At 40.6% G+C, this 53449-nt stretch overlaps 2 protein-coding genes across 4 annotated transcripts in view; one reads left to right on the top strand and one right to left on the bottom strand.

Moving 5' to 3' along the window:
- Positions 1 to 5830: 5830 nt before the first annotated feature.
- On the top strand, positions 5831 to 39232 carry slc1a2b (solute carrier family 1 member 2b). Of its 3 annotated transcripts, none has more exons than XM_054733215.2 (11): positions 5831 to 6011; positions 23946 to 24085; positions 28211 to 28363; positions 28594 to 28844; positions 30585 to 30732; positions 31256 to 31382; positions 31576 to 31809; positions 31909 to 32103; positions 35532 to 35666; positions 35802 to 36066; positions 38840 to 39232. In XM_054733215.2, exons 2-11 carry the CDS (start codon positions 23956 to 23958, stop codon positions 38909 to 38911), a joined length of 1710 nt encoding a protein of 569 aa, XP_054589190.2. In that variant the 5' UTR covers positions 5831 to 6011; positions 23946 to 23955; the 3' UTR covers positions 38912 to 39232. The 3 variants fall into 3 exon arrangements, with proteins under 3 accessions (XP_054589190.2, XP_015820311.3, XP_054589191.1); XM_015964825.3 differs by lacking the exon at positions 5831 to 6011 and adding an exon at positions 20768 to 20931; XM_054733216.2 differs by lacking the exon at positions 5831 to 6011 and adding an exon at positions 20768 to 20931 and having other exon boundaries at positions 35802 to 35990; positions 38840 to 38977.
- An 11406-nt stretch (positions 39233 to 50638) lies between these two features.
- Positions 50639 to 53449, bottom strand: part of cd44b (CD44 molecule (IN blood group) b) — an 11626-nt gene continuing 8815 nt past the window's right edge. Inside the window, exons 3-8 of the mRNA XM_015964824.3 lie at positions 52932 to 53074; positions 52791 to 52832; positions 51864 to 52181; positions 51165 to 51251; positions 50955 to 51033; positions 50639 to 50884 (exon numbers count right to left, since the gene is read on the bottom strand). Coding sequence (XP_015820310.3) covers positions 50659 to 50884; positions 50955 to 51033; positions 51165 to 51251; positions 51864 to 52181; positions 52791 to 52832; positions 52932 to 53074 — 895 coding nt within the window. The 3' untranslated portion in view covers positions 50639 to 50658. The remainder of the gene's footprint in view (positions 50885 to 50954; positions 51034 to 51164; positions 51252 to 51863; positions 52182 to 52790; positions 52833 to 52931; positions 53075 to 53449) is intronic.

Genomic DNA, 53449 nt, shown 5'->3' with positions numbered 1-53449 from the left:
TCCTACCTCAAGTGGAGGAGTTTAAGTATCTCGGGGTCTTGTTCACGAGTGAGGGTAGAAGGGATCGGGAGATCGACAGGCGGATTGGTTCAGCGTCTACAGTGATGCGGACGTTGAGCCGATCTGTCGTGGTGAAGAGGGAGCTGAGCCAGAAAGCCAGGCTCTCGATTTACCGGTCGATCTACGTCCCAGTCCTCACCTATGGTCATGAGCTTTGGGTAATGACCGAAAGAACGAGATTCAACTAGAGCAGCATAAATTAACAACAGTGAATTAAGGAAATGTAACACAAAGCCAAAAGAACTGAAGGGGTTTAGAACAACAGGTCAATCATCCTTCACATACTGGGTTGTACAATAGATGTTTTCAGGATTTCTTTAAACATTGTCTAGTGTAGACTGAGAAGGTTCTCACATACACTGCATCAAAGACCAACAATCATGGAAAACTGAGAAAAAAAACCTTATTGTATATACATTTTTCAGCTGGCTAAAATCTGGTAGTTGTTGCAGCATTTCAGTTCCATTCACCATTTCAAGCACAATTCTAACAGTTTAGCAGTTTATGTTTTAAAAAAACGGCAACAAAAGTACAAGCAATCTTGCAGTGTTGAGTAAGATTGTACTTTTTTGCTAAATTTGACCCAAACATCTCTATTTTCATCATTTCTCCACACAAAATTTATTGATTTTCAACTCCGGCGTTAAAAGCAGTGTGGTGTGCACATTTATGATGAATTAAAGGCATTTAGTTCATTCACTTTTGTCATGCTAACCTAAATGGAGAGAAAATACCAGAGGTGTGGACTCGAGTCACATGACTTGGACTCGAGTCATTATTTTAATGACTTCGGACTTGACTTGACTTGATCAAATCTATAAAGACTTACTACTTGACTAGGACTTGAACACCAATGACTTACGACTTGAATCGACTTGCATCTGTTGACTTGATGATGACCCTGAGCATATTTGATGTTTTAGCACAAAAATGGCACGACATGGACAAAAATCATAAATTATTCTTCGTTCTGGGTTTGATCTTGTAGGGCTAAATGCAGCAGCACTTTGTTTATAATATATTTCAGTTGCACTTTCTGCTTATTTGAGCAAATAAATTAATATTTTACACTAGCTTAACTGAAGAAATTTATTCTGGTGACTCATTAGCATCTTGGGCCTGTCCACTGTCCCCCTTTCTTTGTTGTGTAAGCACACCAATTAGCGGGCATGCTCTCGCATTTGCAGTTGTTTGCATTTGTTTACGCGAACCATCACCTGTAGCCCAAGTCTCGGTGTCTCTCATGGACTATCTGCAATATAGCAGCAGCCTTCTCTTTCGGCATTGCCTTTTCTAGCATGAATTGGAGTCGGGGTTCCTTGGTAAGACGATGCAGAAAGAATCTTCTGGTTTCTGTGGACACTGTGCATTCCTTGCTGATCACATACGTAGGCATTCACTGCCACCAGTGATGGAGCATGTTATAAAATACTGCTGCTGGCCACCTGCATGTTGCTGCGCGTACTGAGTATGTGCATGCCATATTGTCCAAAACATCAACACCACACTGTAAAAACAAAAACAGAGAGGGAAAGAGACAAGTAAATGGGATTTATTTATACACAAAGCTGTCCAGTACATCAGAAAACACAGTACCACTGCTGTAAAAATATTACATTAACGACACACACACACACACACACACACACACACACACACACACACACACACACACACACACACACACACACACACATATATTCACATATCTTCATAGTTGTAGTCAGTTATTGTGTGTGGTTCTTCCATGATATCTGGTCACCACTTGTTGGTGCATGAAGCTCAGAACACACACTGTTTTCTTTTTTGGGAGCATAGACCATCAACGAGACACTGTCACTTTTGAACACAGATGTGGAAAATTGTTCTCGTGCTGTAATGTCCTTTGCTGGAAGTGGAAGTTCACGTCCAATTTGATTAATTGTACCAAGAAGTGTGGTGTTACGCTGAAGAAGTGTATTCCAGTCAGAGTGAGGTAAAAAAGTTGTATGTTGTGACATTCCTGCTCGCATCAAGAAATGGCTCTATGAGAAGCAGCACAACATTTTCTGACAATCTCTGACCTGTGGGAGAACTGGGATCTTTCCCTAAGTAAGGGAATACATCGCAGACACACTTGGTCTCTAAATCTGTGGCCATCCAGAATTTAATACCACATTTGTCTGGCTTGCTGGCGATGTACTGTGTAAATGGACAACGGACCTTTGTTGGAAAAAGCTGTTTGTTAATTGTAATGTGTTGTCCTCGGCTGAAACTTGCTGCACAGTTTTTAGTGAAGCATGACCAAATGTCTGAGATTGCTGCAAATCTGTTGGTTTGTACACGTTCAGCACGGATGTCCTTGTTGACAAATTGAAGGCTTGCCATAGTTGTAATGAAGCGGTCCCTGGACATTGTTTCCTTAAAGGGGCATTGTTTCCTTAAAAGGGCATTGTTTCCTTAAAGGGGCCCTTAAAGGGGCATTAAAGGGGCCCTTAAATGGGGCATTATGGAAGTTTGACAGCCAAAACGTGTAAAGCCAAAACATGTATAGAAATAATAAATTTCTTCTTAATACATTCTCCTGCAATGCCCTGGTCCTGTAGAATGAGCCCTAGCATTTTTACTGTGATTGCCTGTTTTTCTGTAAAATCGCAGAAAAAGAGAGCTGCTCGGGTCAAACAGGCTGCTTCGTGCGCGTTCACGCTCAGGCATAGCCCTCCGAACCGTTCTTTGAACGTTGTTTCAGCTGTCATCAAGGATGTTAATGTTACAGATACAAAGGACATTACTGGCACTTTAGCTCGCCTAGAAAGACGTCGGACTTCTGTGCAGAAGTCCTGGGTTTGATTCTGGATATGAACTTAGTTAATTTAGAGTTTATTTTTTACATTAATGGTATAATTTTTTCAGGAAGATACCCAAATTTTTATTTGAGACTCGCCGAATGGCATTGAATTCACAGAAAAAAGATGTGGGTTCAACTTTCATTTTGGAACAATTTTTCAAGCAAGGGAAGGGAATGATCTGAGCGCGTAGGAGGACCGACCCATCTTAAACCTTTGTCGGCTGTGCTGAAGAGAAAGGTACAGAACCAAATTATTTAATTAATCAGCTGCGTGTTCTCGTGTCCTCGGTCCTCCGGGCCACACACACACACACACACACACACACACACACACACACACACACACAAACACACACACACACACACAATGTGAGTAGGAGGAGGTTAGGACCCAAGATGCAGAACACGAGATGACACGAGGCAGGAGTGAATGTAAAAAGTAAAACCCTTTATTTAGGATGGTGAACATAACATCAAAAGGGGCAGGAAGCTAAGCCTAGTAACTTAAACACTGAACTACAAAAGCTCACTTTATGAGCAGAGACCCAGAGAGGGGTGTGAGACAATGCTGACACAAACAATGGACCAACAACACGTTGAGACACAGACAGGGTTTTATACACAAGGACAGGATGATGACGAGATGAGCTGCAGGTGTGTGGGGAGAGAGAAACCTGGTGAAATAAATCTACTAATCAGGGAGAGGAAACTAAGCTGAGGAGGGGAAATAAAACATGACTTATGAATAATAACCAAACCTGAAGACTAGAAGAACAAGACAGATAACTAATGATCTAAGGAGGAAAGGAGAACTAATAAACCAGTGGGGAAGGGCCTAGAAGAAAACCAGAACCTAAGAAACTACAGGGAAAAATTAGCTAGATAATATAAATACAAAGAAAACTAAAGAATAAGTGAACCTGGGAAAACCTGGTGGAAGCTGGAGACATAAAAGGGCACTGAAACCTATGGGGAGAACCTGGAGTGGGGCTGGGGAACAAAAGGAGGCACATGAGGAGGGGTGCAGACAAGGAGACACATGAGGAACACAAGGAGGCACATAAGGGAAACCTAGAGAGGGATGGAAAACACAAGGAGACACATGAGGGAGACGCAGGATGCAGACCGTGTCAATTACAATTTCTAATACAAAAACCAAACTTTATATTGAAGTAATTTAACAAAAGAGCGGCTAGATTATCATCACTCTTGAGCAGTCATTTTGACTGCTGCATCTAAAGGTCAATGTATTCACTGTTTAAGTTTAAAATTTAAGAAAATATTTTAATTTAATTATCTTAATAGAGTTTTTTCAATCAAAAATAAGACCCAAATGTTTCAGAATCATCAATGTCTTTCTAACACCATTTCCATGGTTAGATTTCTTTTGCACTTCTGCAGTTTTCTCTCTTCCTTAATATTTTAGTTATAAAAGACAAAAACTTTATAAAGAAAGGCTGATCATATGCTGGAGATGTTTATGTTTATGTATTTAGCAGACACTTTTGTCCAAAGTGACTTACAAGTGATAATCGGCATGTTGCCCTTGAGGCTAACAACAAAATAACAACTTGACATCAATCATGAAGAGGAGTGAACAAGGAGTGGACGGTAGAGAGGGGGATGGGTGCAGGGAGAGTGCTAGTTTAGAAGATGCTCTCTGAAGAGCAGGGTCTTCAGGAGTTTCTTGAAAATTGAAAAGGAAGCCCCTGTTCTGGTAGTGCTTGGAAGGTCATTCCACATTTGTGGAACGATGCATGAGATGCTCTTTGACGATAAAAATTTCCCAGTCTTGACGGTTTATTTTGATCTTGCCCAAGGAAACTAATGAGAAATGGCATTCAAAATGACTGCCTCTGCCTGGAACAGGTTAATTATATTTTATACAGTAAACATGAAATAATTTTTTGAATCAAAATGTACACTGATTTGGGAAAAAGCAATGACTAGCTAGGTTGTATGTTTTTATTTGATGAAGTAATTATTCATGCCTAATCCTAAAACAGTCAGAATGACTGCCATGGCCTTTGTAGTGTTAAGATTTTAGCATTTGTGGCAAATTTACAGATCAAGCTGTTTTGAATGCAAACATGACACAAAACACACACCCCTGAGGCCATCTTCCGTGAGCCTTCCGCCGGAACCGGAAACCCGCATTGAGGAAACGAGAGAGTGCTAAACACCAGACACCCATCAATGTTGTCTAAGTCCAAACTTGTTTTCTTGGCCGTGACTTCAAATAGCGATTTTCTTTTTGAGACTCTGATAGTTTGTCCTAAAGTTGAAGCGGTAGCAGCCGGCTGTTTCTCCTTCTCTGATTAGGCAGAGAACCTCTCACATCAGTGGTGTTCTGTTGCTAAATAGGAGTGGAGGACCCAGGGAAGTACAGAAGCATGGGGGTTTGGCGATACCAACAACTGGGTTTAATGGTTGCTTTCGGTTCAAAAGGTTTTATTAGTGGATGTTTTTAGATAAATGCAGGAGAACCACTTTTATTTTAACTAATTGTAGTCTCTGCAAAATACAGTAAGTTAGAATGTTGTTAAGAGGTGTGAAATTTTTGTTATCCAAATTTGCCATAGCTTTAACCATAGGCATATTCAATATTTTGAGTAACAAAGTGAGACAAGAACTGGAAAACAATACCCACAAATGAATGAATGAATGAATGAAACTGTAAATTAGAATATAAGGTCAGTTTGTCTGCAGCAAGTTGTGGATTTGTTAGTTTTTGGACTGCTGCGTTGCATTAAAGAACATGCTGTACTTGACTAAACTTTGGATTTGTCCGGAGAGGGAAAGAGACAGCTGAGAGCTGCATCTTCAACCAGCTGGGCTTGGCATTCCCATGCAGGAGACAAAGCCCGCGGGAAGAAACGGGAGGAGGTGCGTGAGGGAGTAAAGCGCGAGGAGCGAGGTGAGGCAGAGCTCATTCAGTGAGATCGTTGAGCTGCGGAGCTCCTCGGATTTAACAGACAGAAAAGAACCTCCTCTGTTTGCGGCGAGAAGCGCTCCTGTCCTGGACCGCCGTGCGCTCTGCGGCTCGCTGTGGCTCACCTCATCTGAAGCGGATGCGACAAGAACCCGCACACTAAAACTTTTTACTTCGTGATTTCCAACAAAGGTAAGACGCTCTTTAGCCTTTTATTATTATCGATCATAGCATTATTGGTAACTCATCGTACAAATGATGGTTGCTGGAGATCGCATGTTTGAATTGATATGGCCAAAATGTCCTAATAAAAAAAATAATTACGCAGGCGCACATGGCTGATATCACGTTTCCCCTTATATTATAGTTTTCGCTCTCATTCTGCACATTTTAAGTCATTTTCACACCTGACATATAACCTGCAATAACAGAGGAAACATTTATTCCCTTCAGGCAAACACTAAAGAAAATAATTAATCATGATGTCTTAGATCAAACATAAGCTTCGTAAATTGTGTCTACATGACATTTTCAACAGAAAAGACAGGACACGTGTTTTGCGCAGGCTTGTTGGTTGACAAAGAAGATCAGCACGACTTACATTACTTGATCCTCCACTTATTTGACACACCCTTGCCTTTGGTTAATTTACTGGTTTCCGTTCTATTTTTTTCTCCTTCCATCTTCTTTTCTTCTGTCCAAAACGCTTTTCTCTGATCTAAAGACCAAAGGCTCCGTTTCCATCCAAGAGCTCATCCAACGTTTCTCCTCTCAATTAGAGGGACTGCTGGCTATTTGTCGGCAACTTGTTAATTAAACAGTAATTTCCAGTCATCTTTTGCGGCTGAATTTTAAATATCTTGTAGTTTGAGTGTTCCTAGTAATAAAGTTTAGCCTTTCAGCTTACTTTGAGAAAAAAATCGGTTTTACACAGATTTTATTTTTTATAAGATTTCAGTAACGATTCCTAAAAATGGGTTTAGCATCATGTGCCCGTAAGTGACACTGGAAATCCTCAGAATTTCTTTATTTTGCAGGGGTAAAAAAATCCCAGGGGTCATTTAATTTACACAAAAAATGCTAAAAGAACTGAATGTTTCTTTTTTTCCTTACCTTAGTAACGCCACCCACCCTTTGAGCCAATCGCTGCAGCCCCCTTCTCTCCTTCACATTAAAACGCATGCACGCGCAATAAAACACACTCGCAGAGACACGCAGTTTTTCAACAGCACCATCAATGTCACCATGGAAACCATGTCTCCTAGCATCGTCAGTTGATTGCCTTCTGCATTACCCCTGGCTTGGTGTGGATGCTTCTGTTAACCTGATAAGGAGGATCCCCTCCTCTTTGGATGGATCTCCACTGATAATCCAGATGAAGGGGCTTGCTGCATCTGTGTGTCATCAGTCTCTGAAAGAATCTGCAAAGCAAAATATGCATGCACATAATGCATTTTGCTTCTGCTGCTCTTGTGACATGTGCAACTTACATGAAGGGATGCAACAGACATTTACAGCAGGTTAAGACTTGCTGAAAAGCAGACAGTCATTAGATACAAATGCATGTTATGAGTTTGCAGGGAGATGATTTTTTTTTACAAATATGTACAACTTTTCAAATATTGTATCATCTAATAGACTCATTAGGCACGTTTCCTATTGCTTCTGAGTGTGAGTGCAACCATAACACTATGAATAAACACATGGGTGTCATGCAGAAGAATAACATGCACATACATGCAAAGCCAAGACCAGACCCTGCGGCAGCGCTGACATCACGCTGGTAGGAAAGTCAAAAATCATGTTTTCCTGCAAAGATGTCATTTTAATTAAGTTTGACAAGTTTTGTGGTATTCAGGGGATGTTTACACGAACATAAATGGGGAGGGGAAGTTGTGGAGATACAACTGACAGAAATGTTAATTCCACTTATTGATTTCAGTAATTTTAGGGCTTTTGACTAGTTTTAGAATAAACATGTTAATGAGTGGTTTTAAGAATAGTGCAACGTGCATTTGAGATTTATTGTGCACTGACAGCAAGCAGATATCAACTCATATTTGTTTACATTTTCAGTTTGGTGCATTGTGTTTCTGAGGAGTTTTTTGTTGCCTTAAATGGAATGCACCACAATAATAACCTAAAATAAACCTAACATTTCCTACATAGTTGGTCGATTTTATTTCACCGATTTAAATAATTTGCAAGGATAATATGTGGGAATGAGATAGAAAAAAGAAGAGTTGTGATCAAACATTAGAGGCTGTGAGAGAGGACGTGAGGAGAAACACGTCTTTTTGATCTGGCCATTCACAAGGACCTGAGAAAGCAGCAACCAAATAAGTGTGTGGTACCTCTCTCTCTCTCTCTCCCTCTGCTTCCTGTGCAGGGAAGGAGGAAGGGAGAAAGATGGTGACAGTGAGAATAAAATAAGTTGGGAAAAATGGATGAATGAAACAGTAAGAAAGAGAAAAGAATAGTAGGATTGGAATAAAAAAAGGATGAGAGAACACAGGTGACTCAGACGCCACAGCAGGGGGACGACTACAGAGATGTGTGCTTCCATTCACAGAGCTTCTTTGTGATCTTCCTGGCAGTCTGTGGCATCGAGTGTTTAAGTAATCCTCCTGGGAACACAGAGAGGCTGCCAAAGTACCATCCAGCTCCTCTTTTCTCTCCTCATCACCCTCACGCTTGTCTATGTCAGTCTCTCTCTCTCTCTCTCTTTGCACATTCTCAGCTCTCCTCTTTCCCCTCCTTTCATTGAATTCCATTCTAATTACTTTAATATCTTCCAGTTTCATTTTTGTCTCTGTTCTTGATTTTTCTTCTTCTTGCTAAGGCTTGAATTGGTCATCGTCTCATCCTCGCAGTCTGGTCGTGAGTCATCCCACATGCAGGGAAGGAGGGATTCACACTCTTACAGTACCGCCTATAGAATCAGTGTTTCGTTTCTCAGAGTGATGAACGGAGCGAGCCCATTCCCATGGACTGAGCAAACAAAAGGCCTGGCTGCCTTCAATTCTGTATGACTGCACAGGAACAGAAACATCCAGGCATTCACTGGTGAGACTGCTGCTGGGCAGCTAAACCACAGATCTCTGCTGGCCACGGTCAAAGGTCCGCTGCAGTTTCGTTTAGAGACAACATCATAAACCGCCTTTGAATCTGTTAGCGGACACACAGACATTTCTCTTAATTGTTTCGGTTAATTTTTGTCTAGTATTCATCATAAAGTTTGGACTTGTGTTGTTTATATGCTCACAGAGGCTTTTATTTTAATGTCATTTTTGTCTAGAGGGAAGGACACAGCAGGTCAAGTGTGCATGGATTTATCCAGAACTAAAATGATGGATACATACAAATAATTCTGAAAGTTAGTTTTAAACTCAGTTTGAAACAAATTGACATATTCATAAGTTTTTGCATCAAATTTTATCAAAGCATCACTAAGCACATTGTGTGTGTGCAAAAGACCCTGTTAGACGTTTTTAACGAGCGATTTGTCACACGGGTCAGGTCAAAGTCCCAATGGGAGCAGGCCACACCTGTGTCAGTAGCTCAACCAGCAGTTAATCAAACAAAATTAAAATTCAGGCTAATTTAGGGTGAAACTTTTTTTTTTCGGCATCATTTTTACGGAGACCTTCACCCAGATTTAGCAGATATTCACAACCGGTTTAAACGTTTGCGTGTTATGTAAGGAGACGTGGATAGGGGGCTTGGAGGGGATTGAGTCAGTGTTTACTGGTACATCTCATCCCCCTCCTTTCTCCTCTGTTACTGTCCTCCCCATGAAATCCCCAAACTGCCCACATCCTATTGGCACCTGCTGCATCAGAATTCAGGTCAGCAGGGGGAGTCGCGGAAACGCTCCCAGAGGGATTGGTTAGCGAGGGAGAGGAGAGGGGGTGATGAGGATGATATTTGTTGTTTTCTGTTTTTCTTTCTTCTTTTTTTTTGCCCCTTTGGTACTAGAAACCATGCCATCGTAAGTAATCAGCCTATTGTGCTGCGACAAAGGAACTGTAATTAAAGCACACTAAGAGGTTTGCTTCCAACAAACACACGACTTCATCTGAGCAGTTGTAACAAAATTCAGTCTGACAGATTCTCAGTGATTATCAGACGGCGCTAGCTTTATTTTAGCTCACCCGTCTCTAAGCTTTGCAGCAGTTGTCCATTTGTTTTGGTTTAGGGGAATAAAGCTTGCCCACTTTACAGAGAAAACAGATATTTGAAATAAACTAAAAAGCTGACATGTTTCATAAAAAGCAGATTTAAAAAAATGATGGAAAATAGTTTTTCTCTTGTTGGAAGAATGAGTAAAGTACATAACAGTAACAATAAACGAAGATGAACATGCTAGTAGGAGCTGCCGGGAGCTGGGATTTAGTCAGAGAGATTAAATCAAATTGCTGTCATATAACGGCGATCTTCCCAGCCCAAGTGATCCAAGGCTACTGCAGGGGTGGTTAATCCAGCATGTTTTAGATGTTTCCCAGCTCCAACACACTTGATTCACCTGTGCAGCAGCTCACCAGGCTCTGCAGAAGCCTGCTAACCACCTGCTGATTAAAATCAGGCGAGTTGAAGCAGGGAAACAACTAAAACATGCTGGATACCGGCCCTTGGATAACAGGAAGGAAGTTGACTGCCCCTGACCTATGGTGACAGACCCTTTGCAGCATGAGTGTAACCTTCTTCTTCTTCTTCTTCTTCTTCTTCTTCTTCTTCTTCTTCTTCTTCTTCTTCTCTTCTTCTTCTTCTTCTTCTTCTTCTTCTTCTTCTTCTTCTTCTTCTTCTTCCATGAACACCCCAAGGGTAATTGAAAATTCTAGTAAAAGTGGTTTTGTTGCCCACTTGGCCCTTCTATCTCTTCCCTTTCCCTTTTTTTTAAATGCTCCACAAATCCTCAATTAACCGACCGGCATTAATGTTCTCGTTGGGTATGTAAATAGCCCGAGCTGTGGGAGAGCAAAGCAGAACTGTCAATTGTGTGCCTAATCGTAGAGAGCTCCATCACTCTCAGAATTTTTTAAACTCTAAACTAGGACATGCATGAGAACTTCAGGATCGATGCCCACACTTGGAGGAGTAACTCTCAGCACCCATGTCCACCTCCTATTTCATCCAGCATGACCCCACCTCTATGTCTCTGTCTCTCCCTGATTCTCTCAGGAGGACCCCTCACCCCTTCTATCCTCTAACCGACAGCGGTCCTCACCCCTTTCCACTCACACAGATCCCTGACCAATCCTCCCGTCTCCATGAGTGCTGCTCCCCACGGCTCGCCCTATCCCATCCTGACGAGCTCCGGTTGATGGACCCTGCACTGTAGATTTGTTTACTGCACCCACTTGTCCAGCGGAACACACAACAAACCCGTTCATCGCCCGTTTGTCAGGCCCTCTTTCAGCACAAAAAGAGGAGAAGAGAGGAGAAAAGAGAGGGGGGCTTACAAAAACAAAAAAACAGAGGAAACAATTAAGTGTCCCCTCCTCCCTATGAACCCCATGTTAGCAGTTTCCCAGCTCTAGCTTCTGTGCACTAACTTGGAGGCACTAAAGTGCTCCATTATTCTGGTGGAGCTGGCGTGTTCCAAGAGCAGCTCGCCTCAATGGCTGATGAACACAGAGAGGGGTTTGTTAGGGGCTTTTGGCTCAGCTCATCATGCACTGCTTAATTGGGAACTCCATCCATCTATCTATCTATCTATCTATCTATCTATCTATCTATCTATCTATCTATCTATCTATCTATCTATCTATCTATCTATCTATCTATCTATCTATCTATCTATCTATCTATCTATCTATCTATCTATCTATCTATCTATCTATCTATCTATCTATCTATCTATCTATCTATCTATCTATCTATCTATCTATCTAAGCTCCACTTAAATGCATTCACCCCATCCTGATCAAGCACGTTGCAGCAGTGGGAAGGAATGGCTCTCGAAGGGTTGGGCCAGTCGTAAATAAATTAATGTAAAAAAAAATCAAATAGTTAAAAGTGGGTAAATGTGGTCCGTGTGGGCTCCACCGGTCTAAATCTATTGTAGCACAACTAAAGGGATGATTCAGAACAACTCAAGCTCAATGTAACAAAAACAAAATGATTTCCAGGACAATTTTTTTTAAAAGTACGTGGAAATTAGTTCTTCGAGAAAGTAACAGAGCAGTCTTCTGCTCCTCCGCCCTACTGGCTGAAAGCAGAATTACAGCTGTCATAAAGAAGCTGCAGCCTTCTGTTACTATAGTGCTAACAATGAGCTAACACTAACATGAGCCAACTAATACTAAAATAAACAGCGGAGTAAAAAGATCCACACTGTTGTTACATACAAGTCTAGTAGCAACAAAGCCAGGTCACCATCAGTCCGTGATGCTTTCAGCCTCCTGAAGGTCCCTCAAAGCTGCACAAATTTTCACTCTGGTTTTAGCTCTTTGGTTTGCCTCCAAAGACATTGCTGTCTTACTTTTACTTCCAGGTTCCGCCATGGAAAGGTAAAAAGGATAAAGCCCCATTAGTTGTGTGACATTAGTTCTCCACATTCGATCCATCCCTCGGAGAGCAATGGGCTGCAGACACAGCCACGCTCAGGAACCATTTGGTTGTTTAACCCCCCCAATCCAATCCCTTAAAGCTGAGTGTCAAGCAAGGAGGCATTGGGTCCCATTTTTCAAAGTCTTTGACCTGACTGGGGTTTGAACCCCGGTCTCCCAGTCCCAGGGCAGACACTCTATCACTAGGTCACTGAGCTGGTCAGAAAAAGCAAACGTCTTCTTTTTCTTCTTCTTGTGCCTTTTTTATTGATGATCAGTGAACTTGACATGCTAACTGCTAGCATTACAGCTAATAGCCATAAAGCAGGTAAAAAACTCCCCCTATAGAACACCTACGCACTCCAAAAAACTATCAAGTGCATTTTTTGGTCAGCAGAGGGCTGCAGAGTGGTGTCAAATATGAAACTGGTCACGTTTCTGACTCACCAATCACCGAGATAATTGTTAAAGCTCTAGCTTAAAGTTTCAAAAACTAGCAATTGTTGCTTTAAAACTGAAAGCTCTGCCTCCAGTTCTGCTTCTAGAAACTGTAGGAACCAAACCCAGAGTGTGCTGCTCTACTGGAAATATGTGGAATAGTATCAAAGCATCACAAGATCTTTAATAGAAGCTGGTGCTGGATTTTTAGAGCTCTATAAGTCAGAAGAAGAATTGTAAATTAAATTGTGGATCTAACAGGGAGCAAATGAAATGCCACGAATGGCCATGCACTTTGGGGGAAACCCTTGACTCCCCACAGGAAGTGATGACTATATTAGAGAACAAACCTTCTTCACAGCAACATTTTAGATCAGCTGGAGGACAAACATCCTGATTATTATAATGGTTGAGCCTAGAACCGGTACATGCATGGACAACAGGGATTCTGAAGGTTTTAAAGCAGAAATCTCTGCTGAAAGGGTTTAGCGTCCTCTGAGCAGGATGAAATATTTGCCTTGTTCTGAGGGATTTTCCTCTTACTTGGATCAAACATTAACAATGCTTTTTGCCAAGAGCTTTGATGCTGATTGCGATTGTCATAATTAAGCAGTGGAAAAGCCCTTGCGAGCATGTCCGCTGGCTGCTGCATTCCTGTGCTGCCCGTGACTGAGGAAATATTTACTTAGTCTGACAAAGTGAAATAGTGACGTGGAAAGAAAACAGAGACCAGGGGCAAAACAGCGGTCTCCTATTGGCTGTTTTAATCTGAGTAAAGAAGTTGTAACTGGAAATGTGACTGTTTTGATGTGAGGAGAGAGCGAGGGTACTTTTTAACTTCTAAAATGTCAAATTATAATTTTGTTCCCCTTAATTTTCATTTAGCTTCCTTTTTAAATGACAATCTTAAATCCTAATGTACCCATTTCTAATTTAAATTTAAATAAAATGACAAACTAAAACCCTAAGTCGAACAGAATAATAGCCATTTAGTGTCTTAGACGGTAAAATCAGTTGCACACGGACTCTGAACCAAACGTGTTTTGTTGGTATTTAAAGAATTTATGTGCAGATAAATGCCTAAACATGTCCAGACACCACACCTCATTTATTTAGCGAAAATAAATGGGGAAAAGGCACTGTTGCACAGGGTTTGTTGAGCATGTGTGTGCGGCGAGGTGGAGAAAGAAAAACAGGAACACAAGGAGAAAAAAAGATTAACAACTTGTGAGAGAGTGTAATGAGCTAGGGACGCACATATTGCAGAAGAAAGAGAGTGAAAGTGAGAAACTGATAATTTTGTCACTTTTTCCTTCTTTGCATCCATATTGTGTTCCAGTCATTTTTGATGCCACAATGCCTTTGCTCATATACACGCTCCAAAAATCCAAGACTGAGCACGCAAAAGCATCAGTACAGCCTGTGACTTCAGATCAGACATCCACTTAAATCCAGTTTGAGATCAGTTAGTGATTTTGAACTAAATGCTTTTTCTCTTTTTTGTTGTTGCAAAAATGACAACAAAAAAACTCTACTTTTTCAACAAATCTTCTGATTTTGATCATTTTATTTGCAAAATCATAATTTGTTGAGTAAAAGTGCATTTGTGAATGTTTTTCGTTTCACCTTCTTGGGTGTCCAGGTGATGTGTCATGCTACCATGACAACATCAGCTGGGCACATTTTGGCATGACCTCAAGGTCTCTGCTTTGCTAAAGATTTTTCGGAAAATCGGATGCAATAAAAACCAATGAAGCGCACCAAAGTGTGATTTCAGCGGCCCCTGACAAAGTATCTGTAACTGACGTTTGGAGAGAGAGTAGAGCTGATCCTGACATGGTACAAACAATCTGTATAGAAGTATAAAACAATTTGAAAAACTATTAAAATATGTTCAAAAGGAGAAAAGAACAAACAATTGTAAGGAAAGGGAGACAGAAAATGAATAGGAAAGAGGGAAATCAATGGATCCCGGGAAAGATGGAACAAGAACAGGAAGAATAGGGAGAGGATGATGAAGGTCACACCAAAACCAGCTTGAACAAGTGAGATTTCAGCTGATTTTTAAAGGAGACCACTGAGTCCACTGATCTCAGACTCAGGAGAATAGAGGTCCAGAGTCTGGGGGCCACAGCAGCAAATGATCTGTCACCTTTGGTCTTTAGCCTGGTGCTGCACAAACAGTAGGCTTTGATCACTGGACCTCAGGGACCTGCTGGGGGTGTATAGAGAGGATTTTTGACAAGAATATTGTAAAGTCAGTTTCTAAAATGTATCAAAATATTTTTGAGTGTATTCCCTTGGCTTTATAGGACTCCTGTCTCATCTAAACAGAATTTTGAATATGTTTTAATCATTTGCAAGACATGATCTCTCAAAATAAACATGCACGTATCTGAAGCCCACTTGTATTGTTTTCATAAGCCAGAAAGTGCAAAAATGTAAGAAAACGCCAGTAAAGGTTGGATACTATATTGCAAATAATTACATAGTTAAATGTGCATAAAGTGGGACACATCAGTCTCTCATTTAACCTTATTTAAAACACGTTGTACTCACTAATTCCATAAATCCAACGAAACATTAGCAGATTTTCTGTCAATTTTGTCCCAAAGCCAGCCTGGTGTTTTTCTATTAATAATAAAAAACAAGTCTTATATGTTCGGCGGACTATTCCAATTATTAGCCTTAAATCGGGTTTGTGTGTTAGCTTGTCAGACCTAGTTGGCTGAGGGAACGAGCTGTGTGTGCATGTGTAGGAATGCCTTTGCTGTCAACGCTGCATGCAGGGTGGTGTGATGAGAGCTGGCCATGCCGTTGCTTCTGGCTGCATCGGTCCCTAAAGACTCCAGTGTTTAATTAGTGAGAGAACATACGTCTATCTATCCTTGTATAAGCATCAGTCAGTGAGACTGCACTTTGACGACCATTAGACTGAGATTTGCGATTGTAAATGTGATGTCACGTCTGCATTTGCTTGTGCGCATAAAAATGAGTTAAGGGGAAACGTTACAGGAATGTGTGCAGCGTGTCATCTATGTGTCTTTAAATGTAAGAGTATCAGGTGAGTGTAGTGATGTATGAAACGAGATTTGTGCAGCAATCTCGTTTTAGTGGGCCAGCTGCCTGACCCAGATGTCAACTTTTCATGTACTCACAGGAAACCTGACAACACGCTCATGAAGATGCTCCCTTTGAGCATCTTCATGTTCTTATTACCTCAAAATTCACTTCATGCATCTTCATCCTGATCGTCATGAATTGTTTGTTTTGCCCTTTCTACACACATCAATGTCCATCTTTCTTTATGTTAGACTCCTGCTGCCCCCCTGTTGCTAGGGTAACAGGTATGTTGCCACTGAAGAGGGGCGTGGTGGTCCTGCCTTGCCTCGCTGGCTGATTTAATGAGCTCCTGTGGGAATCGGACTCATCAGAATCTCTGAGGTGCGACATAGCACGTTCTGCTAAACAGATGCACCAATGCTAATAATAGTGCAGTGCCTTGGTTTATATACAGGAAGTGTTAATTTAAGAAGCTAGAAGGAGAACAAAGGCACATGAACGTTTCTGTGATGGGTTTTGTAAGTTTGTATCCAATGGAGAAGGTTTGGGAAGGTGGTGGGGAATTCTCTCCATGATCTACTTTTCTGCACCTACCTTTCATCTTGACAGTCAAGAAGGATTCATTTTGGTCTCGGCTTAGAATTGTCCATTTGTAAAAGATGGTAAGAGGATGTAGGTGTAGAAACAGATTTTTTGTTTTCTGAATCAGAAACCACATAACTGAAGTCAGATTAGTTGCAGTCACCTTAAAAAAGCCGTGGGATACTGGGCTCTTAGTAATTACAGCAGGACCATTCACACCAATAAGACCCATGCAGACCATCACTTCTGCCTTCGGATTCACAGAGATGCTCTCTGACTGCCTCATTATGAACACAAGAGCAGAGCTAAATTTGCATAAAATGCTGATAGATAGGCATAGAAGAAAAGACGCCACTGCTGTTGCATAATGTAGACCATTTAACAAATCAGTGCTCAGCTGTATTTGCAGAATTGCGTTCAACATAAAAACTTTAACTGTTAGCAGCTCAAGGTGTAGCATTGTCAGCTAATCCTTATAGAAGTTGTTAGCATACTGGCAACGGCACTCCTGCCACGATCAGCTGCTGCAGAGCTGAAGGAAGACAACGTTAATTATAATGTCGGTTCAGTCCAACATTTCAGAGCTAAATTATAATGCTAAGATTTCTGCCTTCATGTGTGCTTTGAGGATTTTTCTATAAGGCAGCAGGAGCTCAACAGGTTGAGCGGGTTGTCCAGTAATCGGAAGGTTGCAGGTTCGATCCCGGCTCCGGACAGAGAATTCTGCTGTTGTGTCCTTGGGCAAGACACTTAACCCACCTTGCCTGCTGGTGGTGGTCGGAGGGACCGGTGGCGCCTGTGCTCGGCAGCCTCGCTTCTTTCAGTGCGCCCCAGGGCAGCTGTGGCTACATCGTAGCTCATCACCATCAGTGTATGAATGTGTGTGTGAATGGATGAATGATACACTGTAGTGTAAAGCACTTTGGAGTCTTTACTGTGAGAGGCGCTATACAAGTGCAGGGTCATTTATCATTTATTTATCATAAACAGCAAATGTGCTACATCACTTCTGTCGCGGCACTTCAGAAGTGTGTTGATCACCCATTAATCCAGATCCTCTATGTTGGAGCGGAGAAACACCTAAAACATGCAGGACAGTGTCCCTCCAGGACCAGGATTGGACATGACCGGTCTAAACCGTTTAATTATATTTTCATTAAATCACTAAATTGATATTCTAACAAAGTCATGTATGTACCGGTGGTGTTTTTCATGAGTTGCTTAAGAGTGGAAGTCAGAGTTTAATGGGCCATTCCCTTCTGTACCGAGTCGGCCCGGGCCGGGTAGCCCCAGTCGGCCCCAGCCTGGCCCGGTTGATTCCACACATCCTTGCCTTAAGCCCATGTGGGCTGATTCTACCCACCAATCAGAGGCTTGCTCTAATGGAAGGTGTGAATTTGCTGTCAGCAGTGGGTGTGTTGGCCCTGGTCGGCCTGAAGCAGACCCCCTCGAGAAGAGGGCTGAGAATGAGCCTTGGTTGGCCCGGAAAAATACCAGGCCACCCAGATATGTAAACAACCTACGCTACCCGGCCCGGGCCGACCCGGTACAGACCCATGAGAGTTCTGAGCTGTAAGTGAATGCAGCATTTGGGTTGAGACTCTGTCACTGTCCATGGTGCTTATCTGAGCAGAGTCTTTTAAGCCAGGCTGCCTGGATGTTTGTCATTTCAAAGATGATACTTCAGTGGTAATATTGAGGAATAAAGTGTTGAAAACCACTTTGAAATATAACAGTTGGTTTATCCTGACAATATATTTAACAATTTAGAGCATGTTTTCCGACTTAAGCATGCACTTTTACAATAATCTTTGTTGTTCCCATCTTCCACAATGTCACTTGTGACTCACTAACTGTGAAGATCAAAGAGGACTACATTAGCAGGAGTTTCTTTGGCTCTGAGCCAGGCTTTGATCAAATTTTACTCACAATCTGGCCTCTTGGAAGTCATTCAGTGGAGATCTTAAGTGGACCACTGAGTTTCCTGGTGCTCAAAACAAAGAGAGCATCAGGGAATCTGTACAATGTCTGCAGTCATTTTCTCACCAATGGGTATTTTCTCTTCTCTGAGGACGCTTCTTTGTTCTTGCCGATTAAAGCATTAATCCCAAAAACAATCCAGTGATGGTTAATTAAGTAGCAAAGCTTCTTTTATTCAGATGTTGGAATTTATAACCCCCACTTTCTCAGCACCGCACAAGCTGAGGTGTTGTGAGATTCCTTTTGGGAGGCGGTCTGATGGTGCTTGGCTGGGGGAGTTTAAAGCTTCTGAGCAGCCAGTATGTGTGAGTTCATTTTTTTTATTCCACTGTAAAGCAATAGTCAGTAGGGCCCAGGGGGGGGGGGGGGCAGATCTATCCGGAACCAGGCCCAGATCCAGCTGTCTTTAACTTCACAGTATATTGACGGTGCACCAATCACGAGACTGGGCCCCTCCAGGGACCAGTGAGAAACGTGGGTTATTTACACGTCTGTCTGTGGAATCGCATGGCCTGAACAACCAACTACTGATTCACACTTGTTTATTATGTAAGAGCATGTTGAGAATGGTGGCTTGACATGTACGGCAGTAGATTATTCAACAGGACCACTTAAAATATGTTCCGTCAAACAGTTTGGAATGCTTTAATGTTTTTATTTTGACTTTTACAAGAAAATTCTCTCAGTGAGGTGGAAATGAAGATCTGTCTGTGGTCAGTCTGTCTACACAGCATCTTAAAGTTGGTGTTCGTATTTGTGTGGCTGTGAGCTTCCTCTTGCCCCTTCTTACTAAGCCCCAAAGTGTTGCTACGACAACCCCTTGCGGCCCTTGCTGCATCGCAGCAGCGCTCAATGCCAGCACTCAGGGAACCTCCTCGCACTGGGAAGGCTGCATAAAATTGGGATAATCGCCGTCGATTATGAGGAACAATGGGCTGCCGCTTCTGAAAGATTCATTCATCCTGGAAAAGAGACTGTGGAGGGGTGGAAGAGAAAGGGGCGCCTCGGTCCCTCCGCTGCTCTCCCACGGTGGGCACAGGCATGACATCAGTGGCCTGAAAGAACTGGCATTCTGGACATGTCCATTACCCTCCCTCCTCACTATGTCCTCGCTCCCCCTCCCACCCGAGCCCCCTCCTGTCCTTTCTCGCCGCTGCCAGTTTGGATGCGCCACTTGGCCGGGCGAGTAGGGGGCCACTGCCACTGTTTGCGTGTGAAACAAAGGGCTTCAGAACGGAGAGAGAGAGGAAGCAGAGAGCTTCACATGGTCCCAGCCAAGAGCAGGGATGGCTGCCTCAGCCTTCCCCTCGCAGGCCCCTCTTCTGGCTGAGAGGTGCTGGTGTGACCCCAATACCCCCTTATCCTTTAGTGTCTCTCTTTCTCCCTCCTGTAACCCCTTCTTCTCTCTCCCAGTCCCTTCTGGTCATCTCAGAACTGCATCCCTTTCCCTCCAAGAGCCCTTAGAGTGTGTATGACGTGTGGAGTGATTTAGGATGAGTGATTTCTCATGACAGAGAGCGAGAGGGTGAGGGAGAGGCAGCATTCCTTGGCTTTTGTTGTGCGATTGGCCATTTGTTTGAGGAGGAAGTAGCTTTCCAACACGTTTCCTTAATTAGAATAATGCGATGCTGCTCAATGCCATGTGAAGTCTCATGCTGCGGGGAGACTAAAGGGGAAATCAGCGTGACAACGTCCTCACATGAATCACATAAGAGAGTTTTGCTTTGGACTACAGTGCAGTCCATAGATTGTATCCAAAAGTGGGATTACACACATTTTTGTCTATGTGAGACTTGAATCTACAGCATACTGGTTACACTGTAAATATTCATATATTTAAAATTTGAATCTTAAAGCTTCACAAACAAATGGATATGAAATATTTATCCCCTCTCAGCAACATCCTTACTTATTTAGCTCTATTGTCCACGTTGTCCCATTCGTGCTCGTCTCCATAGCCTGAGATCAGTGCAAGTCTCTGGAAGTGTAATCTCTTGTGGGATTACAGAGTATAGGTTCTCCGAGTGATTTTACCATTTAGCTCGTGTGCTGACCCCTCCCTTTATGTATTTTGGTCATGCATTTACTCCCAAGTTTTGTCAGATGTGTGAGTGTGTGTGTGTGTGTGTATGTGTGTGTGTGTGTGTGTGTGTGTGTGTGTGTTGGTGAAGTCAGAGGGGGTGAGGGTGGTGGGTGGTGGTGGGGGGGGGGTGTCTATGGAGACATCAGGACGGGGCACCTTAGGTTGCTCGTGACTGGTCCTGTCGTCCGGACCGCGTTGACGCGCTCTTCCGTGGATGCCTTTGGAGTTGGCGGACAGCTGAGAGGGGTTTAGCAGGACTCTGGTGTTTCCAGCACCTCGGACCTTTGCTGCTGCCACCTAGCAAGAGTTCTGGATGGAGCTTTTGTGATCCAGCTGACACTTTGTTCTGCGAATTCCCTTTCACTTACCAAAGTCTGGAGGTTTGGTCACCAATCTGATCTCCTCCAGGAATGAAGTAAGTTCTTTTAGTTTCAGAGTTTTCCTCGATGAGCCGTATTTTCCTCACGGTCAGCTGTTTATAACGTAATTCCTCTACTTTATTACGTTAACGGAAGACTAGAACTGAATAGTATAGTTTTGTTTGGTCAGCTGTCATGCTGTTTTTAAATGTGCTTTCAAAATAATCCAAGCAAGCAATACTTTTTAAAAGATTTGTTTGAAATATTATGCAAAGAAAGACGTTTTTTGGGATATTTTGAATGCTATCTCATAATATTTAAAAAAAACATTTAAAAATTGCAATTTCTAAATTTTGTTGCTTGTGTCCAATAAATGCAAACATGCAGCTTCAAAGATTAATGGGTTATGGCATGAAGACTCAGTTTCTAAGCTAATTAAATAAAAAATCAAAGCCAGATATTTTGTATAACATTTCTTTTAACATAAAAGCCCCACACTTTTATCACCCTTTGTTTTAAAGTGATGCTAAATTATGCAGAGTTTGCTAAAATAGTTCTTGTGCTTCTGCTCAGCCATGCTCTAATTTGTCTTGGTCTTGGAGCGAGAGGTGCTAATGAGACCATCTTGACAGAAAATGACTCACTTCCTTTCCCGAAGCTAAAAATAAGGCAAGAGCGAGTTAAAAAAAAGGAACGTTCAACCATCAAACATCAATATTCTTAAATTGAATACTTTGTACACGCTGACGTTTTGTTAAATACAAATTAGCAGATATGCAGTAAAAGGATTTATTTGGTTTTTGCTCATTTTTTCTGCATTTCACACTTTGTTAAATTAATAAGGTGAGATGGAACCAGCCCATCTGTGAGCCTGGAGGGTGGCCAGGTGGTCTTCCTATAGTCTAGCTTTCATCTGTTTTTAGATGCAAAGCTGGTGGAAGAGTGTGTAAGTGTGAGAACCTGTGTGTGATGTGTTCCCAGGAAATTATCAACTTGCATTTTATCGTAAACATGGGTTGGTTAAAGTTTGTCAGCATCTTTTGCTCCAAATCCAAATTTCAAAAACAAAATGCTTTTTTAACAAAGGTATTATAGTTTCAAATCAACAAAACATCTAAATTACTTTATTAATTAAATTAAATAAACACATATGATAGATTAAAAAAGTTCAACGTGTTTGTCATGAAGTGGTGTTGTTTGGATCGGACCCAAACACAGGAGAGCAGGCACAGACAGCAGACTGCCAGGTAAAAGGACTGTTTTCTTAGAAAAATGCCAGGTAGGATGATGACATGGCAGGGAGACAAGATGAGGATCTGACACGGGGAGGAGGGGGGGAGGGGGGAGGGGGGGGGGGGGGGGGGGTTAAATACATACGGGGCAATCAGGGAAACAGGTGGGTAGGTAATGAGGGGCAGGTGAGTCAAATTAGCACTTAACAAGGGGAAACCTGACAGTAACCCCAGCCCCAACCCCAATCCAAGGGTTGCTCCTGAAGCCCAGAGCAGGAAAGAAACAAAAACAATAAAAAAGGCAGGGGCAGGAACTCAAGATGCTGTGGCTCCTCAGAGGGAGGCAGGAACTCTTCAGGCAGCTCAGCTGGGGCCTCTGAAAATGGCTGGGGCTTTTGAAGATATCCGGAGCTTGGCGTAAACCTCTGGGTGCAGTGGCAGAGGTGCAGAGAGGCATGTCTGACCACCCAGGAACACATAGGACGGTCGGAATGCGATCACTGTTTCCTTCGTAGTCAGATCCTTCTGTCATGAAGTGGGAAGTGGGTTTAGACCTAAATGCAAGAGAGCAGGCACAGGAAGCAGATGGGCTGGTAAAAAAGAAAAGAAAAAAAGATTGAATAGAAAAATGGCAGGTGGCATGATGAGAAGACGAGACGAGGATCTGACACAGACACGCACAAACAGAGGGTTTAAATACACAAGGGCAATCTCAGAAACAGGTGGAAAGGGCAGATCAGTCAAATGAATCCAACCAAAGGGAGACGAGACAGAACAATGGGCAGAAGAAGCAGATCTGGACAGGATTGGTAAAGAGCTTTCTGCCAGAACTGTGATACATTAATTTTAATTTTCATTTGTCACCTTCTTTATGATTATATGAGCTAAACATACAGTCATTTCAGAAATTTTATCAAAAAAATTAACTTACTGAAAAATAAGTGAGGTTGTACTTTTAGTGTTTGTGACACAAAAAAAGCTGGATTTGTTTTACTTACATTATAAAAAAAAATATCTTCACTTTCTTAATCCTATCAGCATCCTGGAACTTGGTAAAGCCTCTAGGTGGTGATAAATTTTCACCTTATTTCATACAATAATTTTTTTCTCTTACATTTTGCTGTATTATTTCAAAATGTTGGATTGCATTTTCTGTTTATTATGTAATAAATTCTTATAAATGTAATACTTTCCTGCATACTTTTGTCTCCATCGAATAACTACTCATTTTCTGAGTTGGTGTTCATTTACGGTGTCGCTATCCTAACGTACCTGGCTAGCATCAGTTGGTTTAGCCTTTGATTAAAAGTTTCCTAATATTAATTTATTTCTTTTTAAAACAAGAACACTGTTTGTACAGACGGCTACGACCCTCACCAACGTAAGAGACAATGAACTTTTAATAAACTTGATGAGCCAAATGTGAAATGCATGATGGACAAGAGCAGCAATTTTCCAAATGGCTTCCATCTGTCAAATGCCAAAGTAACCACGAAGAATTTTAGGACTGACAGCTTGGCAGAACTTGAATGATACACATAATTTATTATGTCCTGCTTACTGTTTAATGCAGCAATGCACTCGCATTTCTGTCACTCCTGGTAGAAAAAACAAACAAAAAAAACATATTTCTCACAATGAACATGCTTAAACACACACACACACACACACACACACACACACACACACACACACACACACACACACACACACACACACACACACACACACACACACACACACACACACACACACACACACACACACACACACATGAGAGAGAGAGAGATTTATAATTCTCTTATTAAACGGCTTCCTCTATGTGATCTTTCTGACAGTGCCAACAGCATGCCTAAACAAGTGGAGGTGAGGATGCACGAGAGCCACCTGGAGCCCATCGAAGCCAGGCCCCAGTCAAAATGTGCCAAAATCTGCTCCAAAATGTTCAAGAACCTGTTGCTCACACTCACCGTCCTCGGTAAGTGACCTCTCAGTTACTGTTTGTCTCCTTCAGGGCGCAGTGAAAGGTAGGAGCGTGTTCAGACCTCCGTAACTGTGAGCAGCAGCTTCCTGGTAATTTGTGGATGAGAAAACATCAGTGGTCACTGTACCAGTCAGTAGGAGGACTGGGTATATCGACCTTCCTCTGCACTGTGCCACCTGTTGCTTTCACCCTCAATAAATAAATAAATAAAATAAATAAATAAATAAATAAATAAATAAATAAAAAGCACCTCCAAATCTGAGACCATGGTTCTCGACCGGAAAAGGGTGGCTTGCCACCTCCGGGTCGGGGGAGAGGTCCTACCTCAAGTGGAGGAGTTTAAGTATCTCGGGGTCTTGTTCACGAGTGAGGGTAGGAGGGATCGGGAGATCGACAGGCGGATTGGTTCGGCGTCTGCAGTGATGCGGACGCTGAGCCGATCTGTCGTGGGGAAGAGGGAGCTGAGCCAGAAAGCCAGGCTCTCGATTTACCGGTCGATCTACGTCCCAATCCTCACCTATGGTCATGAGCTTTGGGTAATGACCGAAAGAACGAGATCGCGGATACAAGCGGCCGAAATGAGTTTCCTCCGTAGGGTGGCCGGGCTCAGCTTTAGAGATAGGGTGAGGAGCTCGGACATTCGGGAGGGACTCGGAGTAGAACCGCTGCTCCTCCGGATCGAAAGGAGCCAGTTGAGGTGGTTTGGGCATCTGGTCAGGATGCCTCCTGGACGCCTCCCCGGGGAGGTGTTTCGGGCATGTCCTGCCGGCAGAAGGCCCCCGGGTCGACCCAGGACACGTTGGAGAGGTTACATCTCCAATATGGTCCGGGAACGCCTTGGGGTCCTGCCGGAGGAGCTGGTGGACAAGGCCGGGGAGAGGACGGCCTGGAGCTCCCTAATTGGGATGCTGCCCCCGCGACCCGGACCCGGATAAGCGGAGGAAGACGAAGACGAAGACGAAGACGAATAAAAAGCAGGGAAGAAATATTGATGAAATTAAAAAGATGTGACAATTAAAATGCAGATGTTTAATGGACACTTCATTAGATTGATAAACCAGCTTATGTAGAGTAGTCAGAATTCACGCTTCGGAATTAAATAGCCTGAATACAGACAGGTAGTCAAAACCAAAATAATTATTTACATTAAAATAAAACCTGCCAGAGAAAAGAAAATACAGATGAAAAGATGAGTAAACCAGAAGCTGGTGTGCAGGGAAAGGACAAATCAACAATAAACCAGTTTTTAAAGGTGTGGTTCACTGAAAACCCATTTTAATGATTATTTCTGATTATGAGATCATGCAGGTCGAACATGAAAATCTTCTACACTCATCTCCTGCATTAGCTTCTGATAGAAAATAGACGCTGAAACTCTAGGATTGAAAAAGCCTGACAGATCTACATCACACTGTCCCCGAACGTTCATTGACTCGCAGATCTGGACTGGCAAACGAGAAGGCTGTTTTTCTAGCATCCAGGAGTTCAAGCTAACTGTTAGCATTAGCAAGTTCACCACATGGCAGAAACTCCTACAGGTTAGTGCTATTTGTGGAGATAAAACATCATCGTTTCAAGTCAGTGGTAGAGTCGTGCCTCTGTTATCCAATCTCAGGTGAGATGTCCAGATATCAGCAAAAAAGCCCAGCTGATGTGGGTAACTAGTAGTTCCTGGAATAAACATGCAAACTCATGTGTGCAGGACATCAGTGAATCTAAAAAATCAAAAGATTAGGAACAGAATGAATCAGTGAATCATACAAATATATAAATGATCATTGAGTATGAGTAATCAGATGATAACTGTTAAAATTAATGCAAAAAGCATAGTTAAGCAATGCTGAAAATATGACCGTAGTAAGGAAATTATAAAACATTAAACAATGCAAAACTATGAAAAAGTTCAAAAACGGGTACAAGGTTGCCAGCAACGGAGCCTGATACACACAGGTGTCATCTTTAATTTCTGGCAACAATGAACGTGTTGCAGAACAAAGCTTCCAACATAAGTAAAAACATTTAAAATGTAAATACCTGATTAATGTGTAAAACTCTGTGTTTTGCTGTCCATCAGTCTGCAAAATGTTTTGCTAGAGCAAAAAACCTAATAATAATAAAAAAGAAGAGAAGATGTGATGGTCAGAAAATGTGTCTTAAATCCAAAAGGTACAGCTCAAACTCTAAGAGCTCCACTACTAAATAAGTAAATGAGTTTCAGGTAGTTTGAATGGATTTAAAGGGTCATTCTTCCTGACAGGACCACGGCAGCATGGGAACGTCGCATCAATACAAATCACAAAGGCTTCTTTAAGACTCACATTTCCAAAAGGAAGGTTTGCTGACTCTACAAGCCTAAAACTGTGGTTTTGATACGTGATAGTTTTATTAAATGACTTAATTTACCCGGCACAATGGAACAACTGAATTAAGTCCTCAGCAGACTCAATTTTCTGATTTTTCAGATGCTAAAGCAGGGAATAGGTCATTTTGTCCTTCTCAACTGAAATAAACCTAATCTTAAGCCTGTTTCACACCAACTGCTGAACCGATGCAGTCTGGTTTCCGTACAGCTTCTGCATGGATCAAAAATTCTTGAGTTCAGTCAGAGAATCCCCACTGACTGCAGTGCATTGCAGATCTGGCTGCAGAGTTCCAGAAAATTTCCACATGGAATCTGTTTTTTCCCGATGCAACATGTGAATTGTTATGAAGTCAAATAAATTGCATGAGCCAGACAGGAAGTGAGACGTGTTTCAGCAAGGTACATCCAGGTTGTTTCAAAATAAAAGCTGTGTTGAAACGAGTGGTTGACTGAAAATCCATTTTTAATGATTAATTCTGATTATAAATGGCCTGTATTTGGATAGCGCCTTCTTAGGGTTTTACAACCCCCCCAAGGCGCTTCACAACAGTCATTCACCCATTCACACACAACATTCACACACTGGTGGTGATGAGCTACGATGTAGCCACAGCTGCTCTGAGGCGCACTGACAGAGGCAAAGCCTGCCAAACACTGGTGCCACCAGTCCCTCCGACCACCACCAGCAGGCAAGGTGGGTTATGTGTCTTGCCCAAGGACACAACGGCAGCATTCTCTGGTCAGAGCTGGGATTTAACCTGCAACCTTCTGATTACTGGACAAGCTGCTCTACCTCCTGAGCTACTGCTGACCCAGTATATATAATTGGTTACTCTAGGTTTTTCATGCAGGTTCAACATGAAAATAGTCTCCTACACCAATCTCCTGTATTAGCTTCTGATAGAAAATAGATGGTGAAATGCTGGGATTTGAAAATCCTCACATATCGATGTCATAATGTGAACTTACATTCACGGCCTTGCCCATCTTGACTCGCGCCTGCCCACAGGCATTTTATTTTAGTTTTTTCAGCAAGGAGAGAGAGTGAGGAATGTTGTGGTTATAGTGACTTTGCAAAATGACTGAAAGCGTTCTGTTAGCCAATCAGAAGCAAAATATGTGCATATCATTAATATTAATGAGCAATCCTGCTGTTTTCAGCCCACCTCTGCACCAGCAAATGTCTGCCTCTCAGAACAGGAGCATCATAGCTTTTTTTTTTTCATTTTTTACATTTTTGACTTACACTAGAGAACACTGAAAATGTATCAAATAAATGAGTAAACCACACCTTTGAATCGTTTTTGCCGACTTTAGTTTTATTATTAATGACCTGGATATTAGATTACAGTGTGTGATAGTTCAGATAATTTTTAAATGCTTTGAGTCAAATTTCTAATCATTTGGTGCTTCTGTGGCAGCAGATTTCAGGAGACATTCAGCCTACAAACCGCAGTCGGTGTAAATATCCGGAAGCCGTTTGTAAACCACCCCGCCTCTGTAGACATTCGGTCATCCTTCATGAGAACTTTGCTCTTTTTGAGGATTATGGTTTTATCTTTAAATCCCACCATCCTCTTTAAAGATGTGACAGATGGTGACGAGTATAACCTCAAACAGACTTTGTTTTAGAGATGGATGTCAGTTATTCTGATATATTTGAACAAAGCACCGAATAATTATTTGCTACTTCATTTAACTCTTCTTTTTACTTTTAAAGTGGAAGATAATTCTGCTTAAAACTTCCCTCTCATCAGGTGTGATCTTGGGAGCTGTGGCAGGGATGTTGCTTCGTGTTGCTTCTCCAATCCATCCAGATATTGTCATGGTGATCGCCTTTCCTGGAGACATCCTGATGAGGATGCTGAAAATGTTGATCCTGCCACTCATCATCTCCAGTTTAATCACAGGTGCAGTGGAACTGGTCACCATCGAATGCATGTACATCCTTTCATGTGTGCAATGGTATTGGATTGCTAGAGCAAATATGTTTACTATGTCCATTTAACATAATTGGGTGCAATTACATAATTCCACTAATGGTTTTCTTATTCAGTACTAATTCCCTCAGAAATGAGTCAACATTTCCATTTGATTAGAAATCACCAGGTAAATATGATTTTGCTTATTTTGGCTGCAGGTCTGGCCGGTCTGGATGCCAAATCTAGCGGTCGCCTGGGAACCAGAGCTATGGTCTACTACATGACAACTACTGTTATTGCTGCTGTTCTGGGAGTCATTCTGGTGTTAGTCATTCACCCGGGCAACCCCAAACTGAAGGAGAATCTGGGCGAAGGCCAGGAAAATGAGGATGTGTCTAGCTTGGATGCCTTCTTCGATCTGATCAGAAATCTGTTCCCAGAAAATCTGGTGCAAGCTTGTTTCCAACAGGTACTCGACACACACCCTCTGCTGTTGGTTATATGTAAGGGTTAGTCGTGGTCGTGAATTCGAGCCATTTCTGTAGACTGGAATTGAAAAGAAGTTGGGATGTGGGCAAAATATTATTTCTAATATTCTCAACTTAATTTTGCTTTAAATTTACTAATTGGAAAATTATTCCGCTTTCACCTAATAGGTGAGCACTGGCAGCCTAGTTTTCCTCTGATGGCAAGCTGGACTTAAGTCAGGATGGAAATTAGATACATAGTTAAAACATAGTTTTATGTTGGTGAATCGTGTTAATGGTGGAAGTTTTTAGACACATGGTAGTTTTATATTGTAACCACAGTCTTGGACCCTGTGCATACATTACCAGGTTCCTAACACAATAAAGATCTTTTTCTATGAATTGACCTGTCATTCACACAAGAGTGAAGATAAATACTTCCCAAAACAACTCTTTCAGCATCTCCGACCAGCGTGGAGATTTGGGAATTCTCCCTTGACAGCATTTGCTTGAGAAAGTAAATAACCAGAGTTTTAGGTTTCACATTAAACACATTCAGACACTGCTTTATGTAGAAGACTAAAATGATTTGGGTAACTACTGATGTATTCAGGCTTGGAATGTCTATGAAAGCACTTGACGTTCTTTTAATGAAAACGAGTGTGTGGACCCAAGTCTTCAATGTATTTCTGCTCCTAGATGGGCAGAGGAGTAGCCTGGCAAGCCAGACTAAATAAATGTATTATTTAAGCAAGAATTTGGTCTAGTTCACTAGGCTAGCAGAGGAGGGTATTAGGTTTAAAAAGAAAAAACCTGGCTAGGTGTGTGCATGGCCTTAGTTCTTGCTTTACTCATCTGGGAGTTTCAAACTGCCTGTGGCAACTAGCTGTGCTACAATGCTAACACTTGTTTGTCAAGAATTAAATATTAGCAGATGTTTGGTTTCTGGTATGTTTGTTTTTTCCTCCACCTTTGACCTTGCTACTTTTAAAAATGTTGCGATTCTCTTTGCGCAATGTGCTTTAAAGCTGTTGTAGCGAATCTGCAAACAAGTTAGCTTTGAACACAAACATAGAACACTCACCCTTCCACTCAGGTTTCACCTGAGATGCTTTTGCAGGAACCAGAAACCAGATTGAAATCGGAGAGTGCTAAACACCAGTTGCCTTTTATTTGATCTAGACGACTTTAATTTTCCATCGCATCAAATTAAGTTTTTGTTTTTGGGACTCCTCTGATGTTATTGAGTCGCGAACTTCTCACACTGTTCTGTTGCTTAATACGCAAGTGCATAATGAGTGGACGACCCAGGGAAGCGCGGGAGTTTGGCAAGCCCGGAAGCAGCAGTCCAATAGTTGCTTTTGGTCTGAATAGTGTTATTAGCGGAAGTTTTTAGACAAATGCAAAAAAAGCACACATTGTTTTAAATCTCCTCAATTTGGGATGCACCAATATGAAAATGTCGGCTGATGTTAATATCACTTTTCACCCAATAACCGATATTTACAGTTAGGAATACCAGTATTGATGTTGATATATCGTGCATCCCTATCTATAATGTATCTGCAGCTGTATGATGTTAGGAGGTTAACAGGCATGAAAAAACAATGTTTTAAGCTAAATAGCTTTCCAAATTTGCTGTTGCAGTTTTAAATTGTAAAAAATGCATCCAAAAATAAAATATGTAGAAATGGGTTAGGTTTCAGATGTTGACTTTAAATGAATAATTCTTTTTTTTATAGATCCAAACAGTCACAAAGAAAGTGGAAGTTGCTGTCCAGGAGGAAATCAATGCCACCAGCGTGGAGGGCCTAGTGGCCAACATGACCAAGGAGCCTCAGATCATTATCAAAAAGTCCCTTCAGTTCAAGAGCGGCATGAATGTTTTGGGTCTGTAACGCCATTAAACTGATAATACTAACATGCACCAAATGCATATTTTTATTTGCTTCATGCATTTTATTTGTGCTCAACTCTTGCTACACTCTAAAAAATGAAATGTTATGTGACCTATTTTTTACTAAACCTCATCAATTATGTTATGAGTAATATACATTGTTATACATGTTGTGGCAAGTGAATATTACTCTTTACATTAAAGCAACTAGGTTTGGTGGAACCAAATTTACTTGCTTGTGTAAATTCAACATCTTATTTCTTAGAGTGTACCTGGCACAAGCAACCATCTACTCAATCGTGGATTTTTTATTTATTTTGCTATTGTGACATTTCAAATCAAACATACCACACCAGGCAATCATAAATATGTTCAATAATTTTCTTAGAAAATTGTTAAGATATACAGGTCATCCTTCAGAATGTTTTTTTTTTCTCCATTATCTTGATGCTAAAGTCAGCTCACCCTTGAACTCTCCTGTTCCCATTCTGACACATGTACAATCTCCTGCCACAGGTCTGATTGGTTTCTTTATTGCATTTGGCATCTGCATGGGAAAGATGGGCGACAAGGCCAGACTCATGATTGATTTCTTCAATATCCTCAATGAGATTGTGATGAAAATTGTCATCATGGTCATGTGGTCAGTATCATTCATGGCTCTACTCAACTCATGTGAAATCCATTTAACCTATTTATCAGAAAAGATGCTTTGCTTCATGTCAAATTGTTTCTCATAGAAAAACATGGATTTAGACCACTTACAAGGTTCTTTCAACCATGCTCTCTGCAGCTTTATGTTGAAGTAATGCAATTTATTTTCTAACCCCGATAAGGTACTCTCCCTTTGGCATTGCCTGTCTGATTTGTGGTAAGATCATCTCCATCCAGGACTTGGAGGTTGTAGCAAGGCAGCTTGGCATGTACATGGTGACTGTGATCATTGGGCTAATCATCCATGGAGCGATCTTCCTGCCCAGCATCTACTTTGCTATCACCAGAAAAAATCCCTTCACTTTCTTTTTGGGCATCTTCCAGGCCTGGATCACTGCTCTGGGAACAGCTTCCAGGTCAGCGTTGGAGTAGAAAAAAAAAAATGCTTATTATTGTTTTTGTGTACATGCAAATGTTAATTATTTTCTGTTTTTTTTTTTTTTTGTTGTTTCCAGTGCTGGTACGCTGCCTGTCACCTTCCGTTGTCTGGAAGAGAATTTGGGAATCGACAAGAGAGTCACTCGTTTTGTGCTCCCTGTCGGCGCCACCATAAACATGGACGGAACTGCTTTATATGAGGCTGTGGCTGCCATTTTTATTGCTCAGATGAACGGCGTCATCCTTGACCCCGGTCAGATTATCACAGTCAGGTCAGAAAAACACTTGGCCTTTGAACTTGGATCATTTTAATTTACTTTTATATTTTAAATTAATTTAATTTATTTATGTATAAAAGACATTACTGCCACCAACTAGGCTGCCCAAGGTGTGGTACAAAATAAAACCATAGACACTACACCATGCTATAAGAAAATGTCATGTGACACATAAAAAGTAATAAAAAAGCAATAATAAACAATGAGACAAAATGTCCCACAACTTATAAAAACAATAAAACATTGCAACAGATACAAACCTGAAAAATGTCAATAAAAAACTAAATATGAAAAGTGAAACAACTGAGAAGTTAAACAGATCTAAAATATTGTGTCAGTGTATCTTCAAACTCTAGACAGTTGATGATTTTCTGATATCTAGCGGTAGTTTGTTCCACAGTCTTGGGTCCAGCACTACAAAGGCTCGTACCGCTCGGGACCTAGGCTCCACCAATAGACCCTTATCAGCAGAGTAGAGGGGTCGGGTAGGGACTTGTCTTATTAAAAGCTCTGCAAGATAAGATGGAGTTGCTCTGGCAAGAACCTGGAAAACATTTCATTGTAATGCTGTGCTCTACAGGCGACCACTGTAAAATATCCAGGACTGAAGATATGTACTCCCCTTTTTTTTTTTACCCAAAAATTTAACCTTGCAGCAGCATTTTGCACCATCTGGAGTCTAGAGATTGTAGACTGAGTGATTCCGGCATATAGGAAATAAATCCAGCTTTGACAGTACAAATGTAGGTGTCACAGTCTCTAAATTCTTTCTTGAACTCATTGACTTGATTCTAGACAGGTGTTGAAGCTGAAAGAAGCGAGATCTGATTACTGTATTCAATTGGGCATCAAATGACAGAGCAGAGACCAGTTTCACACCCAGGTCAGCGATCACAGTTTGTTCAAAGGGGCCCAGTGACATGAGGGTGGCAGTCATTGCGAGTGAAAACTATGGCCTCAGTCCTATTGTCCTTAAAACACAAGAAGTTAGCTGCCATCCAGGAACATATCTCATGTAAACAGTCCGTCAGAGGCTGAATCATGCCCAACAACCCTTGACTTAGTGGCAGGTAAATTTGACAGTCGTCGGCATACAGGTGAAATTTTGCATTGCGCTTCCGAAACAACATTCCTAGGATGAACAGTTAGACGGCAAAGAGCCAAGGGCTTAAGACAGACCCTTAAAGAGCCAGTCACCCAATGCCACATTCTTACTCAACTCCCACTTCCTGTTTGAAAAATGCAACAAATGCTGTTGCCTAGCAGACCGAGAGGGTGGAGCTGCTAACAACTACACACACACACACACACACACACACACACACACACACACACACACACACACACAGGCTCACAACGAGATTGTGACATCATATGGTACCAGCTAACGTTCTAGGGTACTTCTTAGCAATAGCAGTGGCAGATTTAAATTCAAATGCAGTGCAGAGTTTTTACCCGACAAAGGCACAACACTGACAGTTTTAGGCAGAAAATTTAAATTTTAACTAGAATGTACTAAAGTGCAAAACTACTGACTGCACGTGTCTGCAGCATGATTCAACACACATTTACATAGTTTATCAAATAAAATAAGTTGATTTGGGGGTGACTTGCTCTTTAAGACACCCTCCACTTCAGAGCATGAAGTGGATGAACTGAAATGGTCACCATTGAGAATGAATCACGTCGAATGCAGCAGCAAGACGACGTGGGTTCAGAGAAAGGGCTGATTGCACCAAGAGGATCTCACGGATGTTCTTCATTCCAGAAAGAAGGAACTAAACTTTTCACAGTTTTCTACTGAGGCATCCAGAGAGTTATTCACATTAACAAGCTCCAATGCTGAACTCAAGGTTTTAAAGAGACCCCGTTGATTGCCCAAAGCTGAGGAGATTATGCCTGCAATGAAGTTTTTTATTGCACCCTTAATAGCCTTATTGTAACTTTCCAGTTTACTCCTGAGTACGTTACTGGAGACTTGAAGCCTATCTTTTTCCCCCATTTCCTGTCAGCCCTCCTACAGTCACACCTGATGACTCTAATGTCTTCAGAGTGCCACTGCTTTGATCCAGACCCAGATTTTCTAATAGAGTAAGGAGCAATCTCATTGAGGACATAACAAGTAACCTTACTATAAATGTTTCTGGAAATATTAGTGCCATTGTCTAGAAAAAGCTACCACAAATTCAGAAGATTTCTCTGCATTCAGAAATTGAGATAAAGTAGGTGGAGCAGATTTAGACACAGTGTAAGCAGGTACATTACAAACATCAAAGCACAGTGATCAGAGAAAACAGTTTCTTCCACATCAACACTTATAGCTGGAATACCAAAAGAGAGAACTAAGTCCGAGGTGTGTCCGTACTTATGAGTTAAACCTGTATTCCACAGATCAACATTAAAAGAGTCTGTAATTTTAAAAAATCCTTAACATGTGGTTTGTCAGAACAACACACATGAATGTTAAAATCTTCTAGGATGCCAACATGATCATATTTAGGCTAAAGAATAGCCAGAAGGTCAGCAAAGTCGTATAGAAATTTAGTGTTAAACTTTGGAAAATGGTAGATAAGAATTCCTAGGGATCTAGAGGCTGTACCAAAGTCAAATAAGAAAAATTCAAAACTGTCATGAAGTGCCGGAGAACTGAGTTGTCTACAGTTAAGACAACTCCTGACAATACAAAGCAACCCACCACCCTCACCCGAACGCCTTGGAACAATAAAACAATACAATCATCAGGTAATAGTTCAGAAAGCACTCCTGTGTGCCCCAGAGGATTGAGAAAGGAGAACTGATAGCACCTAGGCAGTCCTGTGGGATGGATTGTACTGCATGTTGTAAGTTTGTGACCAGCAGCTCAGCTCAGCTGTAAAGCAGAAATGACTATTTTTGTAGAGGTTTCTTTTGAATTTAAAAGAGTCCATGACCCTTCTGGTGATAAATCAGTAAAGGCAGTAAGCTGAGAAGCACGTGTGGTCCAAGTCGACCAATTGAGAGACAAAATGTTCAGCGGAGGACATAAAACAGCCTGAGGAGGCAGCAACAGTGTCACGCCTCATACTATGCAGGAAGACAAACAGCGACCGCATGCTCTTCGTCATCAAGTCGGAGCCAAATACCCTTCCTCTTAATGGAGTGAGCTGAGATGGATGAATCGTCACACTGACATTTTTATGGCACATAAATCAATGAACTCTCAAATTAAACATCCCATCTCCCACATCTAAGGACCCACTCTGGTGCTGCTCTGGCCCTTACATAATGAAAACAGAAAGTGAATATCAATATCCATATGTAGCTGTGGGATGCATCCATTATATTTGAATGCCTGGTGCATGAAGAGTAGATGTAAATTGGACGTTTGATAGATTTCGGTTGAGGGATGTGATTGAGTGCATCTTCTTCCTGTTGTTTTGCAGCCTGACAGCTACCTTGGCCAGTGTCGGTGCAGCCAGTATTCCCAGCGCCGGGCTGGTGACAATGCTGTTGATTCTGACTGCTGTCGGCCTGCCAACCCAAGATATCAGTCTGCTGGTTGCTGTTGACTGGCTGCTGTGAGTCTAATAAGATCAAAATTCAAATTGTGGTTGCACATTGATTTTCTGTCAAGATTTTCAAGCGTCTGAAAAACAGGTTCTCGTTTATTTCTAGGTCATAAAAAACATAATTTATACTTTCTTTCACCTCAGGGATCGATTCAGGACCTCGGTGAATGTGGTGGGCGACTCCTACGGAGCTGGAATCGTGTACCACCTTTCGAAAGCTGAGCTGGATGAGCTGGACGCGCACATGGCTAAATCTGATGACATTGAAATGATGACAAAGAACCAGTCCTACTACGATGACATGAAGAACCACCATGAAAACAATTCCAACCAGTGCGTTTTAACTGCAGCTGCTTCCACAACTGCTACTGCCACAATTAACAATTCTATCTTAGTAGATGAATGCAAGGTACAATTAATGCTTTTGGACATAGAGACTTCTACGTAACCCTGTTGTTGCATGCTCACCTTGCACCTTTGCTTTGCACTGAAGCGCCATTGCACTGCTTATTTCACGAGTGAACAACCGTTGCATGTGAATGCTCCGTTCACTCTTCTGGAATAGCAGCTAATGTGTTCAAAACATGATCAACAAAAGGACATAAGGTTAAATCTTTTTATAACCTTGATAATAAAAATATTCCAATATTGTTTCTATCAGACGATTTTCTTAATTTGATTGATATCTCAATGTGATTGTCCTCAATCTGACAATCAGCAAGTTTCATTTGCATATAACCTCAAATCTGGCAGATTTCACGAATTTAAGGTATTTTTTTATTCGTTTGCTCTGAGATTAAAAATGCAGACAGAAGTGTTACATCTATTTAACAGTTTTTTTTATCGTAACAAACATCTCTCAAGTGCACTGAATTATTCAGTTTCAGGGTTTCACTTTTTTAATGTAGTTCTACTTATTACAAGAGCTGCAAAGACATATTTGTATCCAAATTATCTCAACTATTTATATTTAACTATTTAAAAATCTTACATGACAGTTTAGCTTATTCCCTGATAAACACACCTGACAAGAGGAGGTCTGACGAAGAGGCCTATCATTTATTAAAGGAGGAAAGTTGTTGCTAGGCATCATAAGTCAGTTTTGAATATATTTTATAGGAAAAGTAGCATCCTCATTTTAAACTCTTCATTTATGGACCATTTGCATTGAATACCAACACAAAAGCTTGCTGTTTCCAGGCTATGTTTCATGTTTTGTCTTTTCTTTTGTTTATGCGACTCACACTTCTAACCTTTTTGCGCTTCACTGTAGAATGCTTGCAAACACCACTAAAACATAACACATTTACTTTGTAGTGCTTCTACCTTGTAACAAGTCTTTTACATATTTTGAGCTAGTCTTCTCTTTACATTTGTGCCTCTTTGTTTTTATTTGACATGTTGTTGTGTTTGGGGTCATCAGAAATGTGTATTTTTTCCCCCAGGTCCGTTACCATAAGCATGAACGTCACTGGAAGTTCCTGTTTCCTTTCATGCTTTTTGCATGTGTAATGGGTATAGAGGTAGCAGAGTCTTCTTTGTGTTCATTTATTTCTTGCTTTCCAGTTTATTCTTCTGTCAACGAGTCCTAGAATCTGGTACCTCGATACCCATTACAGTTCTGGGGGCTTGTCCAGGATAACTGTTACACTCAATGTGAATTTTTAGTTTTCTGTATCTATACCAACGGTCAGCAGAAGAAAATTGCAATATATTAGAAAAGTGTGAAATTAATTTCAAAAGTAAGTTAATTAGTTTGGTTCAGCAATTTTTAGGCCACACAATTAAAAAATGAGGAGGAAGAAGTTTTATTGGATCTCATTTTCAAGATGAAGTCATGAAGCTCCAGGAAGAAAGTTGAAATTTTGAGAAAATGTTGGAATATTTTTTCCAGAATTTTGTGAAAAAAACAAACTAAAGAAAACTGTTACCTTGGGACGAAAATAAGAATTAAGTACAATACAGACCTAGCTCAAAGACCTACAATACCCATAAAGCCATGTGCAAATGAACCAGTGACTTTACACTTCAGGATAGTTTCAGTAAGCTGTGAAGCAATCAGAATTGATGTCTGAATGCTAAAGGCATGCCTTGCAGTTCCATTCTCACATGTGGAGTGTTATAGCTTCTGCTATAACGCCACGCTTGATACCAAAACGTCATTGGAAATATTTTCAGATATGGAGACAGAAGTGTAAGTGAAAGGGGAGAGAGAAGGAAGGGGGAGGGGGGTTCACAAAAATAAACAACAAGAATCTGCTTCTAGACCTGCAGAAAGAGAGATAGAGGGGGAAAAGGGACACAAAAATACAACAAGACCAGTGAAATAGAACATTAGACAATTCTGACAATTATTCTTTATTAGAAAGAATAAACACCTGGGATATGTTAGCATTAGACGTGGATCAAAGAAATTCATGAGAACGTTTGACACTGCAGGCATCAGTACATTGAGACAAACTAGACTAGTTGCCTAGTAAGGATACATTTTTAAATACATAAATGATAGTAAAAAATGGTTTCCAGGCTGTTAAAGCAGACAAATTAAGCAAAACTCACAGTTTGCCTCCTTTTGTGCTCCCATGTAAGTCTCTACTGCCTCTATAATCACTTCAAGAAAATCCGTCCATCGGTTTTCAATCAGTGTTTTAAAAATTACATGCCTAAAATAAGCTGTGAAAAAGTCCCTGTTTGTGATGTCACAAATTGAGAAATGATAATAGAACCATCTTTCATGTTCAAGAGAGAGAGCTTCCGCTGGAGGAGCAGCGACTCTACACTGAGCCCCTCCCAGATATCAGAGCTTCTCAGCTTATAGCAGCCAATCAGGGTATGGGTGGGCGTGGTCAGCTCCATCTTTTTTTTCTTTCTTAAATTGGCAGAGCTCTGAAATGGCTTATTCTGGAAGTCACTGAAAACATCAAGAATTAAATTGCCCTACGTGAGAAGAATTTTGTATAAACACCTTCATGAAAATGTTTTGTGTCGACCATAGAACTATTATAACATAAAAATAAATCAAACTGTGTCCCCTTTAAAACCTTTTGGAAATATTGTCCAACTCAATTATCGCATAGGTGAGACTAGTAAATGTCATTAAGTATGTCTTGTATGAAATTGTGTGCTTTATTTTATTTGTGCCTTGGACCAGCTTTTTAGATCTCGCTGCTGACTGCTTGCAGGTAACCTCAGCCACGAACGGCTCTGCTGCGGAGTGCACGCTTGTCGAGGAGGAACCGTTGAAACACGAATAATGGCAGCACAGAGATCCCCTGCTCCTGGGCTCCACAAGCTTTCTTATCTGGTGAAAACAAATGAATGAATGAAATGTCACACGAACAGAACTACTAATTGTTTTTTTTAAATAGTTTTATTATTTTTATTAGTCCCTTTAAGGTTTTTGTATACGTCTATCTGACTGATGTGTTTTACTAATTCACTTAACCGTGAACTGATCCCAGAACTATACCTCACCTGTTAGAGCTCAGTCGTATCCTGGGTAGCAGAAACTTGCACAACGTACTTAAAGGTTTAGAGGAGGGAAGAAAATGTCAGATAAATCATTCTTAGCAATACATTGTGGTGAGGCAGAGCAGCTGTAGAACGCAGATGCACTGAAACCATTGTCCAGTTTTCATCACGATGACTCATTTACATCCAAGGACGAGTGGGAATCAGATCATGAACAATGATACTGAAAAATCCTGTTTACATCCACAATAGTAAAAGTACAACACATGCACAAAAGCACTGCCATTTTCCACCTAAATATTCTATTTTCTGACTTTTTTCATAATTTTTATAACAAACTTTAAATGAACATTCAAATATGACTCCCCATCCATGCAAACTAGCAAGTTGATCAATGATAGTATTCAGAAAAGGACAAAACACTGACAATATTTTTATAAGTATTATCTAAATGGAGTTTTAAAGCACAAACCATTGGATTGAATTAATATATGCCCTTTCTGTCTTTGTCGTCTCGTGCGAAAGAATATATTCCTTGTTTCATTCATTGAGGAACATTTTGAAATGATTTATTTGCATCACATGGAGAAAATGACACTCAAAAGCACGATCGAGTTAAATAAAGGGACCAAACAGAAACCGATCAGCACACAGGTCTTTGCGCTGCCTCTCTTATGCCACTCATGGAAAATCCTAGCATTTTCCACTGTGATGCAAATGCAAAAAGAAGAAAATCAATCTTTCATTATTATGCAATGACAACCACCTCCCTAATTCATGAACTTTTTTGAGCACTTTCCCATTTTACCCCCAAAGTTACTTTACGATACCAATGAAATTAAAATGAAAGACATTTTATTTAAAATAAATAAGAATATAAGACCCCAATTTGAATGTAACAGATTATTTAGAGCCTAAGTAAAGTTTAAGTGCACAAACAAAGCTAAAAACCCAATGAGGTGAATTTCCATTCAATCATGTTCAACATTCTTTCACGTGAAAGTAACAATAGACTCTCACTTGTGTGCAACAAATAAAAGGCCTCATATTAGCACACTTTCTTCCAGCTTTGTCTGTAAAAGTAAGTTTACAGCAATTGTCTATGCTGAAAGAAATTTATTGATTAAGAAAATATGGAGCGAAGATTCCCTGCACAAAAAGTGGTTTCACACACTCCAGTGGTTAAAGCACAGCGAGCACTTATAAAGCACAAGCAGAAAAGAGAGTGATGCAACATTTAGCTGTTAGATGATTGGTTTGCTCTCACAGAAAACCGTCATATAAAACTTTTTGAGGACGCATCTTGCTCTGCAAACCCAAAAATAAAATACATAACAGAATATTCCTGCCGCCAGAGCTCATGACTGTTCAATCAAACCCTTTATGCTGCAGCTGTGTGTCCAGATTAACGAAGGAACATCTCATTTAAGGACACTCAGAACAGAGTAAGGGACACGTGAAGAAATCTGCATAATGCCAAGCCTTCAGGTTCACAGAATATCTGCCTCTGATTGACTCACGACTCATGAATATGGCAGAAATGCTCATATTCACAATAAAACATGATTTGTTTTAGCCTGAGCGAGTGAGACTTATGATTTGTTTCCTCTTCGTCTTTTTGTTTCTTTAATATTGTGCTGAATTTTGCCTCGAAGGCGTTCAAATAACATAAAAAATAAAAAACACATTTTCAAGAAAAAGTAGGAAATTTAACGCAACACTTAGCACCGCACTCCTGAAACACACTTTAAGATATGTGGGAGCTCGGCTAACAGATGTGGCACATGCATGCTAAGTCGCTGTTCTATTAAACACACACGCACACACTGACACTCACAACCACCTGGGTGTTTCCTACTCAGACTCAGATAAAAATGCATTTAACACATAAAACTTAAAGAACAGTGTCATGATAATCTGTGATCAAGTTGCTGACATAACCTTTTAACTCATTCACTGCCAATAACGATAAAAGTCGTCATTTAAAATCCAACCGTTCACTGCCAGTGACAACTAAAGTCATCATTTGCGGGGTTTTTTTTTACTGTGTGGGCGTCGGAACGAGCCCCCGCACCGTGTGAACAAACATCCCAGCTCTAAAGCCGATCTTCATCCGCTTACGTCACACGTCACGTGATCAGGAAGCAGAAAATCCATGTGTTAGGAGATCGTTTTGGGCCGCTGCTGTAAAAAAAAGTGAGGCACAAACCGGAAAAGCTTCTGCCGATCACAATTCAACAACGAATTACGAAAGCTCGGAAGGCGCAGATTCTTCCTGATGTAACAGGAGAGTCTACTCTTTGTTTAGTTTTGGCATTGACATCCACCCAGAGCACAACGTTCTGTGACTCTTAAAAAAAAACTGTAAAAACGCTGAGAAACTCTGGCAGCGAAGGGCTCTACTGATCAGGAAATGACTGGCAGTGAATGGGTCAATCTTGTGATTTTTTTTTCAGGACAAATGTATGAATAAAATAATTTTCATTGCAGATTTCTTCATTTGGAGCGGTAGGAAAATCCAAAAAGTATTAACGAGTTCTGCCCCTGCACCTGTGCATGCCCGTCGCTCTGTAAAGCCACGTTAAAAAATGTAACCCAGTCCTTGCCAACACACCCGTGGTTTCCCTGCTGCTGCAGGCTTGACCGTCTGCAGCGAAACCGGTTTATCATCACTAAACGGCGCCGAGTGTCGGTCGACTGCTATGTTCAAACCCGTTGTTTTAGAAGCATGCATTAAAAAAACAATTCTATTGCTAATTATTTTTTGCACCACTGTCCTAAAAGCATGATATATTTAAAGTGCCTCTTTGCACTTTGTGTATATATTGTAGGTAAAAGATATTTTTTTCTTCATCTTCCTTTTTTGGGGGGTTGTTTCATGTCAGCGGCACTGGAATGGTATTTAGGTTTGTAGTTTCATTACCGTGGCATTTTTAATGTAATCATGTAGAGGAAAGAGGGAAAAAAATCATCTATGTCCCAAGTAAAACCAGAGTAGAGTTTGTATAGAGAAAACCGTGTAATTAATTTCTTGTTTTCATTTTTTATTTTCTAATTGCTGTTAACTAGCTGTTTGCCTCACCTGTTACACAACAATATATAAATATCTTTTATTTTTTTGTATCTAATGTAAGCGTTTTGAATGTTTGTTCCATAAAGATATATGCAGTGTGAAGTCATTTTCATTGTACATACATAAATATATAATTGTTCTGTTCAGTGGAAATGGAAAAATTTATTGAAATTGTAATGGTCCCGAAACAAAAACAAACAAAAAAAAAACTGCATGAATAAAACAAGGAATAGTGAGAAACGAGAAAAGGGAAGTTTGGGGTTTTAGAAGAGAGCCAACCTGATGTTATTAGGTTGAAATTCTTGTTTTGAAGATGAAGGAAAAGGTTCCATTTGCCTTTGTGTAGGTTAGAGTGAGGACTTCAAAATACAGCCAAGAAGTTAGAGTGCAAGAACAAACATTCATGGTATCTAATGCCTGTTAGAGCAACAATCCTCAGGTGATTTATCAGATTATTTTTATTATTAAAATAAAACTGGCTTTAGTCTCAGGCATCTATGTCTAACTGGTGCGTGTCCATTTAAGCTGCCAGAATCTACATCCTCTCATCCAGGCTCTGTTGCATCATCAGCATCATTCAAACCCCACTCAGTAAAAAACTGCCTTTTACCCCAAATGCCTTCTTTTTTCTTTTTTTTTTTTGCACACTGAAACTGCGTGCGCGCACACACACACACACACACACACACACACACACACACACACCTGACGTTTTCTCAGCTAAATGCAACAAATGACATGGAAAGAGCCAGAACATCTACAAGCCAATTTGTTTTTTTATTCTACTGAAATGTGTCTTACTCTAAAAAGTTCTAAATGGAGGCGATAGGCTTTCTCACTGCTGCCTGAAATGGGTTTTCATGATCATGCTTTTTAAGGCCTGCCCTCAATGTGAAGCTGTTGTGATCTCAACATGAAGGCAGAGAGTATGTGTGTGTGTGGGGGGGTGTAGGGGTGGATACAATACATAATTGGTGGTGGTGGTGGTGGGGGGGGGGGGGGGGGTAGATGAAACATGCTGTCTTTGGTTTATAGTATGCAAAAAAAAATGAGTCTGTTTCTACATATCAATAAGTGTTGTACCTTTGGTGTACATATACAAGTATAACTAATAAATGTTGATTCATAACTAAATTCTGTTTCATCGTTTGATTTTGTGTTGCTGGTATAATTTCTGAATGTTTACTTGTGGATGTCATTTAAATGAATATTAATTCCTTTCAAAGGCACATCTAAAATTTCAAGCCATGTGTTTGACTGCTTAGATCTACAGCATTGAGAGGATGTTTATTCTAACACGAGCCTGGTGGAAATTAAAGGTGTGTAACGCAGAAAAAAATGTATTCAATATTTCTGATTCTGAGTCACTCTGAGTTTTTCACACAGGCTGAACATGAAAATAGTCTCCTACACCTATCTCCTGCATTAGCTTCTGATAGAAAATAGACGGTAAAACTCTAGGATTAGAATATCCTGACAGATCTACATCACACTGTCACTTAACATTCATGGACGCATCTTGGCTCAGGCTGTTGCTGGTTTAGCATCCAGGAGAGAGCAGAGAGTCTTGGCTAGAAGCTAACTGTCAGCATTAGCAACTCCACCACACAGCATAACTCCCCCAGGCTTGTGTTAGTTTTAAAACATCAGAGTTGCAAAGCAAGTGGAGTAAGCGGTGGAGTCAAGTTGCTGTTATCCAATCAGAGGCGAGATGTCCAAACATCAAATCATAAATCTCCAAATCCTGCCTTCTGAAGCTCTCCTCTGATGTGGCAGTTTTCTAGTTAATGAAAATTGTTAGTGTTAGGCATTCATTCTTGCAGCCCACTGCAAATTTCTAAATGAGTGTTCCTCATCTTTATTATCAATAATAATAATAATAATAATAATAATAATAATAATAATAATAATATTGATAATAATACGTACTCTCAATTTGTACTGTTTATGCTGTAACGTCCAGCAAGGGCCAGTTTTTAGGTACAGTTTGACCATTCAACATCTGGTCAAAAAGGAGACACGAGACTGCATGTGTTCCCTTTAAATTGGCCTGCCTTCATCCCATCCGCTGGAGCTCAGAGCCTCTCTGCAGCTCTGAACACAGATAACGAATTGTCAGCAGTAATGTTCTCTCCTCAAGGTCCAGCTTCCCTTATCGTCCTACAGGATTCTGCATGCCTCCAAATAAGTGAACACTCGCAGCTCGGATCAGTTGCTAAATCAAAGAATGATTTCCTAAATTAAATATGAACGTTTAAAACTTCAATCAATCAATCAATCAATCAATCAAAGCTTTATTTATAAAGCACCTGTCGGAAGCCCAAGGCGCTGAACACATGAGAAAAAAAGGTAAAAACATTAAAGTAGAAAACAAATGGGTAAAACGAGATGAAGAGACCAATGAATGCAGGGAATTGAAATCAACATAAATGAAGGCCTTACCCCGGCTTTCCACGGGAGCCGTCAGCAGTACGTTACAGCAGCAGCACGTCATAGCTGCTGATAGGAGCCGCTGTGGTCACCAGAACCTTTTCCACTGGAGCCGTCAGCAGCGCAAGTCGGCCGCGTCTCAGGGGCAGCATGTCGCTGCCTTTACGCGCCGGTTCTATTTTCTACGGGCGACGCCTCTGAAACGGGTCAAGTTCGACATTTTTGGGGAAGGAAAGACAGGAAATCGGACGCGGAAACGGAGAGAAGCTCCCGAGATTTTCAGAATAAAGAACGTACTGCCTTCCGGTTGCTTTACTTTAAAAAAAGTTACTAACTGTGCGGCCCGGTGAGAAGTTATCACATAGCTAGCGGTCTCCTTTGTTTTTCAGGTCCGTATTGGCGATTATAAAACGGACAGAACATAAAACACAAACCATGTTGTAGTTTTCTCCTGCTTGTTGTTGTGTTTACTGACAAAGTCACTCGTGTGACTTCGTGCTCTGTCGGTGACAGCTGCTCCCCTGCTGCTTCGCGCCTCGTGGGAAGGGCCAAGCAGCAGTTGACGCGAGCAAGACGTGCTGCTGCAGTAACGTGCTGCTGACGGCTCCCGTGGAAACCCGGGGTAACTCAAACACATGCTCAAACTCAAAACAGGGAACACCAGGCGGAGGAGGTGGGTTAACTTATAAGCTAGATAATCATTAAATAAAGGTTTTTTTATTGCTACCTGTAATAATTATAATATAATTAAAATGTTTCATTAATCTGTGCTCAATGACTGAAGGTGGAAATGATTGTTATGTTATGATTACATTGACACACGTTTCAGCATGTTTATATGACAAGGTCATCACCATTTGCACTCACACAAGGACAAAGTTAAGTTAAGTTAAACACGTGACACATAGATAGCCCTTTACCCCAGATCAGAGCATCCAGTATCAAGGAAGGCGTGTTTCTGAGGTTGTCTTGGTAACCATTCCTCAACTTGTCAACCTCTGGTTGGCTACACAAATCATAACATGAGAACATTAAAACTGGATCACTCTGGTGATTCATCAGTTCTTGAGAAAGGCTTCAGACCGGCCGTCTGAAGCAAAACCTCTTTAACCCTCAAAGCTTTTGACACGTTGTCAAAATCTTTTTGCACCTGCGAAGCTGATACAGCAAACAGTTCCTGCAGAACGAGCTGATATTGTTTAGACTCCCAGACGCGCGGTTCCATCCGTCTGTTGTGACCTGGAGACATCTCTAAGACCGGTCTAATAGTGCTGCAGTTTCTTCTACGGACCTCGGTGCCTGGAAGTCCGAGGACTTCGACATTCCGGACCTATCACGAGGGTCTTCGAGTGGGTATGTAGATATGACAGATAGCGTCTGATGTGTTTTTGATAATAATCAACTCATAGCTTAACACAAATCAAATTCTTTTACATCCAGAACTCCGCTCTCCTAGATACGGAAGTTCTGATAACATCGCTTTCACACATAGGTTCATACATCACATCTAGTTCCATCCATCACAGTAAATGTTAGTTAACTTGTCATCTTTTAATTGTTGGTAAAATAAATTCTTACTTTTATAAACCTGACTGTTTTCTGAATCAAAACTAAGCGTGTACAATCCCCTAATAAACAAAGAATCCTAGAATCTTCTGATTAAACACACAAAGACCAAGCAGGTTGATATTCTATATTTCTATAGAGTATCACAGCTTATTGGTCATAAGCAGAGGTAATATCTATTGAGCTCTTAAAGCACTCAATTTCTCAAACCCTACAATGCATTCAGGATGTTGTGGAGGTGGGAACGGACCCAAACACAGGTGAGAAGATACACGACGTAAGCTGGCAGGTGTAAAATGAACTTTCTTAAGGAATAATGTCAGGTAGGTAAACAAGACGAGGATCTGACACAGTCAAGCACAAGCAGAGGGTTTAAATACATGAAGGTGATCAGGGAAACAGGTGGGTAGGATAATGAGGGGCAGGTGAGTTAAATTAACACTAACGAAGGAAGACAAGAGAACAGGGGCTGATGGAGCAGATCCTGACAGGATGGCAGTGACTGATGAGTGATTCAAACGTTGAAATGGGACGATAATTTATTCTTACTGAAAATAAAAATAAACACAGCAAACACATTTGTGTGTAACATGTTTTAACCGCAAGAAGGGCAGATTATGTCTACATGTCTTTGTCCTCTGAGAAAGACCAGAGCTTACTGCTGGTGGAAAGAATGGTGAAAGAAAACAAATGGAAATCAACACCATTATGAATAAACACACACACACACAAACATACACACACACACACACACACACACACACACACATATGTGTGTGTGTGTGTGTGTGTGTGTGTGTAAACCACACTGGCACAATCAGAGTGATGTCACTTAGGTAGTTTGATCCAGTTTTATTGCAACCAGAATTAAATAAAATATTAAATGTTTCAATAGGAGAAACTTGGAGAAAGGCCCAGTGAAAAATAATTGTGAAATCCCAAAAAGATGATGAAATCCATCCACATTGTGCTTTCTTATCTTGCTAGGATTTATTTATTTATTTTATTTTGGATTTTTTGAATCACTGAAGTTTGTTGTAAAGTTGTGATGTATTTACGAAGGCTTTATCTCCTGGAGTGCACACTAAAGAGTTTACTGCCTGCATTTCCAGCTGCATTGTCTAGTTTGAGGTAATTTATGCAACTGGGAGCCATCAATAAATGTTCCATCCATCTGTGTCCTGCAAAGATTTGTAGCAAAGTGCATTTGAAACACTTTTGTCATATCACATTAATGAATAAATTAGAAACAGAAATTATTATTTTGCCACAGTTTTTTTTACGCTGATTGAAGTTTCTAAAACATGCATTAATGATCCAAAAATTGACATTTTTTTTAAATAGAAATGTTTTTTTTTTCAGTGGAGGCTAGGACTTATGGTCACAAATAAGCTCCAACATGTCTCATTAGTAAATATTTATGAATTTTTGTAGAATTAAGCTATAAAATCATATAAAATGTGTCTACAAATAAAACGTTTGTCTGAAAAACACCTTGGCTGCACACTTTTCTGTCCTGTGTGAAATTACTAGGTGTGCTCTATAATTGATGCCCGCTACAAACTGCTATTGTTCTCTTCTGTCAGTTTGACAACACTGCATGCATCTCCTTGCTGGAAGGATGCCAGTTGTATCTTTCAAAATGGTCCTCTTTGTCTCATTCTTTGCTTCCTGTGCTAACATGTTCTCGCATCCCAAACCCGGCACCATGGAAACCTCACTTCCTCCTACGTGGGAGCAATGTAACATGCATTTCCTGTCACTCGCTTCCTTTTGTTCGCTCATCTAGAGAATAATCAGTCAGTGAACACGATGTGCCAGCACAGCTCCGTCTGCACTCGTTTATTTCATTCGTGGCCTTACAGATCCGCTCGGTAAAGTCTCGTTAAGCATGCCTACTCTAGTACATCTGTTTCTTCTGACATCAGAGGAAAGGGGAAATGAAACGTAAAAAGTGTGTTGATACTCGAAAAGGAGATGTTCGCCGTCACAGGCGGGACAACGTTGATATGACACAACATGAGATACATTCAAACTACGATAAGCTCAGTAGAAAAACTGCATTTTGTAACACACACTCCCTCTTTCACAACTCTGCCAGTGCCCTTTCACTACTGGTGCACAATCCAGTCTCGTATTTACAGCTAATCTCTACCACTCTCATAACTCAGATGAAATTTGCTTTCAAAGGTGATTAAATTCATTTAAATACCAACAAGTTATTACTATTGCTTCTTTTTTGTTCATAAATATTAACTTCCAAAACCAGGGCACACACTACAGCCTACATACACCATCAATATGATTGTTTCTGTTATCATGAAATATTCAAAATATCAAATTCCAAGCTTGTTTTAGCATTAACATTTGGTTGTGCAATATTCGCAGAATTTTGGAAAATATACAAAAATGTGACTGCTGGAAAATCCTTTTACCTCAAAGGTAAAAATCAGATTAAATAAGCTTCAAAAACAGGAACTTTCCATTGCGTGAAAGTTCAAAGTACCTATAACGCGTTGCTAGCTATGTCAAGGTCATTTTCAAAGGTTAAGATTTATGTACAGAGACTCAAGGGAAAGAGTATAAAAGTGGAATAAGTTACAACTTCCAAAACCTCCACAGTCCTTTCTGCATGAAATGTAAATAAAACAATAATGCATCCTGCTCAATGGCAGCGTTTTGAAATATGGGCAGCATCAATAATCCAATAAGTCAAACAAAACTTAAACGCAGGATTTTGCTCACATTTGAAATTTCGATTAAGAACAAAACAGAAAGAGGAAACAGCAAGGTTCTTTTGGAGAGAATTAAATTCAAATTAATTTTAAAAATGTTATTACATCATCTTATTATGTCTGATTAAACAGAATGCATGCAAATTACTTAACAAGTAAAGTGGAAATTAAGGTAACACTACAGTAAGGGTCCCTTTGTTAATGTTACTTAGTGCAATATAAAGCTTTAATAAACTACTGAATAAAGTATGAACAACTGCTTAATCAAACTGTAATGTTACTGTAATTACTAAGCAGACACCTCCCTTTGTCCTAACCTTAAAGTTACAATGTATAGTTTTTGTGTAGCTTGTACCGTTAATCTCTGAAATATCCATCAAAATATTGTTGAAAATGAATTAAATGATGCAGAGTTGTTGGAAGATATTGGTGATTTTGTAAAATTGGATCTAAAATACATCAACAAGGGTCTAATGGGCTTGACACACGGGAGGCGACATCACCTCTCCTCCATTCATTTTCAATGAGACATGCGCGACAAAGCGATAATCGCGGGTCTCCCTCCTACCAAACAAAGCGCGAAAAACGTGCGTGTGAAATTTTGCGCTCGTGCATGCGTCGTGCACAGGCGACCCAGCGACGCGATCCCAAAAAGTTGAAACATTTTCAACTTTTCATCACGGTCGCTCGGACGAGGACCAATCAACGGAGGTTTCATTCACTGACCAATGTGCGGACAGGATGCTCCGTACACCTCCGAGCAAACATGGAGGAGAAGTTGATTATTATTATGTTTTGTAGTAAAATCAGAAGTAAGATTTCACATAACTCTAGCAGCACCTTGTGAAACATCATATCTACCACTTTTTTAACTCTGAACCGCTTAAATAACCTTAATTCCCTCCAACCTGGCACAGCCAGGCAAAACAACGGAAGTTTCAATTTCGCCATGGAACAGAACACGTCAACGGCTTTGCCGCTGGCCGCTGCCGCGGATCACCTCCCGTGTGTCAGGTAATAAAAGCGACAGCGACAAATTTCACTGATCGCGGTCGTTTGTCGCCTCCCGTGTGTCGAGCCCATAAGTCTTTGGGCGACGCCATATTAGATGCAAAGTTTCCTTCTACGGGAGCCCGTGAGGACAAAACGCGTTCACTGATTTGCAACAGTTTGGGTGCAAAGCGTTCACCCTTCATAAACGTTCCTGTTTTACACATTTACCTGGTCGCTCGCTGCCGCTGATGAAAGGAAAGTTGATGTACTTGTCGTTTTGCTCGAGGTTGAACGATCTGATGAAGTACTCACTTAAAAATTGCGCTCCTATGAATTTTTGACCCTAACGGCCATCCATGGGTCAGGTCTCGAACACAAAAATACTGCTTGCTTTCAGTGATTTAGGAATGTGCTGCTCTCTATCACCAGGAAGAATACACACGTTACTTCAAGGACACTTAATAATTAACAATAACAGTAACGTTAATAAAGGGACTCTTATTGTAAAGTGTTACCAAAATAAAAGAATAAAGCACAATCCACACCTTTCGGTTATAACTAAATATTTCTCATGCTGTGCTGACACATCTCTAAAAACACTCTGTTACTCCGTTAACACATTCATATGCCTTTTTTTTTCAGTGTCCACTCAGTGCTGAAGGCAGTTTATAAACCCCAAACTTTTTTTGTTTCCTTTCTTTCTTTTTCGTCTCCTCCTTTGGTCTCATGACCCTCACGCCTGCTGGTCTTTATCCGGAGACTCCTCCAGTTTGATGACGGTGAACTCCTCCGTGTTGCCGTTCTCCCGGATGTTCTCCTTGCTCATGAGGGTGACCATTTCTTGCTCCCTCTCCTGGTTATGAGGGCTGGAAGCTGCCACTGCCACCGCTGCTGCCGTCCCATTGCCCTCACTGCCATCTTTGCCTGTGATCATCAAGGTTTTCTTCTTGCCAAACCAGCTGCAAAAGCAGATTGGTGTAAAATTGTATATTTTAACAATGTCAAAACATGCTTTAATCAAAGAAGTACCTTTTTCTGTTGACGACAGCAGCACAAACCAGGAGGATAACAGCAATCGCCACAATCACCACGACGACCACCACCCAAGCTAGAAAGTAATGAAAACATAAAACTCTAAACGGAAGAATAAAAATGTTTTTGTTTTATTTCTCCAGAAGGAAATGACCCGACTGCGACCCCACACTGGGTGGTTTTAGTTATTTTAAAAAATCAACTCACTTGATGAATCGCTGCTCTTCTGTTTGTCATTCTCAGCTCCAACAGGATCCAGGATCCTGTTTTTGTTTTTAGTCTCATGACTCGGACCTGGATAGGAGTAAAGCGAAAGGTAAATTGTGTAAAACTCACAATCGGTCCTTTATTTATGACATCACGCCTTATATTTAACTACCTTTGATCATGTTCACAGCTTTATTAAGGAAACATGCTAGAAAAAACAAAACAAAGCAACTATCATTTTGATTTTCTTTCAATTTGCACATCTACTGATGTAGCTTGGCTTGATGAAATGTTGGACTTTGAATTTACTCAGATGTGTTTCTGCTAACACAAGGGGGCGTCCTGCGTTCTCAAAGCTACTTCAATCTTTCTGCAACTTGTTGCTTTTAGAGTTCATGATGAGCTGACCTGTTGATGTACCAGTGTAAGCAAGAAGGGGAGAAATTAACTTAAAAATCATCATTTATTGTGATCCTATTATAATTTCTTAAACATTAATGTAAGTTAAAAATGGCACAAAAGTAGAATTTTCTTTTGATATGATCTTCCTGTTATGCAGGAATATATTTAGAAATGATTTCTAACCTAAATGCTGGAAGCTTTTGTGATTTATGATCAGTTTTATTTTACTTTAGATTTAATTTAGGTCATTTTTCATTATTTTTATGCTTTAAATGTTTATCTCGTTGCATCTCTTACTTTTAGAATCTTCTGGCAGCCCATCAGGGACTGTTGAGTTTTCCTCCTCTGTCGACTGTCCAGACCCAAACTCATGTATGGCTCTGTACTGCTCTTCGGTGACCTTTCCCTCATCATGAACTTCAGGGGTAACCTCTGACCCCGCCGTATGCCCTGTAGAAGCAGTCGGTGCTGCCGGTGTGGTCCCACCTATTATATCCACGTCCGTCTCTTCCACCATAGGGGGGTCAGTCTCAGGGTCAAGCGTGAACTTGGGTTGTGTCGGTGCAGCCGTGTCTGTCTCTGTTGTGTTCGCTGCTGCAGGTAGGTCCATTTGTCCTAATGTTGTTTGAAGAAAAAACAATCATTCATCATTTTAAATATAATTTGAAAATCTGTTCTTTTAACCCTTTGATGCATGAATTATGAAATCTTCAACCATGATTTTTTAAACAATTTTTTTCATTCGTCTTTAGGTGTGAATGAAACAAATTTCAACAAATATTTTATGTAAAATTTTATAATTTACAAATAATTTATTACATGTCCACTTCAGTGGGCAGCGTGCATTCTGAACATGAAATATGTTGGCTTGGCTTACTGAAGTCCAAACGGAGGGGCTCAAATGCAATAAAGTCGTCAACAGCTGTGCTTAATAGCAAAAACAAATAAATAACAATTTTGAGTGCCTGTCCACTGTAGTGACCATTATGCATCAAAGGGTTGATCTTAACATGATGTTGTAACATCAGAACCCTCCTGCTGCATACTGGCATCTAAACTCTAAACACAGAACTAATTTATTATTATTATTATTATTATTATATTATTATTATTATTATTATTATTATTATTATTATTATTATTATTATTATTATTATTATTATATTATATTACATTATTGTTATTATTATTATTATTATTATTATTATTATTATCATGACTGACTTGGTGAATGAAATTCTTTGGAACAGTTCTTCTCAGGTCCAGCTGCCACATAAAAAAAGAAGACAACAACAATGTTAAAAGGACATTATAGAGCTTAGCCAGAGCAAACCAGCATTTTTCCTCATTTCCTGAAAAACTTACCTTCTTCATCATAACAGTAGGCATCATTAAGCTCTGTAAGATTTCTATTAGGACTGATGATGAACCCAGTCATGTTCTTTGCACAGTTTTCATGATGAGTGTGTCGGAGGATAGCTACACTCTCATTACTGGTCCAACCGTTCCTGAATGGATACAAAAATGTTTCTTTTCAAGGTTTCAATACAGAACATAATCTAGTTATTATATATATTATTATTTTCTTGTGATAAACGGCACCAATAAAAGTGAAAATGCTATGATTAACAAAAAACTTTGATGTCATTACATCCCATGATGAACAGAAGAGGATTGGGGCCACACAAAAAAAAAACATAAAAGAGAATTCTTAGATTAAAGACAGAATTCTGTTTCTTTTTTTTTCTTTTTAGTGGCCCTAATCTTCTTCCGTAATGATGAAACCAAAAAAGATTAAAATTTAACAAATCTAACTTAAGTGAATTTGGTCTCTGATAAAATGTATGTATCATGTATCGTCATGACACCGATACATGACAAGT

Source organism: Nothobranchius furzeri, chromosome 4 (assembly GCF_043380555.1).
Source record: "Nothobranchius furzeri strain GRZ-AD chromosome 4, NfurGRZ-RIMD1, whole genome shotgun sequence".
Classification (NCBI taxonomy): domain Eukaryota; kingdom Metazoa; phylum Chordata; class Actinopteri; order Cyprinodontiformes; family Nothobranchiidae; genus Nothobranchius; species Nothobranchius furzeri.
The sequence above is the reverse complement of the archived record's forward strand: the minus strand, read 5'-3'. Positions and strand labels throughout refer to the sequence as shown.

Bases quoted from the DNA above. Each gene is read 5' to 3' on its own strand.
- slc1a2b (XM_015964825.3), top strand. The intron at 24,086-28,210 runs GTAAGTGACCTC...CCCTCTCATCAG, and splicing joins GCTCACACTCACCGTCCTCG to GTGTGATCTTGGGAGCTGTG. The intron at 31,383-31,575 runs GTCAGTATCATT...AACCCCGATAAG, and splicing joins ATTGTCATCATGGTCATGTG to GTACTCTCCCTTTGGCATTG.